Source organism: Cryptomeria japonica, chromosome 9 (assembly GCF_030272615.1).
Source record: "Cryptomeria japonica chromosome 9, Sugi_1.0, whole genome shotgun sequence".
Taxonomy (NCBI): Eukaryota; Viridiplantae; Streptophyta; class Pinopsida; order Cupressales; family Cupressaceae; genus Cryptomeria; species Cryptomeria japonica.
The window spans coordinates 264,921,354-264,993,442 of NC_081413.1; the positions used below are offsets into that span (position 1 = coordinate 264,921,354).

At 37.1% G+C, this 72,089-nt stretch overlaps 2 protein-coding genes across 2 annotated transcripts; one reads left to right on the plus strand and one right to left on the minus strand.

Annotated features, from left to right (window-relative positions):
- The first annotated feature begins 22,631 nt into the window (after window positions 1–22,631).
- On the plus strand, window positions 22,632–23,153 carry LOC131061876 (uncharacterized). The gene has a single exon (XM_057995731.1). It carries the CDS (start codon window positions 22,632–22,634, stop codon window positions 23,151–23,153), a length of 522 nt encoding a protein of 173 aa, XP_057851714.1.
- A 7,707-nt stretch (window positions 23,154–30,860) lies between these two features.
- On the minus strand, window positions 30,861–45,046 carry LOC131061902 (large ribosomal subunit protein P2A). The gene is made up of 3 exons (XM_057995751.2): window positions 44,852–45,046; window positions 44,530–44,765; window positions 30,861–31,153 (listed from the first exon to the last, which is right to left on the minus strand). Exons 1-3 carry the CDS (start codon window positions 44,937–44,939, stop codon window positions 31,127–31,129), a joined length of 351 nt encoding a protein of 116 aa, XP_057851734.1. The 5' UTR covers window positions 44,940–45,046; the 3' UTR covers window positions 30,861–31,126.
- Window positions 45,047–72,089: the final 27,043 nt, after the last annotated feature.

Below are 72,089 nucleotides of genomic sequence, written 5' to 3' on the forward strand. Positions count from 1 at the left end.
GGCTCCCGCCTCGCTCTGGCTCCGGCGACTTTCCTCCGGCTCCGACTCCATGCTCTCCCGCCGACTGTCTCTCCGGCGCTGCTCCCGGCGCTCCGATCGCCGCTCCCACCCCGCCGGCAAGCCACCACCGCCTGAGCAGCGCCGCTTCCACCGGGCCGCGCCACCTCTGCCCAGCCCGAGCGCCGCTCCGCTTTTGCAACACCTCCGCCCGGCCTGAGCGCCACCTCCGCTCGGCCCGAGTGCCACCTCCGCCCGGAGCACCACCAGCCCCTCCTCTCTAGTCTTTTTGAGAGGGAGTTGGTTTTTTGGGCCTAGATTGTGCATCCGGAGTCAGAATTTGGCGAACGAATAGGCGTTGGAAAGGTTATTCCGAGCCAGACATTGTGGTGGTATATTTTTTTCCTGGATTTGTGGTTTGACTGTGTTTTTTACCAGTCAAAGTCGGACTTCTTTTTTGCACTTCCAGGGCCCTAGAATGGGCAAACGGAGTCGTTTTTTCGAGAACGAATAGGCGTCGGAAAGCTGGTTCCGAGGCCGACCTCATGGTGTTGGTAATTTATTCCAATTTTTCTGTTTGACTGTGTTTTTTTACAGTCAAAGTGAGGTCTCTTTTTTGCACTCCGGGAGACGTAGAATGAGCATCCGACCTCCGTTTTTCGAAAACTTTATATTTTCGGAAAGCGTGTTCTGTGTACTTTCCAGAAATATGAGTTTTTTTCCAGATTTTGGTCCATGCATATTTTATTTAGTTTTTTGCTTTTAAGCACTCTGGTGGATATCGTGGTTGTTTCAGGTCCTGGGATCTCTTTTCTGAGTAGGGTGTCTCTGTTTTGGTTCTCATTTCTATTTCCAGTCTTCTTATCATTGTAGCTTGTAATTATGCAAACGCACTGAGATAAAGTGCCATCATGCCTTGTTTACTTGGAATCTTGCATATCTTGTGTCTTGTTGTACATGCACTGTTGATCAAGTGCCATGAGGGGGTTGATGTTTGCCTTTGTTTGCCATCTTCCTTTGTCAAGTGAGTGTTCCTTCCATGACATTCGCCTCATGATGATGTGTCTCAGCACCTGTGATGTTCTTGGTTCTTCGTCATGCAGTTGTTTTTGGCTGTCCTTTTCAGTGTTCCTGTCCCTCTCCCACTTCCGCATTATGGGTAGGTTTATCCTGTTGGTTCTAATGCTTCCGTGTTTCGATTGATCAGCTCTTCAGGCTTTGGTTTCTCATGCCATCTGTATCTTCGATTTCAGTTGTTTTGCCTTGTTTGCCTCCTGATTCGAGTAGTGTCATTTGAGGGCACTCATGCAGATTACAGTCTTCTCTACCTGGTCATGTTCTAGTTCAGTGGATGTTCTTCAGATCAGCAGTTATTCTTCGACAGAGTTTGCAGGGTCTTCATGCTTCAGTGATATTTTTTTCCATCTCTTTTTGGAGTAGAGTTTTGTTCCCATGTGGTTTTCTCTATTTCTCCAGTTCATAGAGATTTCATTGTATTTGGGTACCTGATCAGGCCTTATTGCCGGGACCCATCTTTATTGCTTTCATTAGCTGTTCTAGGTTTTAGCTTCTCCCTAAGTCTAGCTTAAGGGGGGGTGTTAGAGTATTCGGGTATTTACTTGATTAATTAAACATTCTTTGTTTAATTATTTAAGTTCCCTTTATCTCTATTACACTTAAGCTAACTTTAGGTGCATATAATTAATTGTTTTAATTAATTATTATGTGCAAACCTAGGTTTTCCCTTTTTAGGGTTTCTTGACCTATTAAAGGTTGAGTTCTTTCTTTTCATTGTAAGAATCACATTACATATTTTTGTGAATATTGAGCTCTCTTTTTTTGAGCATATTCTCTGTGTTTTGTATGTTCTTCACATTTTGCTTCATTGCTTCTCCTTGTAACAGGTTATTCGGCTTGCAGAAGATCTTCAGGCTCCTGTGGTGTTGTATTTTCTCAACTCCTATAACCCTTCTCTCAGGGACCGAGACTTGGAAGAGGGGGAAATTAGTGAGTGGCTCCCCCAGAAAGAATAGCCTGGTATGAAAAATATGTTACCATCTTGCTCTCTTACCCCACTAGAGAGAGAGAGCTCCTCAAGACCCTCCCCTCTTTGGAATCTCACCATCCCAGCGCAATCAAAAGAGAAAGATAATCCTCCCCAAGACCTAGCAAGGGCTTCCCGGCAGAATCAACCATTCTCCCCAGTCTCAAGTTTGAAGGCCCCTCTGGGGGAAGAAGCTCGCCCTTGTTCGCTAAGGGTTGACCCTGTTACAATTGTAGTATCTGAGAGTGATCGCATGTCTAAGGAAATTAACATCTGATGCTCTGCAAAAAGGATTAGAAAATCTGTTTGATGGCAACACACACAAGAGCACAAGAAACAAACGTTAGTGTTAGCAACAAAAGATTGTCCTAAACAGGCATATCAAGAGAGATATTAAGCATGAAATAGAAAGCATATAAACATAAAATGAAATAGCTAATCAAGATGCTCATAGTTGCTCCTCCCTTGTTCCTCTCCTCTCCAAGTCCCAAATGAGTGTAGCTCTCAGCAGCTTTTTGCACTATGGATGCTTATGGAGGATTGAGATTTAATACTAAGCTTCAAATATGAAATGAAAAGCTAAATACTATGCTAGAGTAGATAGTGATGCTATGAAAAAGCTCTATGCTAATGCCAGTATAACAACAATACTCTAAAATGCTTCTCTTTTTGCTTGAGGAGAAGGGTTCTATTTATAGAAGAAATAGGGAAATGAAGGGTTAAGATTGAGCAATCTTAACAAGGGTTAGGATTGAAAGTTGGGGATCCATGTGCACAATTGGCACCAATAAAATGGTGACAAGTTTCAACATAGGATTGGGTTGAGAGAAGAGGTTGGAGGCATTAAAGGCCTGAGAAGACCTCATGGTTATCTAGAAGGCAAGGGTCAAGTCTAAATTAAGATTACCCACTGGATTAAGAGTTAATCCAAGGATAAACCTTTGTGCAAATGTTTAAGAGATAATCATGGTCAAAGCATTAATGGCCTGATGAGACCTTTGGGTTGGGTAGAGGTTGAGTCAAAACAAATGTTTTAACCATGTGGGAGGGTTTGAGGTAACCATTAATGGTTATTGGAGACTTTGGGGATTAAGTGGTTGAAGGTTGAAAGCCTTCAATGGTTATCAAAGACTTTGAGCCATTTAGTGGTTGAAGGTTGGAAGCTTTCAAAGGTTATCCAAGACTTTGAGGGTTAATTTGTTGAACACACAAAGCATTAATTGCTTTTCAAAGACTTTGGAGTCTTTGAGAAGTGACTCCAATTTGCTTAGGAATGTGACAATATTTAAGGGATGAATTTAGGCTAATTAGGAAGGGTTTAGAAGAATCTAGAAGGGGTTTAGGCATACAAGTGGATTTTGTAGGAAAATGCAAGTGGGAGAAATTTTGGTATTTTCAATTAAAATAAAATCATTTATTTCAATTAAATGGTGTAATTTGCATTTGGATAAATATTCAAATAAATATTAATTTATTTAAATGAGAAAATGAAGATAAAGCATTTAAATGCTTGAAGACTTTGAGGGAAACCATTAAAGGCTTGAAGACTTTAAGGAAAACCATTAAAGTCTTAAGAAGACTATAGAAGGAAGCCATCAAGTTTGAAGACTTTAAAGCCATCAAGTTTGAATACTTTAAGGGAAACCATTAAAGGTTTCAAGTGGGTGAGGATAAATAGGATTTTAAATAAATAATTTATTTAAAATAGTTGTGCAACTTGCTTTTGTAGGAAAATACAAGTGGGTGGAGGATAAAGGTGATTTAAATAAATTATTTATTTAAAATAATTGTGCAACTTGCATTTGTAGGAAAATGCAAGTGGGTGGAGGATAAAGGTGATTTAAATAAATGTTAATTTATTTAAATGTGAGAGGTGGGATTTTGGGGGATTTAAATAAATATTAATTTATTTAAATGTGAGAGAATATTTAATTAAATAAATATGATTTATTTATTTAATTAATGGTCTGAATTTGGTTAAGTGAATTAAATCAAATAAATTGAATAATTTATTTAATTAATAGGAGAAGAGGGTTAAGATGAATTAATTAAATATTAATTTAATTAATTATTAATTGATGGTTAAATAATCAAATAAATACTAAATATTCATTTAATTAAGTGGACAGATTTATGTGACTACATTTGCCCCTCTTTGAGACGGTGCAGTTTATCGCATCGTTTCAAAGAAAGAAAAATAGGTGTGAAGAAATGCCCCATAAAATGTAAATTTAATGGGTGGTATGCCCCCTCGAGAGATGGGCCGAATTTTTTTTTTTTTTTGAAAAATTGGGCGATCTCTCGAAAAAGAATGAAAAGTGGAAGGGAGGTAGAATAGAAGAAATTAGAACTAATGATGAAAGAATGAGAGAAAATGGAGTGAATATGAAGAAACAACAAGCCAGCGAGTACCCTGAGGTCATGCAAGAGATACATAGCAGATGTAGTGTGGGGTTTGGATTGATGCTATACATTTGATCAAAATTGTTTGGACAATCTGGTGCAATCGGTTTAATTGCCCCGGTCAAGTCAAAGCGTGACAGTTGATGTCAGTTGGTCGCTTGGACATGATAAAGTCTGAGTAAGTGAATCAAAGTGACCTGATGTGACTTAGACAATTGATGTAATTGCCCGATGAAGTCAAGGTATATGAAGCAAAATACTCGTTGAGACGTAGACAATTGATGTAATTGTCCGTTGGATTGTGTTTGATTGGCTAATCAATTGATAGTATGTGCGTGTGATGGATGGTTGTGGGGAATCATGGTAGCCCCGTTGAGACTAGGTCATTATGATAAATGCCTGATGTAGTCTAGGATTACCATAATCGATTACCTGTTGAGACCCGAAGATACTTGATCAGAGTATCTGTTGATAGTCTAGGTGTGTGTGAGATGATGTATCTGTGCAGATAGAGTAACTTTCTTGACTTATTGGATGACTTAGGATAGGAAACACAATCCCTCCTAGTTAGAGATGGATGGTGATGAATGTGGCTTGATTAGGCTGATTGGGACACGATGTAGGGTATGTGATGCTGATTATTGAGATGGGGAGGGTGGGGGGGGGTGCAATGTTAGATAGAAGAAATGGAGGACCTATTACATTCCTATGGAAGAAGAGGAAAATAGAGTATCCATTGTCATTACTATGTATGAATGATATGCAGCTATTTATGAATGTATGGATGGATGGAATGCAATGGAATGCAATATATACAAATGAGATGGAATGATGATCCATGGTGCATTATTTTTCATCATTGAGCTTTAAAATGTTGTAAGAAAATACAAGCAACTTGACATAAAGATTCAAGATGACCAGAGTATTTCTTACATGGATTTTTATATAGCAAGTTAATACAAGCAACTTGATATAATGGATCAAGTTGACCTGAGTATTGCTTGCGGAACAGACAAGGATTATCACCGTTCATGCATGACTTGGATCGTCCTCCTTGATCTTAGGCTGATCATATCCTGAGACAAGTGCATACCGTAATAAGAGATAAAACCTTTATCCAGTTTGGATGAGGTAGGAGGAACCAAAGAAAGAGAATTGTACCTGCAAACAAACAATATATACATAAAGAATAAAGAATATGGATCCTTGGTAATGGTTCATGCTCATATGGTCGAGGTATACGCTGTAGTCAGCAAGCCGTAGTGATCTATGACTGCATTTTGCATAAGATCACGTAGCTTGGTGAACTTCCCACGTAGACACCATTAGTACATGTCCCAGAACTTCATCGGAAATAATGCGCAAACGATAAAAAACAATGCTGAAAGATCCCGATACAGATAAACAAATGAATTACTCACGAATCAACCAAGCATTTGATAGCTTAACATAATTTTCTTGTCAAAGAAAACGTCACTTTTGTCTTTGTTTTGGTAAGGAAGGATGCATCCTTGTTTTTAAAGACAGTTTCTGATTTGTTGGATGTGGATTGTGTGGTCGATTGATAAATGGTCATTGTGTGAGTACTGTGTTAATGTTGGTTTTGCATCTGCTTGAATGAATATGTACAAGGTGTTGCCATGTTTTGGTGTGATTTTCGATGGGTTTTTCGATGTTTTTGGATTTTGTGTAATAGTTTTTGAATGTTTTTGGATTTTGTGAGTCATTTTTGAATGTTTTTGGATTTTGTGAGTCATTTTTGAATGTTTTTGGATTTTGCGAGACATTTTTGAATGTTTTTGTATTTTGCGAGACATTTTTGAATGTTTTTGTATTTTGCGAGACATTTTTGAATGTTTTTGCCAATGAATCACCAGTAATGTAGAATCCACTTCCATCATCTAGATTGTAAGGGCATTGCCCCCAAGTTGGACATGATTTATGAAAAAGCAGGATGCTAGACGCATGAAGTACTTTCTTGGATTACAGATAAAATAACAAGCCATGGTTAGATGGATGGATGTGTGTATGTATGAATGTGATCGCAACAAGCCTGAAAGACAATGGAGCCATAGCCTTTACGAGTGGCGCCTGTTTGCCAGGTTTTCGCCATCGTACTTACCCAAGGTGCCACCGGAGTGGTTGTTCACCATTTGGATGCATGATTTTTCTTTACTTTTTTGAATGTTTTTGTATTTTCTTCAGGACATTTTCTGAATGTTTTTGGTATTTTTCTGATATGTAGGGGAGCCTGATGCTCTGTACACCTTAGGTATAAAATCTTTTGAGGTGCATGCTATTGATTGGATCTGCAAGCGGTTCTCCTTCTGAAGTAGCCAACTGATATGCCCCGGACCCGAATACAGCAGTGACAACATATGGGCCCAGCCAGTTTGATTCAAACTTGCCTTGATGTTCTCTATTTGGTTGGTTGCGAGGATTTTCTGGAAGAACAAGATCACCTACCTCAAATGTACGAGATCTAACTCGGTGATTGTAACTTCTACTCATGCGCTGCTGATAGGCTTTGAGGTGATTGTATGCAGCTTGTCGCTTCTCATCAAGTAACTCTAAGTCCTGAAGGCGTGAGACTCTGTATGCTTCATCATCAATGAGATTATGCAAGGAAACTCGTAATGATGGTATCTCAACCTCAATAGGTAAGATAGCTTCGGCACCATAGACCAATGAATAAGGAGTTGCACCTGTAGGGGTCCGAATGCTAGTTCGATATGCCCATAGCGCTGGATTCAATTGAACATGCCAATCACGACCGGCATCATTGACTGTCTTCTTTAGGATCCTCAATATGTTTTTATTGGATGCTTCGGCCTGACCATTGCCTTGTGGGTAATAGGGAGTGGAAAAGCGGTGTTGGATATGAAATTTCTCACAAAGCTCACGAACATCCTGATTTTTGAAAGGAAGACCGTTATCTGTGACAATGGACATGGGCACACCATACCGGCAGATGATGTAATTGAGGATGAATGAGGCGATCTGCTTGCCGGTGACTTGGGTAAGTGGAACAGCTTCGATCCACTTGGTGAAATGTTCGGTGGCGGTAATAATGAATTTATGGCCATTGGATGAAGATGGATGGATTTTACCCACAAGGTCAAGGCCCCATTGGCAAAAAGGCCATGGTGTTGTGATTGGTTGTAGTTCCTGTGCTGGTGCATATATCAGGTCGCCATGAACTTGACATTTCTTGCATTTCCTGACAAAGTAGTAGGAATCCTTTTCCATAGATGGCCAATAATATCCAGCTCGCAAGAGTTTCTTGGCGAGTGACGGACCACTTGAATGAGTCCCGCAAATTCCTTCATGTACCTCTTCCAAAACCTTTGTTATCTCATCTTGTTCCAGACATCGAAGGAGAGTACCATCAAGACTACGTCGGTATAAGATTTCGGCAATAATGGTATATCGAGCAGTTTGGCGAATGAAGGTTTTTCGTTGGTTATTCGATTGGTTGGGAGGAAGGGTATGATCGCGAAGATAGGTGTAGAACTCACCGTACCATGGGGATTCAGAACCAACAAGGCGACATATCATTTCAGATTCAGGGATATCATAAGCGGGGATCCAAAGCTGTTCTACCAAGAACTCGTAGCGTGTTGAATTTTGTGGAAGATCTAGGAGAGATGCGATGGTAGCCATGGCATCAGCAGCTCGATTCTGATCTCTTGGTATCTGCTCAAAAGTGATAGTAGTAAATGATGCCTTTAGATTGTCCACCATTTGCTTATATGGCATGAGTTTATCATCTTTGGTCTGATATTCATCTGTTGCTTGTCGAATGACTAGTTGGGAATCGCCATATACTTGTAGTTCTTGTAATTTCCATTGTACGGCTAACCTGAGTCCCGTGATCAAGGCCTCATACTCTGCTATGTTGTTTGTGCATGGAAATGTGAGCCTGTAAGACTTCGGGATGCTATCACCTTGAGGTGTGATAAACAGAATGCCTGCCCCCGAGCCGTGCCTAGTGTATGAACCATCAAAATATAGTTTCCATGGTTGTGCTTCTGTGATCATGAATATCTCTTCATCTGGAAAATTGGAAATGAGAGGATGATCGCCTATGAGAGGTGCATCAGCCAACTGATCTGCAATAACTTGACCTTTGATAGCTTTACGGTCCACATACTCAATGTCAAATTCACTTAGAATCATTACCCATTTGGCCAAGCGACCTGTCAATGCTGCTTTGCTGAGTAAGTACTTGAGTGGATCAATCTTTGCAATGAGTTGCACCTTGTGTGTCAACAGATAGTGCCTCAGTTTAGTGGCTGCTAAGATTACTGCTAGGCAAGCTCGCTCAATAGGCGTGTAATTGAGTTCATAGCCCACCAGTGTGCGAGAGATATAGTAAATAGCACACTCTTTTCCTTCTGCATTATGTTGTGCCAGTAGCACACCCAGTGCTGTACTTGTCGCTGAGATATAAAGTAACAACGGTCTACTTGGATCTGGTGGCATCAGCAATGGTGGATTCATGAGATAGTCTTTAAGCGCCTGAAATGCTTGCTGGCATCGGGCATCCCACTGAAAGCGGATGTTCTTGTGTAGCAGGTGTGTGAAGGGGTGACACTTATCAGCCAATTGTGCAATGAATCTGCGGATGGATTGAAGCCATCCTTGTAGTGTCCTTAGCTGACTGATATTCCTTGGAGGTGGCATGTCCATGATTGCCTTAACCTTTGCTGGATCGACCTCAATACCTTTGCTTGAGACAATGTATCCTAGAAGCTTCCCGGAGGTCACTCCGAAGACACATTTCTTTGGGTTGAGTCGAACATGGTATTGTTCCAGTCTATCAAAGATTTTATCTAAGATGTGAAGATGTCCTTCTCTAGTAAGTGATTTTGCTAGTAAATCATCCACATAATCTTCCATCATAGTATGCATCATGTCATGGAAGATAGTGGTCATTGCTCTTTGATAGGTCGCTCCTGCATTCTTTAGACCAAAAGGCATTACATTCCAGCAGTATGTGCCCCATGGACATGTGAAGGCTGTCTTATGTTGGTCCTCTGGTGCGATCTTTATTTGATTGTATCCTGAAAAGCCATCCATGAGTGAAAGCATGGAATGTCCTGCTGTCAAATCTACTATGATGTCAATATTTGGTAGAGGGAAGTCATCCTTAGGACATGCTTTATTTAGATCTCTGAAGTCTGTACAAATGCGGATGCCCCCTTTTGGTTTTCCAACTGGTACAATGTTGGAGATCCATTCTGCATAATCAATTGGTCTAATGAAACCAACATCCAGGAGTTTCTTGAGTTCTGTTTTGACTAGCACGGCAATCTGAGGATGCATCTTACGAAGCTTCTGCTTGACAGGTTTGGCTCCTTTTGCTACTGTGAGATGATGCATGACTAAATCAGGATCAAGCCCAGGCATGTCTGCATATGACCATGCAAAGTTGATCTGACGTTGTTGGAAGAACTCTATAAATTGAGGTTGTTCCTCTGGAGTGAGAAGAGATGCCAGATGTATGATATGAGGGTTTTCAGGAGTCCCCACATTGTATTCTTTAGTCTCCTCAATGAGAATCATCGATCGTTCCTGTTGTGTACTAGCAGGGAGAATGTCAAACCCTTCATCCTCAAGTGCCTCAGAGAGGTTTTCACCGTTGGATACGCTCTTTCTTTTTACTTTTGTTGGATCAAACAGTGCCACAGTGTGGTTTTCACTGGAAGATCCATGTTTTAATGTTATATTTTTGCAGCTGAAGGGTTTGGCATCCGCCCCGAAGTATGCTGCGCTATTAAGTTCAATGGCGAATCCAGCTTTGTGATCCCCGCTTGGTAGATTATCCCTTAATTCCAAAAAGTCAATGATAGCCTCATCGTTTTGGAAGAGGTCAAGACATGGGGGATTTGGTTGATTCCATTCGATGAGTTCAGGGTGGATAATGGGCATTACTTCATCGATTAAGTTAAGTGCAGGAGATGTATCAGTGAGGGTTAAGACAGTGTGGTGAAGGTCGTTGATGGTACTCTCCCTGTCAGAATCCGGCGTAGGATGAGACGTAGGGTCTGTGGAAGATGTTTCCAGCTCAGGTACCCAAGTGGTCTTTATCTGTGATTCTCCGTAAACAGGAATGTCTTTGCGTGGCGGAGGTGGTGACGTGTCTTCCTCATCTGAAGTGTTAAGCTGTACAGAATCAAATTCCCACTCATGTGAGTCAGTCTCTGAATCACTTTCGAGCATCCGATTGCTATACCATACTGGGATGTCGCTGGAGTTGAATACTGCAGGTGTGATTGGTTTATGTATCCTTGTAGTGATCGGTGTTGCAGGAATTGTGATGGGGTTTAATGGATTTGTCACTGGAAGTATCGGTAATGGTGACTCAGTGGCTTCTGCTGGAACTACTGGTGCCATAGATGCTGCTGCGGGTTCCAATATAGTTGCTGCTACAAATGGTGTTGCTGATAGGATTACTGGTTCGTTTGATGGGATGAGTGACATTGGTGATGGTGGAGTTGTGAGCCTTGAGGGGGCAGTGGGGATAGTGCTTGATGGTGCTTTGATTATGAAAGGTATCCTCTTTGCAGTAGGTGGGCAAAATGGTTTGCTGGGTTTTCCTTTGAATCTGAGTTTAGGAAGGATCTCTTTTTCAAAGCCAAGGCCTGTATTACCTTTGGGCTTGAATTCTGGTAGTAGAGGTTCGTGTCGTCCTTGTTTGCAGTATCCCAAAGCACTCTGACCATCATATCCCATTCTTTGCATAATGAGGAGGCCTTTGCCATATTGTTCCGTAGGAAGTGTAACTTGCGGTTTGTCAGTGGTGATGGGATCTTTATAGATCCAGTCCGCTAGGTCCTCATCTTGTGTTTCTTCCTCTTGACTCTTTCCAAGGATGAAAGGCGTTAAGGCACATGCTGGCGTGATTAGTGGTTGCTGGAGCAACTGCTGTGGTTTACCATGTGTTCTAGGAGAAGTGGGCATTTGTCCCACACAAAAGAGCTGACTCAAGTTGTATTCTCCAGGACCTTCCTCTGCGATTTTCATCTTAAGCTTTTCTTGCTTGGGTATAGGGGTGTTTGAACTAGCAAGAGAGGCGGGATTTACATATGATGTGGAGGAAATGGCTTCCCTATTATTAGGAACAGTAATTTCTGGTTGATGGCTGATATTATGGCAAAATGCAAAGGGATTTGCATCGCCCAGGATTGTGATCTCTGCACCATTATGTGGGAACTTGATACATTGATGGTAGGTAGATGGAACAGCTTGCATGGCATGTATCCAAGGTCTCCCTAATAATAGATTATATGGCAGAGGAAGGTCCAGAACCTGACAAATGATATGCTTTACCACAGGGCCCACTCGGATTGGTAGTACCACAGCTCCTTTGGATGAACGCTCTGCATCATCATAGGCCTTGATGGTGATCTTCTTGCGAGGATCCACTGATTCTATTGCATATCCCAATGCTGTGACCAACTGTAGTGTACAGATGTTTAGGCCTGCTCCATTATCTATCAAGACTCGCTTGATCCTGTGTTGGTTGACAAAGCCTTCAATGTGGAGTGAGGCGTTATGAGGTTGTTGGAAAGAAGAGTTGTCACTTTCAGAAAAAGTGAGACAAGGTGATGACTTTAGATTTCCAACCATGGCTTGAAATTGGTCCGTGTTCAGGTTTGCAGGGACTGACGCTTCTTGGAGTGCTTGATCCAAGATTGTTTTATGAGATGGTGATAGGCGTAATAGCTCTAAAATGGAAATGAGCGCAGGCGTTTTATCTAATTGTTCCACAAGATTGTACTGCTTTGGGATGGAGGTGGTGCCTTGTGGAGCTGCCTTGATGGTAACTTTGCCGCGACGCGTAACAACATTGCAATTTGAGGTGGGATTTTTGAAGGTGATAGTTGCAATTTGTTCACTGGCATCATACAGGTGATTGACAGTGTAATTATACGCAGCCTGCGTATAATCAGTGGTATCAGGACCTCGTCTGGAAGTGGAAGGACCCCTTTGATCTTGTGATGGAAGTGGATTCTTGAACATCTGATGATCATTATTGGTTGTTTTTGGGTCATGCCCTTCAATTTCAATTTCTCCTCGGTCAATAAGATCCTGAATGAGATCTTTCAATCGGTGACAATTACTTGTCTTGTGTCCTCTTCCTTGATGGAACTCACAGTGTTCAGTATCTTTCCACCATACTGGTTTGACTTGAGGCTCATAGTTTGATAGCTTAGGTAGAGTGACCAAATTTTGAGAGAGGAGTTGTCGCAACACTGTTTCAATGGGTTCCCCTAAGGGAGTGTAAGTGCGTTTTTGTTTTTGTGGACGAGGTCTTGGTTCATCATGAGATGTGATGCGACCTTGATTAAGAGGAACATTTGTGTTATTTTGAGGTGGAGGATTTTGTCCTGCAAACCGAACCACAGGTTGTGCATTTTGGACAGTCCGAGCATCCACAACTCCATCGTTGACGATGTTCTTATTCTTGTTCCAGAAGTTCGGTTTATCGCTATTGAAGCGCGGGCGAGGAGCATCTTTTGGTTCATTAAAGATTTTGATGAGTCCTTTTTTGATGAGTGCCCTTTCACATTTTATACCCTTGGTGATCATATCGTTAAAAGAGTCTGTATCTTTGACATCCAGGTGAAATTCCATTTCTTCGTTTAAGTTGGAAATGAAAATTTCCACTAGTTCTCGTTCAGGTAACTGAAGAGAACGTCTGCTAGACATTTGGCGCCATCGTTGCAGGAATACTGAGAATAATTCACCTGGTTTTTGTTTGGTGTTGCATAAATCAGCCATGGTGATGTCGCGTTCAATATTATAAGAGTAATGAGATAGGAACTTCTGGATGAGTTCCTCAAATGTTCTTATGCCACCTGGTAGTCGGGAAAACCATGATGTGGTTGTTCCTCCCAAGCTTTGGGGAAAAAGGCGCATTAAGTATGTGTCTTCATATGCAACTTCGAGACAAGCGGAATGAAATTCTCGGACATGATCGCGGGGATCTCCCTTTCCTCTATATTTTTCGAATTTTGGTGTTTCAAACCCGCGTGGAAAGGGTGGCATATAAAGATTCCTATCAAACGGATAGGGACAGATGTCGTTAAGTGAAAATTGATTGGTCTTAACACCACTATGAAGTTGTTGGGCGAGATTCTCGACTTGTTGCCGCAACATCTCCATTTCATTTGGAGGAGGAGGTGGTGGGTTACCTCGAGGAATGTTATATCTGGTGTGATTTCTACCTCTTTCTTCCTCATGGCGACTTTGTCTTTCTGATGCTTGCCTTAATTGGGCAAGATCAAAGTCAGAGGGGAGTTTGGCTCCTTCTTGAGCGAGTTTTAAGAAGTGAGCATCCGCATTGCTCCTTAGTATTTCATCAAATAATCTGTTAAAATGAGGATTATGCTGAACCCTTTCGATTGTTGAAGGAGTGGGTGTACCTGGGTTTTCATCATTCCCATTTCCTCCAAGTGCTTCTTGAAATTCATTGAGGTTGTCCTCTTCTTCCTCAATTTCTATTTCTCGTTGCCTTGATCGTGATCGGGTTTGAGCCATTTTGTTTGCAAGTTTGTGTTGAAGTTGATTGAAGATGATGATGAGTGGTGATGAAATGAAAGATTGATTGGTTGGTGATTTGTGTTGTATGGGGATCTCTAGCACTCTAAAGGTAAATGTAACCAGAATTCTTTCTTTGAATTGCTTGTTTGTTTTGATGAGTTTGGATGTGATAAGGTGTAGAGAAATCTGAGATGTGTTACAGATTTTGACTACCTAGCAATGAGAGGATTCACTCATGAACTAGTTTTAACCTGCGTAGATGTGTCTCTTAGGATGAGCTTATCCTAGATGTAGAAACAATCTAAAAGTGATGTGATGTGTTTGATTTCAAGCAATATCTAAAAAAGGAATCTTGGGACAAGAACCTCTTAATGTTTTGAGAGTTTTGGGATGAATTGATGATGGAAAAATGATGTATGAATGAGATGATGGATGTTTTGTTTTCAACTTTAATAAAAACTTTGTGTTACAAATGGAACAAACTCTACTTCTTCCCTTTCAGGCGTTGGTGGCATTTCTCGAGCTGTGTTGTAGGTGATACAGATGTTTGGGAAGAAGTTGGGATTAATCTTTCCTCCTTGATTTTTGTGATAACTCAGAGCTCTATATTGCATAAAAGCTCTGCGGTTCAATGATTCGGAATCAAACTCGTTTGTTTTACCTTGAAGATAGAGACGCATGCGATGTAGAAAGACTCTATGTGAGACAAAGATTTGTCTATTGAGATAGAAGAATTTCCTCCTTTTGATCAAAGCCTTTGAGCTTAATGGTCTTCTTTTCAAGGTAATATTCTGATGACACTTCTTCTTTCGCAAGATGTGAAGAATGGTCATAAATTTTTGACTCTTTGTTTGTTTGCACTTTGTTTTTGGTATTTTTGGTTGTGTTGACAGATGTTGGATGAATACTTTGTTTTTGGGATTGATTTTCTGATTTTTCTTTGACAAGAAAACAAAGCAAGCACACAAACACAAGATTGTAGCCTCAAAGGCACAAATGAGTATGGGTCTAGATCAACCCAATCCTTGGACTTGTTTTTGACCCTTCCTTTAGATTTATTTTAAGGTGTATTTCCAAAGCCTGAAGTCGGCTCAATTCGCACTAGGTCTGTAAAACGAACACACTTCAAACACTTTTTATCCCTAAGGTCAAATGGCCAGTTGTGATAAATTTAGCCCACATCTTGATATTTCTTCGACTTTGGTACTACATACCTTATGAATCCCGCCATGGCAGGTAAGGATGTGATATACTAAGTCTTGCACGAGCATAACAAATAGATGATCCCTATGATGGGGGAGTCACCACTTTTATCAAGCCACAAGTGACTTTTCAAAAAGCTATGTTTCTACTCAAGGAAATATGTATGGTGAGTATCTTGGGAGCAAAACCATCTATGCTCTTGCACTAAATTATACCTCAAATATCCTCAATCAATAGAACGGGTGGGCTACTACTTAAAGGTGTTTAGTCATGTTCGATGTTTTTGGACATAAGTTCATTCTGCAGTGACTCACTTAAGAGCCTTGTAACTGGTGGTGGGGCCCATTTGTCCTTTCGGCCAGTTACACTGTAGGAACAGCTATACCCAAGGCTACAGCTTTCGCTCACACCTGATTTCTATAGCGGATCGAAGGATTTACCGCTCGAGGTCGTTCCCAAGAGTATCGATCCCTTGGCAGGCCTCTCTTAAAAAGATAAAATTTGAGCGTTACTAACACCTTTCTCTTGCACCTAGGACCACGAAAGCCAAGGGAGAGGATAGTGTGTGTTAGAAGTAGGACCACTCGACCAACTCTTTGCACAAGTGTGCCAAGCACGAAAAACACTTGTTCTTTTTAATCTATCATTGCAATGTGATCTAACTATTTGGAGATGTTGCTCCAACAATCATGGTGTTCTTTTTAATTTTCAAAGGCAATTGTTTGAGTAAACTAGAATTTGAAAATCCTGGTCAACTTAATGAAAAACACGTTTGCATGAAGTAAGATTGCTTTAAAAATGAGACAAGTTGATTGTGAATTTTATTTGCACCAAAAATGGAAGTGTGGATTGTGAGTTTTATCTTGATGCAAGAAATAAAATTTGCCTTGTTGATTTTAAGCACCAAAACGAAGTTTGTTTCCTAACTTGCAAAAAAAAAATAAAGTTGTTTTTGTATAAGTTTGTGGTTCTTTTTACCTTTGAACAATGAAATTCTTTTTAAGAGCCCCAAACAAATGTGTGATTCTTTTTCAAAAGCCCAAATTTGAAATGTGAAGTTAATTTTAAACCAAAATAAAAAGTGAATTCATTTTTAAAACCAACTTCAAAAACAAGTTAGTAAAAAATATAAATCTACTCTTTAATCTAATTTAAATCTGCACAAAAGAGAAAAATAGTTAGTAAAATCTGCCTATTTGGTGGGCTTCTACAAGCCTAAATTTTTTTATTTTTTTTTTGGTTACAAGGTGATTTGTACAACGTTTTGTTACAATAGCGTTAGTCTGCGTTTGAACAGAGGCACTATTTAACACAAACGTATTAAAAGAAAGGGAAAGACAGAGAAGGGAAAAGCACTGAAACAGGGGGAATAGAGCCAAAATAATGCCAAACGCACCAAAACAGTGTCAAAATCGCAACCTGTGTGACATTTTCAACATTCAAACATGTTATTGGTTAAAAAAAAAATGATCTTTTTGGTGTTTGGATTCACGTCGGGTTCACCAAATGATGCTCTGCAAAAAGGATTAGAAAATCTGTTTGATGGCAACACACACAAGAGCACAAGAAACAAACGTTAGTGTTAGCAACAAAAGATTGTCCTAAACAGGCATATCAAGAGAGATATTAAGCATGAAATAGAAAGCATATAAACATAAAATGAAATAGCTAATCAAGATGCTCATAGTTGCTCCTCCCTTGTTCCTCTCCTCTCCAAGTCCCAAATGAGTGTAGCTCTCAGCAGCTTTTTGCACTATGGATGCTTATGGAGGATTGAGATTTAATACTAAGCTTCAAATATGAAATGAAAAGCTAAATACTATGCTAGAGTAGATAGTGATGCTATGAAAAAGCTCTATGCTAATGCCAGTATAACAACAATACTCTAAAATGCTTCTCTTTTTGCTTGAGGAGAAGGGTTCTATTTATAGAAGAAATAGGGAAATGAAGGGTTAAGATTGAGCAATCTTAACAAGGGTTAGGATTGAAAGTTGGGGATCCATGTGCACAATTGGCACCAATAAAATGGTGACAAGTTTCAACATAGGATTGGGTTGAGAGAAGAGGTTGGAGGCATTAAAGGCCTGAGAAGACCTCATGGTTATCTAGAAGGCAAGGGTCAAGTCTAAATTAAGATTACCCACTGGATTAAGAGTTAATCCAAGGATAAACCTTTGTGCAAATGTTTAAGAGATAATCATGGTCAAAGCATTAATGGCCTGATGAGACCTTTGGGTTGGGTAGAGGTTGAGTCAAAACAAATGTTTTAACCATGTGGGAGGGTTTGAGGTAACCATTAATGGTTATTGGAGACTTTGGGGATTAAGTGGTTGAAGGTTGAAAGCCTTCAATGGTTATCAAAGACTTTGAGCCATTTAGTGGTTGAAGGTTGGAAGCTTTCAAAGGTTATCCAAGACTTTGAGGGTTAATTTGTTGAACACACAAAGCATTAATTGCTTTTCAAAGACTTTGGAGTCTTTGAGAAGTGACTCCAATTTGCTTAGGAATGTGACAATATTTAAGGGATGAATTTAGGCTAATTAGGAAGGGTTTAGAAGAATCTAGAAGGGGTTTAGGCATACAAGTGGATTTTGTAGGAAAATGCAAGTGGGAGAAATTTTGGTATTTTCAATTAAAATAAAATCATTTATTTCAATTAAATGGTGTAATTTGCATTTGGATAAATATTCAAATAAATATTAATTTATTTAAATGAGAAAATGAAGATAAAGCATTTAAATGCTTGAAGACTTTGAGGGAAACCATTAAAGGCTTGAAGACTTTAAGGAAAACCATTAAAGTCTTAAGAAGACTATAGAAGGAAGCCATCAAGTTTGAAGACTTTAAAGCCATCAAGTTTGAATACTTTAAGGGAAACCATTAAAGGTTTCAAGTGGGTGAGGATAAATAGGATTTTAAATAAATAATTTATTTAAAATAGTTGTGCAACTTGCTTTTGTAGGAAAATACAAGTGGGTGGAGGATAAAGGTGATTTAAATAAATTATTTATTTAAAATAATTGTGCAACTTGCATTTGTAGGAAAATGCAAGTGGGTGGAGGATAAAGGTGATTTAAATAAATGTTAATTTATTTAAATGTGAGAGGTGGGATTTTGGGGGATTTAAATAAATATTAATTTATTTAAATGTGAGAGAATATTTAATTAAATAAATATGATTTATTTATTTAATTAATGGTCTGAATTTGGTTAAGTGAATTAAATCAAATAAATTGAATAATTTATTTAATTAATAGGAGAAGAGGGTTAAGATGAATTAATTAAATATTAATTTAATTAATTATTAATTGATGGTTAAATAATCAAATAAATACTAAATATTCATTTAATTAAGTGGACAGATTTATGTGACTACAACATCATTGCCAATTTTATAGGGGAAGAAGTAGTAAACGACCTTATGGATCAATTGGTTGATGAAATCTGTGATGATGAGGAATTGGAAAGACAAAGGGATCTCCTTGTTAATAATCTAGTAAATATTACTAGAGTTAACTTAGAAACAGATGAACTCTTTATAGCATCAGAGAACTTGGAAAATCGGCAACCTAACACCCTAGGCATTCTCTGCTCTAATAAAAGCAAAGACTCTCCGGACTGTGCTAGATTCAGTAAAAGAAGGGGTAGGAGATCCCTCGCTGAACTGAGATTAAAGGATGGAGAAGCTAGAGGTCAGTCCAAAATATCTACTCTTTTTAATGTAGGGGAGGGGAAGTTCCTCCCCACAAAGCCATGAAAATCATAACATGGAATGTTAGGGGTCTGAATGCCCCTAACAAACAACGCATCTTAAAGCGTTGTATCTCTGATTCTAAACCTGACTTAATGTTAATTCAAGAAAAAAAAATGAACGCATCTGAGATTTCCCTTTTTGAGCAAAAACTAGGGGCTAGACAACTAAAACACTCCCCGGCCATAGGCACCTCAGGGGGTTTAGCTATCATTTGGGATTCTAGAACCCTTTCGTTCACACCTTTAGAGATTAAGAAAAATTGGATAGGAGGAGATGTAGTAAGTTATAAAAATAACCTTAGATTCAAACTGATTAACGTGTATGGCCCCATCCAAAATAAGGATAAGGTGAAGGTATGGAAGGAACTTGAGTCCTTTCTAAGAAGTTTCCCGAACGACCTAAGTATCATTGGTGGAGATTTCAATGTCATCACCAAGGTATCAGACAAGAGAGGAGGAAGCAGCAAGCTTCCTCCTTCAGCTATAGATTTCAATCTTTGGATCAATAGGAATTCCCTGCTGGAAATCCAGACGGCAGTGAATGCCTTCTCCTGGAACAATAGAAGATCTGGTTTTTGTAATATTGCAGAGAAACTTGATAGGTTCTTTATCTACGATGGGCTCTCAGAGCTAAATTACACCCTGAAGGCAGAGCCTCTCCCTTTATCAGGATCAGACCATTTCCCACTCCAATTAAACTTATTATCTGACCATGCCCCTAAAAAATGCCCCTTCAAATTTGAGAATATGTCGTTTAGAGATGACAACTTTCTAAACTTACTTGAGAAGTGGTGGAGCAGCTCCATTTTCTCAAGCTCGAAGATGTTTATTGTTGCTAGTAAGTTAAAGCTTATAAAAAGGAAGCTCTTAGAGTGGAATAGGACCAATTTTGGTAACATCTTTGACAAAAAAAACCCTAATAGAGAATGATCTTAATAAGGTTAACATTGAGGTACTTGAGAAGGGGATGGATGAACATCTCTTCCTTAAGGAAAAGGACCTACTCTCTGAGTATGAAAAGATATTATCTTATGAAGAGATCTTTTGGAAACAAAAATCTAGGGAGACTTGGCTGAGTGATGGGGACCGGAACACCAAGTTCTTCCACAATAGTACTAAGCAAAGGAGAGGGGTCAACCGAATCTCTAAGATCACGAACGGCCAAGGATCCATCCTATCTAAACTAGATAAGGTTGCTTCTAAGGCAATTAAGTTCTATGAGAATATCTTAAACAATCTTGAAGGCTCCAACCTTAGGGGCCAACTCGATATTATTAAGAATCTCCCAAAACTCATTACCGATGACCACAACCAAGCCCTATTAAAGAAATTCTCAGTGGAGGAGGTTAAATCTGCCCTCTTCAAGATGAATCCGGATAAGGCTCCGGGCCCAGATGGCTTCCCCACCAGCTTTTTTCAAAAATGCTGGGGTTTTATGGGAACAGAAATCATGGATGCCTTAGAGGGGGTAAGGAAGTCGGGTAAGATTCTCAAAGAAGTCAACAATACCTTCCTTGCCCTCATTCCAAAAAAAGAAGACCCGAATAGCTTTAATGACTTCAGATCAATTGCTCTCTGCAACACTTTGTATAAACTCTTAACTAAAACCTTAGCAGCTAGACTCCAGAATCTCCTCCCCTTAATTACTAGCGAAGAACAAACTGGCTTCGTAATGGACAGATCAATCTATGACGGGGTTATTATTGCCCAGGAGGCCATTCATTCGGTTCAGCTCAACAAATCTCCGAGCATGCTAATCAAATTGGACATAAGTAAAGCTTATGACAAAGTTGATTGGCGCTTCCTATGCAAATGCTTGGAGGCCTTTGGATTTTTCAAAACTAGGATCAACCTTATCTTCGAATGCATATCCACCCCTAGATTCTCGGTTCTGGTTAATGGCTCCCCAAAAGGTTTCTTTAGTAGCTCGAGAGGGCTCAAGCAAGGTGATCCTATGTCCCCCTTCCTTTTCATCATCATGGCTGAAGCCCTAGGCAGATCCATTTCCGTGGCCAAAGAGAAGGGGAGGATCCAAGGTATTCCCATCACCAGTGGCCTCCCCCCCTTCACCCACCAGCAATTTGTTGATGAAACGATGCTTTTTGGGTAAGGTTGCACAGGGGAGGCTCATGCCTTCAAAGACATCCTTAATTCCTACATGTTGGCCTTGAGTCAAGAGGTTAATCTAGTTAAATCTGCATTTTTTGTGTTCAACATAGACCCCTTTTTAGGAAAGGAAATATGCAATGTCCTAGAAATTAGTCAAGGATCCCTTCCTTGCAAATATCTAGGCATTCCCCTTGACAGGGGCAGGAGATCCTCAAATTTATGGGACAAGTTGGTGGACAAGATCAAGTCTAGGATTAGTACTTGGAAGGGGAAATGGCTCTCTTTGGCCGGTAGGGCTACTTTGGTTAGATCGGTCTTATCAGCTATGCCCATTTACCAGCTCTCCCTCCAATGGCTATCTTCTTCCAAACTTGCTGAGATCAACAAGCATCTCAGAACTTTCTTTTGGCAAGGTGCTAATAGCAACCACAAAATCTCACTCATTTCTTGGGATAAGATATGTACACCCAAAGAGGATGGTGGTGTTGGCATCAAAAACCTACGGGATCAAGGTAGAGCCTTGGGGGCCAAGCTGGTTTGGAGATTGTTCAGATCTCCTCACCTCAAATGGGCGAGATTACTAAACCTCAAATACCTTAATGGAGATGATCCAATCCAAATCTTCAGGGAGTCCAACCCTCCTAGAGGTTCCTGCCTTTGGAATTTTATGCTCGATTGCAGAAAGATTATCTCTGACGGGCTAACTTGGAACCTGGGGCCCGAGGACAAAGCCCTCTTCTGGTCAGATTCTTGGGGAGGGTATAAATTCATTGAAAACATCCATGACTTCGAGGTCACCCGGGCCCTTTTTGAATCACATAGAGGACCCTTGCTAAATAGTTATCTCTCCCCTTCAAAGGAAGGGGCTGGTTGGCAATGGATCGAAAGGGATGATGAAGCCATCCCGGAGAGGGACAAGCATAAACTTATGTCAATTCTCAATTCTAGGAAATTTGTCTTAAGTCATGATGAGGAAAAGCTTGTATGGGAGGGCTCCTTAAGAGGGGAATACAATTCCAAGGATGGGTATTCTCACATATCCAAAGCATTTTTAAGACCTAAGTCAGAGCTTCCATTGAATCTTTGTTGGGATAGAAACTGTCTACCTAAGGCAGGTATTTTCTCCTGGCTAACGATCCAAAGCAAACTCCTCACTGCGGACAAATTTAGGCGTATGGGATATTAGGGTCCTAGCAGATGTCCTCTTTGCGAAGCAGATGAGGAGGACACCAATCATATACTCCTTAACTATCCCTTTGCTCATCAATGTTGGATTTGGTTCACCAATAAACTTGAATGGTCTGCAGCCTTTCCCAACACCATCTTAGGGATGCTCATGGCTTGGCCTCTCCTTAAGCGTGGCTGTCTCTTTGAAGGTTTATGGAGAGCTCTTCCATCATCCATAATGTGGGAACTTTGGAAAGAGAGAAATAGGCGTCTCTTTAAGAATGAAAAACTAGATGTCCTAAGAATCATCAATAAGATAGAGTCAATTGTCACTGAGCTTGTGAACAATAGACTTACCTCAGGCTCACTAAAAAATGCCTCTATATCTTATTGGGATGAAAAGATGGAAAAACGATGGAAGGGCTTGTCCTTTCCTCCCTTTGTAGGAGTAGGCCCTATGGCCAGCCTCCAATCAAGGGCGACATGCAGATGGCAGCCCCCTGGTGAAGGGTGGATGAAGCTAAACTTTGATGGGGCTGCCCGGGGCAACCCAGGGCAAGCCGGGATTGGATGCGTTGTTCATAACTGGGAAGGCAAAGAAATAGCAGCCCTTGCCTCTCCAGTTGGCATCAACACAAACAACTGGGCAGAACTGATGGCCCTGGTGGAAGGCTTGCTCTTATGCAGGAAACTTGAAGTTAAATTCTTAGATATTGAGGGAGATTCGGCTATAATTGTCAATGCTCTAAGGAAAGGGAGCATGCCTAATTGGAAACTTAATACCTTGTTGTCAAAGGCTATAGACTTATGCAAAGGTTTTCATAGGTTTACAATTAATCATATCTATAGGGAAGGCAATAAAAGGGTGGATGAGCTAGCCAACTTGGGAGCTAATGGCATCAAGCTCCTTTCTATGCCAACCTAAGACCAGGTCCTCTTCATTGCCCCAGTATCTGTCCTCATGCCTTCCCTCCCCTCACATCTCGCTTGCTTAGATCTTAGCTACCTCGGATTAGCTCCCTATTCAAACCTTCCCATGAACCCTGCAGTTCATTCAATCATATACTCATAGAAGTATTTCCATATTCGTGCTATCCCACACTTCAGCTTAGGCAGTGAGGCTTAACCCCTTGATTTCATCTTAATCTTTCCTCTCCATCCAGTTAGTACCCCCACCTTCAAGATCGCGAAGAGACCCCTCTTTTAAACACCCCTATACTCGTATTTGGTAATTGTCATCTAGATCCTCCTCGAGTTAGCCTTCCATCCAGTCATGCTATAGGCATATATTTATATCTACATACACAAACAAATCTCCCACTCCTGCAACCTAGAACCTTTGTAGAACTATCTGGGACAGAATAGCTCTCCCTCCACAGATGCTCATATTATTAGTCTCCTATCAGATAATCATTAATCTTATATATATATATATATATATATATATATATATATATATATATATATATAAGCATATCTAGATAGTTTACATATCCATATATATATCTATAAGGAGATTTGGTGCGATCTCAAACTTTCTCTAATATATATATATGGGTGTATGTATATATATGGGTGTGTATATATATGTATGGATATATGTGTGTGTGTGTGTATATATACACATGCACAAACACATACATACATTCATACATACATACACATATACAAACATACACATATATATATACAATCATATGTATGTATGTATGAATGTATGTACATATACATACATACACATATATATTTCTTCACACACACACACACACACACAGATATATATATATATATATATATATATATATATATATATATATATATATATATATATATATATATATATATATATATATATATATATTTTCAAGCATATATATATCTGGGCAGGTTCGGATCCTTGCAGGCTTATCTTTAGATTGAGAGTCATTTCTATTTGCTCAAATCCTCTAAGGCGCTTATCCATATATTCTCAGAGCCATTGTTTAAATATTCAATTATTTATTTAACCTTCTAGGAATATCTCCTCTTACCTCTCACCTTCATTCAGATAGGTTTTAAAGATTCATACAGATACTTTGTGATTTATCTGGCCTCATTTTCCCCTTCATACTAGGCTACACCTAAATGTAGCCTTATATTGTCTCGCTGCCCTGTCTAGATAAGCTTGAGGACTAGCAGGAGACTAAACCATACATTAATAAGTTTGAGTTTATAAACATGATTTCATATTTTATCGAAGTATATGCGGCATGGATATAAAGCTAATATTATTTTTGTAAAGGTGGCCTTCCTCTAAGACTTAAGCCTACCTAGTTATCTACCTCTATATTTTTCATCTTCCAAACCCCTATAGCTTGAGAGCTTCAGTTGTCGTATGAAATATTATTGCCGGACATCACGCGTCAACTTCCTTTCTCGATCAAGGCCTTTTGACAGCTCTTTGCAAAGTCGAGTTTATGTCCCCGCAGTGATGGGACAGTTGAGGTACCCTTCGCTTGATGGTTGTAGGCGTTAGTAATAATGATCTTGCGCCTTGAAGTTTGCACTCCATGCTTTGTATTTACTCTTTAGTAGTTGCTCATTATGCAGCTTTAAGAGTGCAAGTCCTATTTTAGAATGCTAAGTTTTCTTTCTGTTAAGCTACAATGGATACGACGCTCAGGCTTTTGGGGCTGAAACGTCAGATGGCCTTCGTCGGCGAGATTAAGGACGAGAGGCTGAGAGGTATTCTTGTCCAACATAACCCTTTGATCTCTGGAGCGGTAATGAAATTTCTAGGGAAGGATTTCATTATGAACAAGGACCGAACCAGAGCAAACTCGGATATTGCAGCTATGTTTTTAGCCCTTGCAATGCATTTTGAGAAGGATAGGGACACAGTGGCGAAATTATGCAAGGTCTTCATTAAAGACATTCTCGGTGAATTAGAATGGGTTATGGTCAATATAGATGAAGAACTCACAGCTCCCAAACCACGGGACTATGATATCCTTATCATAAAGAATATCCCAGTTCCTCGCTCCCCTATTCTGGTAATTGAAGACCCGGTGGCTTTTGAAGCTCTGCGCTCTGTCAAAAGTAGGAATTTCCTATTTCTCTCTTGGATTCTCCAAGTTAAGAAACCCCCACGTGAGAAGTGGCTGCAGAACTATTTGGAGGCGGAGAATATCACGATCATCCCTGATCATGTGCCTCTCCCTCGTTCCCCTATTGTCCTTTCAGCAGATGCACCAGAGAGCTCCGGGCCTCCCCCCCCCCAAAAGCTGTGCAAGAAAGGATGAAGGCCCTTTGGATTGGCATTCTTCGAGGACGCAGTTACATTATCAAAAATAATCCTTTTTGTTTTAGCAGTTATAGAATACTTAGAAGCAATACGCTTAACAGCCTTTTAATCTTTTGAATAGGAATGCCTCATAGATGATCTTTCAATACTTTTCCGATGGACTTGAGATGGTTTTGCCTCTTTGCTGTTTTTTGATTCATGAAGACATGAAGCTATATATCCATAAGTAATATATAGATATGTGATTATGATTATATAAAGGCATAATGTGGATCTTTCAATCTCTGTTTTCTTTGAAGAAATCTGCTTTCCGGGGTCTTTCTCATGCTTCAGGCATAAATATGGGGGGAAGTGTTAATTAAGCTTTGAGGCTTCGATTATAAGGGTTTTTGCTTTGATACATCTCCTTTTATTGGTAGTCTCAGTTACCAATAGTCATCCCAGGCCCTTCATGAGTACAATCTTGTTCTACAGATATATAGTCAGATATTTATAAATACATATATATATATATATATATAAGCATTAACCTATATAACTATATTTACATAAAGGAAGGTAAAATTGTTCATGTTCATTTTTTTTTTCCTGCTCCTGCCTTCTTCTAAATATTCAGTCTCCGATACATACTTCATTCCTCTCCCACCTCGCAATCTTATTTTCTTACCTTCAGTTTTAATAGGGTATAACTCTTGATAACAAAACAGGGTCATTTTTGCAGGAGATATTCTTGCCACTAATTATTTGATTATACTGGTGATTCAAAGTAGATTACTAAATCTAGTAAAACAGGGTTTTATCTATAGTTAACAATGATTGGGGTAAAATAGTAATGTGTATCGAATCTTAAAGACAAATGTTTATATAGACATATTTTAGCATTTTGTTCTGGATACCCAGTAATTCGAATATTTACTTTAGATATTAGCAAGCATCTGAACGCATGCATTTACTAGTATTTACTCACACTGATGGTATATATTTTAGAATACGAATCAATGATAGTAACTCTAGTGCCACTTGTTGAAGTTCTATATTTTGCTATCCGCCTGTCATATCTTAAGACTATGGTTTAAAGGTGGCTAACATGCAAAATTCGGGGTCTGGACAGAAATTTACATCCAGCCTGGCATTATCATACTCTGTCATCCTCTCTGCTATAAATTTATAGGGAAAGGGAGGTGGGACTGACCGAATCCCATTTACCTACTCTTGTTATTGTAGCCTGGATCTCATCCTTCTCAAGGATCGCATCCAGGAGCATTAACAAGAGTTGGTAAGTTGGAGACTCCTTATTTGGTTGGGTCTTGGGTTGATCATGATTGGGCCTAAGATAAACGAATTTGGAAACCCAACTCAGTTTTAAGTTTTATATCTCTTATTTATGTTCTATGAGGATAGGTTTCATAGGATAGTTTATTAAGGTATCTCTCTAGCTTTACAGATAAAATTTCATTTATGATAATGGACTGATCGATACTAACAAATCTGCCTAGTGTTTGAGTAACTAACCATGCAGGCCAAACAGGTATACCCCGAGCAATTAAGGGATACTATATACAACCAAAGAACAACTTCAGAGCCATGCAGGTGGAAGTTAAGGGACAAATGATTTTTGAAACTTGTAAATTAGGGCTTGTAAGAGAGGGGTAAAATAGAAACACCCCCTCCTGATCACCCTAGCCCGGGGTGTTGATGTATTAAAATCTGGAATTATTGTATATTAAGTCAGGACTAGCTGGACTATGGTCCCGAGCAAGGCCGGAGGTTTTCTCGCCTCCACTCTTTCCTACCAGCGGCCGCACGAGTGGAGTAATGTAAACTTTAAAATAATTAATAAAATTCTTGGCCTCAGCCTCTTACCGATCAAAAAAAAAACTCAACTCAAATTGAGTTTAAATATTTGTGTGGAGTCATGGATCGCTCCACATGACATGCATTTGTTGTTTGATCAACAATGAAAAGTTAACAAAGTTGATAAGAAAGTCAACCTTATTACAATGTTTGATGTATCACATTAAGTTCAACCATGTATTCATGACTCACCCATAAAAAGTGATGTGTGGGATGTGTGTTGTGTTTGAGATAGAGAAGATAAATAAAATAGTATACCTAAAAAAACAAATATTTACCCTTACCTACTATAGCATTAGAACTAAGTGTTATTTTATGTACAAATGAATCATATATTAGATATTTCTTGTACATATATCAAAGTACAATGCTTAAAACAATCAAATCTCAAGAACTATAATTCAATTTGTACAAAAGTTGATAAATGAAACATGCAAGTAGACGAGGTTAGATTAAGAAATAATAGATTGAAGGTAAATAAAGAAATAATAAATTGAAGGGAGTGCATTTAGGATTCAACTAATTTAGTGTAGCAAATGGACTCAAAAGGAAGTTCAATTACACCAAGGAAATTTTTGTCACTAGCATATCGCAAAAGGGCCAAGGTTAGTTCCTACATTCATTATGTAGGGATAAGGAGCACACCATATCGTGCATGTGTTCCTAGGCGAGTGAGTTTGGAACTTACTCCAAATATCTTGAAACTATTGAGGAAGATATGCAAATTCTTTTGATGGATTTCTCTCAACCATCACTTGTTTTGAGTTGACACAAATCACCTATAAACTAGGCTAGGAGCTAAGAAATAAAAACACGGTAAAAATAAAAACATGTAGCTTACAAACTAGATGTGATAGTTGCAAAAAGCTTAGAATGTGCACATAGAGGTCTCATAAATACGAGTCACTTGATCTATCCTTTGACATTCGACAAGACCCAAGGTCAACACTTTTAGGAGATGGGATGTCTCAACAAGGGTAGGTATGGCAAGTGCTCCAAACCGCCTAGAATTTCTAGCGAAACTTATTATGTCAATTACTGATTTTTTATGTCATCAATCTCAAGTATGCACAAATCTTCCTCAAAGTTGCTTTAAAACCTACAAAATATGCACAAATCTTCTTGTACGTTGTTTTGAAACCCTCCTACAAATTATTAAGCGATTTGACATATCCCTAATAAGGAGGTTAAAGTGTCCACTACTAAATTTTTCGATCTTCTAATCGCTAAAACCCATGAAAGGCCCAAGGCCCTCCCTCATTCAAAAGCTGCAAGCTTTCCTCCACCAAGGTTTTCCTCAAAGGAATGCCCTATTTCGACCTACCGACCATGCGAGGCTCTATTTTACTCGAGTGGTTGGCAAAGGAACTAACCTCTTCGTCTCGATTCAATCAAAATCCAAGGGAAAGGTTGATGAACCATGTGAAGCCAATGAGACAGATGAAATGTATCCATGGTAATCAAGCCAAGCACTACCATTAAAGCCTATACCAACCAATCTCAATATCAAGCGGATTTCAATTAGCAAGATTCTAGTAGTGATTAACACGAAGGAATCAATCTAGAAAAAAACCTACAAAACAAAAGCGTTAATAAGGACTATCCTTCAATTAATCCTCCTAAGGGTAATTTAAACAAGATTCCACATATAAAACTAGGAAAATGTGTATACTCCAATCTATATGATGGTAATAAAGATGCAACAATGATGATAAAAAAGATAAACCATGGGGGTCCAAAACTAAGACCAAGTGGTGTATGGAAGGCGATGGGTAAACAATAAAGATGAACAGAAGAGTTCACAAAGACGGATTATGTATTTGATGGCTAAGGTTGTTATAAGGGATCTAATAGCTTTGTACTTAAACTTGGCGAGATTAATGGGAGTTTGTGAGGTTTAGAATGAAAGGAGATAGGGGCAAATAACCTAGGACAGAAGGGGGAAAAGGAAGCTCCAAGATGACACAAATCAAAGAAGCAAAGAAGGCTCAATAGATCAAGATTATATAACATAAAATGATCTAATAGGTCAAGATTATATAACATAAAATGATCTAAAGCTACATTACAAGTCTACTGTGTCAACATGTTTAGAGATTGTTGGTTTCAATCACTGCTATAATCATACAGCCAATCATTTCCAAGAATTGACCTAAGCTGTCTTGGAGTGATCTAGCGAGCATATACAAGTATTCATAAATACTATAAATTCAAATAGCAAAGCAGATAGATTGAGCAAATGAGGGAGCAACAACAAAAGATCAATAAGATAACACTCTATAGAACAGATCCACGCTTTCTTAAAAAGATTTAGATCCATATATTCAATCCACCACAAAAGAAATCAACCATTTAAATTTTACGAATATCATACAAACACAAAGGTGTCATTTTCAAATTGAAGGCAATCGAGTCCAGATTACAAGATTAATTACTTATTACCCATATCTATTTATTAAATTAATCCAAAATAATTGGTGTTTGAATTTTAATGTATTAAACCTAGAAGTAGTTTATTTTCCCAAATAAAGAAATCATCTAATGTGGTCAGAATCCAACATGCATGTGTTGCAAATTACATTGTTAGAATAAGGAATCTGCAAAGCACTTATAAATAGCATGCAATATATAGAGAAATTAAAATAGTTTATCTCAATTCCTTTGGCCGTGATGTTTATTTTTTTTGGTTCCTGGAACCTTAAACCAGGTTTTTATACAACAAAAAAATAGTTCTCAATTCTAAAATTCATATCAGATTATTTTGCTCTTCAATCAACCAGCTTCCCTCAACCTATGGAGAGCTTTAAAATGAAAAACCAATTTATAAAATAATGTAGTTTGGATGCAAGTAACTAACAGTTTATGCGAAAAAATAAAACAATTCAGCGAAAAATCTTGAATAACCAGACAAATTAGTATTTATACATGAACACGTTTTGTTAACTTCGTAAAAAAGAGATGCCAAATATCTACTAAAATATTCATGATCATCTAAAACTGGTTGTAAACGAATCCATTAACAAATTAGATGGCGCAAAAAACAAAAACACAATTGTCAGTGCAAAACACAATGAAATTTTCTTCTGCTATAAAAATATATCGTTATTCATGAACAAAACAAATTCAAAACGCACAAACATGAATTCAGCATAAAATGTTGGCGTAGGAGATACATCTATCGAAGTGACGCGAACATGGAGTGATTGAAACATTTAAATTTTAAATTGAACGGTAAAAGTAGATTGTTGCAAAATATCTCATACGCAGTGAACTTTGTTGTGTGCTCAAAAAATTCAAGAAAAACTGTAAAACCAGTACAAAACAATAAAAGAAATTGCTTTCCATCAGGAATGGATTTGGTTCAGTGAAGGTATATATATTATTTTGATTCCGCCTATTTTGCATAAATTTCCATGTCAGTCATTGATCCCACAATACAGACAAACCACATTAGATATAAGTGCCATGCTTTTTTGCCTCAAACAGAAACAAAAGTTGGTCAAAAATTAAAGGTCAACCCATCTCATAAGCTTTAAGTTAAAAAATACATCCAGTAAAATTATGAAAAAGCATCATAAAAGTAAACCATATATTAAAGAACCTATCAAGCTACATTTCATTCACTCTGATCCTGAACCGTCTTTTAGCCTCGTGACTAAAATCGAATAAAATAAATTCGAATGTTTTGTACCATTTGACATACATTAAACTGCTTCCTACTACAAAATATTGATGCCATTAGCAAATGTGCCTGGCAAACCCTAATCAAATAAACTGAAGCCCATGTCCTGCAAACAAAATTAAGTCATCAGTATCGATACAAAAGCGCTAAACTGAAACAAGGAAACTATGTGAACAACATGCAAACAATTCCTGGCTAAACTGACATCATCATTAGACATTTGTTGGACTCAGGTTTATACAAATTCATCAGGAAATAAACCACCATATCTTGAATAACGATTCAAAAAACATCAATAACGGACCTTTAAAGACTCAAAAATATAAATAAACGAACAGAATTGTTTAACTAATATCCTATCCTTGTTGGAGTAATAAAATCACCCCTCGTCCTCATTCAATCTCAACATCAAATGGTTACTATTCTGAAACAGATGTCCATAAAGTGCAATGATTTTCAACCCTCTAGCGACTCTCAATTTGCCTATATGTTAGTGAAGACATTAAGAACAGCATGACAAAACTAAAAATTTATTGGAGTCCTACTTTTTCTGGATTTGATTGTGTATGAATTTTTTGCATCAACGTTTTGAATCACCCTCTGTGATTCATCATCAGGATGGAAGAGTACAATCAGAGAAAGAATAAAGTGAAGACATCCAGAACATCATAACAAAACTAACTTCCAAGGATGCAACTTGCAGATTCTTTCATATTTGACCTTCCTTCAGACCTAAATAAATGGGTAGCTAGAAACAGCATGATCAGTTTGCCATCCTTATCAATCTCAGGGAATGCAATAGTTATCTTATGGGCTGATGATTCTACATTACAGATTTCTTGATGGATAACTTCCAACTTCAATCCCGAGAATAGCTTCCTCACCTTCAGCTCCAGTTATGTATGCAGCTATTAACACTACATTGGAAATTAAAATGTAACATAGTATAGCCACACACAGACCATCTTAAAATGGGAGATTTGATGTCTGCATGGTCATCTTCACAGCAACTTTCTAAAAATGTGGCAAAAAAACATTAAGAAATGGTAACATTCATGACTCAAAGTGGGTTACCCACAGCCATGTTTTATGTTTTAAAGTAATTAGATAACAAGATTATTCATAGATGATGTCAAAGATATTAAAACTGTTCTCCTCAACTACACGTATCAGCAAAAAATATTAAGAAATGGTAACATTCATGAGTCAAAGTGGGTTACCTGCAGCCATGTTTTAAGTTTTGAAGTAATTAGAAAACAGGATTATTCATAGATGATGTCAAAGATATCAAAACTGTTCTCCTCAACTACACATATCAGCCAAAAAGATAACCGAGGATGTAATTAAAGAGAGAATTTTAAAGAACAAACTTTAAAATAGCAGCTTAGGAAGCACCCATTGCAATGTAATAGTGTAGCATAGCTATTAGGAAACTATGAAGTCAGTATTCCTTGTAAGCAATAGAGTACCATTAATGAAGTAAGAATACTTCGAGTTACATGAAACTATTTCTAATTACCACGCTCTACCCAATGGCTAGCATAAAGTCCATTCAGAAAAAAATAAAATGTATAATATAAAAAGAAAAGAAGATTAATCCATATATGCCCCTCAATCTCTCTAGATAGCATGATCTCAAATCTAGTAGATTGGCAACAACAAATCCAATTCCATCTGTTGCTTACTAGGAATACCAATAGCCCAACTTACCAGTCCTCGTATGAGTTTGGATTCAGGTTCGTCAATTTGATTGAATCAAAAAAATTGGGTTTGGGTTTGTTTTGGGTTCATCCATACAAAAACATACATGTAGCTTTTTCTTAATAAATAATAAATAAATATAACAAAAATAAAATATATTAATATGTTGAAATATAAAAAATATAATATGTATTAATATTAATATTGATATAATCATAACTTTTATTAATATTCAGATTTGTATCAATATTTAAAAAATCAATAAACAGTGATAACTAATAGCTTCAATTAATATTCATAATATTCCTATTCTGAGTCCTCACCATCTTCACTTACCAACAATAAATATTATAATATATAAACCTGATCAATTTTCTTCTTTCACAAATCTAAATGTGAGGAATGTTGATGGAGCGAACCGGAGACAAGCAAGAGTGTGAAAAGCAGGCTTACAGATGGCGAGAAAGGGCAGAGCAAGATGGAAAGTTGTGGCAAGGTTCCTAGCAAGGTTTCCGAGATATTCGACGTTTTCTTCGTCAAACATTTCCCCAAGATCCAAACCCTTCTTAGGCAACAAGCGCCAATTGAATCCCTCTAGACCAAAATTTATACCCAATCCAAGCCTCTAGAGGAAAAGAGCAAGAGAAAGACAAAAAAAGAGAAAGTGCCCTAATAATGACAAGGGACCCTTTGTCAATCAGCCTAATATTGCTTATGAAGGGGTCTGCAATATTGATGTCTCATCCATCACTGACAAAGAAGTAGAGATCGTATGTCAAACGACACTTATTGAGGAGGTCAAATTGTGGGTAGAAGACAATTGGAAAAAGGCAATAGATGTGAGTTTCCTATCAAAATCTTTATTCATTGTAGAATTCAAGAACACGACGGATCAAAATGAAGTACTAAAGACCTCCTCATGATGTGAAGGCAATTTGATATTCTTACAAAGAGAGGAACAAAATTTCAACCCCAAGTCAAAGACCCCCTCTGATCAAGCCTCTTGGATAGTTATACAACTTGCCTCTAGAATATTGGACAAGGGGGATAGTCCATGAATGATTGGTAGTGCTTGGTTTGGGTATTGGGGAACTTCGACTAATCAAACTAATTATTATCAATCAAATCCCCTATTCTATTTGGCGTTTCTCATCGATCAAGTTGTGGGACCAACTTGTGGAGATGGAGAAGCGAAGATTTTTCTGCATAAGATGTGGAAGCAAGAGCCACTTTGTGGGAGAGTGCCTTAAGCCAGCTCATCTCAAATGGATCGTGAAAGATACAAAAGTGTGTGAGGCACAAGATTCGAAGCTCAAAGCCAAGGACGAAAAAGATTGAGAATCACCCTCCTCTAGATCCAATTCAACCTACAAGTGTTAAGGATGAAGAGAAGGCCTCCTCTGAAAGGATTGACCTCATTGTGCCCTTCTAAAAATCAAGATCTACTTCAGCAAAATCTGATGGAGACAATTATTGGGTATGGGGGGAACAAAGAAATTTCAAATAAACACTCCAAAACAGTATGATCATATAAGAGCTTTGGAAACTCAAACAGGGGTGTTCTCTCAAAGGTAAAGGAGGAAGAAAGTCAGACAAGAAGGATATGGAAGAAGATGGCCTCAAAAGAGAACAAACTTCCATTAAGTCATACTTGCTTCAATCAAGAACCAAGGGAGGAAACACCTCCCCTTGGGAAGCAATGAAGATCCTCACTTTGAAAGTCGGACTTAAAATGCCCCAAAAAAAAGGCACGTGGTCAAGCATCATTTGGAATCTCAAATGACCGAAATCATTCTTCTTCAATAAGAAAAGCTTTCACTAAAGGAAGCAGATCTCTTTCTAAAGCACTGTAGAGGTTGTAGTGGTATGTTTGTGGAGGCCATGTATGCCTCTGCCAACTTGAGTTTATTGTTAAAATTGAACAAGGTGCGTGTGAACTTGCTCTCTTCCTCAACAAACTAGCAAAAGGCCTCCATCAAAAGCCTAAAATCTGCATTATAATTCACCCTTTTCAATGTGTATGTGCATCCAAGAAAATTGTAGTTGGAGCAAAGCAGCAACATAGAGCATTTGTCAAATAAAAGTCTTAGGGGGAGGATTTTAATGCCATCCTCGACTTGGAGAGAAACTTGGGGGCATTGGGCAATCAGCACAGGCACAAATAGACTTTGCTTCCTTTGTGGAGGAAAACAAACTTATTAACTCCATACCTCCCAAAAGGCATTTCACATGGAACAACAAATGGAAGGGTTTCTCCAACATTGCAAAATGGTTGGACCACTTCCTTATTGCATAGGCATGGCTAAATTGGCCTACTTTACATGCTTCTTAGATTTAGATGATTGCTATATCGGATCACTTTCCAGTTGACCTGGAAGTCTTGGAGGAAGTCTCTCGCCCACACTATCAATTTTGATTCAAGAAAATGAGCATTAGACACCTGGAGTGGATTTCAAATATATAGCTATGGTAGGGAGAGCCATGGAATGAGATTGGAACCTTAATGTTCATCTTCCACAAGAAATTAAAAATGATTTAAGGAGAAACTAGGAATATGGTATAAGGAAGTGTTTGGTAACATCTTCATCAAAAAACAAAAGCTTGAAGAGGAACTTGCAATGCTAAGCAAATCCGTAATTAAGCATGGGATGACTCAATTTGAATATTAAAAGGAAAAGAAGCTATTGGCAAAACATCAAGAGATTCTGGCATGGGAAGAAAGTTATTTTTAAGTCCAAATCCCATGAAGTTTGGCTAAATGAAGGGGGCCTAAATACCAAAAAAAATCATAACTCATTCAAAATGAGAAAGAGTATGAATAGGATAACACAAATTAGAAGGGATGACAACAACATCTTGACTAACCCTAGGGAAATCCAATCGCTTGGGGTTCCACTTCCAAGGCTCGATAATCACGACAAAGTGGACTTTCTTAAGAATTCTTTCAATGATTATATCCCAAGGTTGGTCAAGAGCAAAGAGAACGTGTGGTTATTAAGGTCAATTACGCTTGAAGGGTCTAATTAGGCTGTTTTTAACTTGCACCTCCACAAAACCCCGAGGCAAAATGGGTTCCTTGCTCTATTTTATCGAGTCCACTAGGATGTCATTGGTGAAGATGTTTGGCACGTGGTAGAGGAAACTGTTGACTCTTAATTTTACCTTAAACTTGAACAATCTTCTGGGAAATTCGGTGATGGGGGACCGTTTGCACGAAACTCACTAAATGACCCCCGGGTTTGAGAAGTCGGCTCTTCATATAGTTAAGGCAGAAAAGGGGAAAGAGGAAACTTTAAAGCAAATGATCTACACTACTTAGGCAATACACCAATGCGTTTCATAACAGTATTAATAGCATATAAAACTCAGAGATATGCAGTTTTAAAGCTCATTCAGCAATCTACATGCCCAGAACCATTTGAGAGAGTAATTCAACAAGAGCTCATTTAACATAAAATGACACTTTACCATTCATCTAACAGATAACAAGTCGCATGACATAGTTTAATCTGCAAAGTCTCACAGTGAATATCACAGAAGTTAATAGACTAGAAAACAGCACAGAAGTTAATATATTAAGCTTCAAATAAAATCATCACAAAGGCCATAGGCACAATCTGACACAATTATCATTCACTAAATCATTAACATAAAGGCATCTTAATGAGCCAAAGTTTTAGAAAAACTCTCTAAATGTTTGAACCCTCTAAACGAGGAAAACATAAGCATAAATAGAGCCCCCGGCTCAACTAACAACTCACAACATCAGCAACCTTCCAGCAACCGCTTCTGACCAGAAAACCTATCGTGGCACACCGCGAGATCATACCCAGCAAAATCACCCCCAAAGTTGTTATTTCCACCATATCGTGGCGACCCCTGCACCTGCCCAACAAGAAAATTGCGATCCAAATCGCAGACTGATTCATGAACCAAAAACGAGCGCTGAGAGATTATTCGATCGCGCAACGCAGAGACACCAAGTGTCTTTACCTTTACCCAATGGATGGTGGGGCCGAGAGGAGTACCATGTCATTAAAAACCCGAGCCACACGACAACTCCGCGTTCCTCCAAACTTCGAATGAGAAAAGCAAGCGAACAGAAGCAACGCCAAGACGACACCTGGCTCGCGTGTTTTGTACGGGGAGCATAGCTGGAAAATCAAAAAGGAAAGGGTGCCACTCGATCAAAACGCCGCCTACGGACGACTTCAAAATAATGTTAAGAGAAACCAAACCAAAGAGTATCATCCTCAAGGGCATCAACAATACAAATTTTTCTCTCATTCCTAAGAAATCCTATTGTGAAGCATTTCCGAATTTGAGGCCAATTTCACTTTGTAATAAAGTATATAAAATCATTTCAAAAGTAATGGCCAACAAGTTGAAGCCTTTTGGCAGAAACATATCAAACAATATTATCATTGCTCGTGAAGCCATTCATAACATTTTCCATTAGGGAGTTGAACATTGGTAAAATGTTAAGTTAGATGTGAGCAAGGCCTATGATAGAGTCAAGTGGAGATTCCTTCTCAAGATCATGGAGAAGTTTGGACTCAACATAAAACGGCTTGATTGGATCTTTAGTTTTATTTCAACACCAAGATATTCTATTTTGATTGATGGAGCTCCTTGTGGGTTTTTCCAAAGCAATACGGGGCTATGGCAAGGCGATCCCCAGTCCCCATTTCTTTTTGTCATCATGTTTGATGCTCTTAGTCGTGAAGTCACACAGAGAGCAAAGCATGGCAAATGGTGAGGGATCAAAGTGCTTTCTGGTCTTCCCACCCTTACAAGTTGTTCGCAAACAACACCTTATTGTTGGGAATGACTACACTTGCTAAAGTAGAGACTATTTCAAATAACCTTTAGAGTTTTATAGTGCCTCGGGCCAAATGACAATCAAACTCTAACATCATCTTCAATACCTCCAAGAATTTGTAGCAAAGGTTGACACAAAAATGATGGGCTTCTATGCTGATCACCTCCCCTCTATCTAATTGGGCATTCCTTTGCTCGTGAACGAGGTTAAAGGCGATTTGTGGAACAAGAAAGTAGAAAAATATGTAAAGAAGATGGATTGTTGGAAGAGAAGGTGGCTTTGGGAGTCGAACTCATTAGGAGAATATTTAAGCATCTAGATACATATTGGAGTAAACTCTTGAGATTAAAATATTTGGACAACCAAGACCCCAGTTAAATTTTAACAATTGCTAATCCACCAAGAGATTAGGTCATTTGGAACTTTATTAACAAGTGCATAAATATCATTACAAATCACCTCCCTTAGCACATTAGAAATGGGAAACAAGCCTCCTTTTGGCATGATTCCTAGAATGGCTACAAAGCGCTCGATAGTATATCTAATGCCATTCTTGCTACCACCATGGCATTGGGTGAGAAGGTGTGTAACTTCTTCACAATGTCTTAGAAGCACGTGATGCAGTGTTACAAGTGGAACAATTTTTATATGCTCAATAAATCATGAAGGGATCAAGCTCTCGATGAATTGGGGGAAAGGCATGTTCTTTTGGGCCCCGTCAATAATGAGCTAGTTTGGTGTGCAGCAAAGTCAAGCTCCTATACGGTCAAAGTGGGATATGCCAATACTAAATCAGACAAGGGTAATAGGTCATGCCCCAAGGATCTCTATTAAGGGTTGAATGTCCTACCAAAGCAAACACTTTTGCATGGACTGCTTTGCACAACAGAATCTTGACTAGGGACAAACTCCAACAGATTGGGATTGAGAAGCCCCATAGGTGTGTCTTATGCAAAGAGCATGAGGTGACAACAAATCATCTTCTCCTACAATACAAGGTGGTGCAAGTGTGTTGGAATCACTTCTACAACAAATTAGGATGGTCAGGGCCTCTCCACAATAATTTGTTTGAGGTTTTTTCCACTTGGCCTCAATTATACAAAGTTTTTGTGTGGAAGGGTTTGTGGATAGAGGTGCCAGCCCAAAATATTTGGTGCCTATGGAAGGAACATAATGAGAGAATCTTCACAAATAAAGAAAAATTAATTTGCTCTCTCCTAAGCAAAATGGAGGTAGGAATAAGTGAGGACCTAACTCAAATGTGAGGCTCAACAAATGCAATTTTTTTTGCAGTTGGGATAGCAAGATGACGGAAAGGTGGCTGCACCTTATTATGCCAAAGGGAGACATTGACAAAACCAAGGCAAATCGAGGAGAAGCTCATTACAAGTTGCCTCCGTCTGGGAGGCTCAAATTGAACTTCGATAAGGCATTGCGAGGCAACCCTGAACTATCTAACACTAGCTTTTTATTGCACAATAGAAAGGGTGCCCTAGTTTGGGTTGGCTCTATCAAGCTGCTCAAAGGCTCTCATAATGATGTGAACCACACTCCATGAAGGCCTTAAACTCTATGTTGGTAAAGAACTCAAGCGCATTGACAACGAAGGAGACTCACTTATAGTTGTCAATGCTACAACTAGCAAATCGACCTCGAGCTGGAAATCCAAGGCTTATATTGAAAGAATAAGCTTACTGCTCAAATTATTAGGGGAATACACAATTTCACATGTTCTCCATGAGGCCAACAAAGCCACAAACTCCCTATCTAACTGAGCCATTAAAAAGTTCATAAAAGGACCTCAATGTCATAATTAAATGACATCTCGACGGTTGAGTCGTGAGAAACTTACAAAATCTTATCAAATCTATTGTGGCTTCTTGGGTCTGTCAATTTCACATGTCATCCCCTCCCCATAGTAACTCTTTGGCACATTGCAAATATTTTGACTATGAAGCTATCAAACAAAACAAGATGACCAAAATGCATTAATGTTGTATAGGGGTGGAGTTGTAGAGAGGAATCTTGATAGTTTAGCACCTTTGTGAGTGAGAATGGAGATCTTTTCTCTCCATCACAACTGGAAAGGATGATTGAATGTCCAAAGGGTATTATATTCTTCATGCATGAACCGATGTAACTTTCACAATTTAATAAGGTTGAGAGATGTCCCCTTAGACAATATTTGCCTAAAAATATATATATATAATATATTAATATTAAATATTGATAAAATGATAATATGAATATTTCTCTTATAAGATAATACTAAATATAAGATATAGTATCAAACTAAAAATATTAAAGTTTAAAAATTATTAATATATGGATTGATCTACCTATTCTTCGCTCAGTCTCAATGTGTCTCCATGTGTCGATAATTGAATGGAGAACTCGATGAGTAAGGCACATCCATGGAGATGTTGTCCAAGAGTCGCAAGATCCAAGAATCGAGATAAGATTCCCCCTCATCACCACCAACTGAAACTTGTTAGGGTGGCCATCCTTGAGATTTCCCCAAACACGAGGTGCTTGGGGACTTGTTCCCAAATAAAATTGTCTTCCAAATTCACATAAATGCTTTGTAAATTGTTTGTACCAAAAAATTTATGGAGAGATTATTGTTTATAGAGTATTGTCAAATAAATCAGATTTATTCAAGTTGGCTGATTGCTCTAATCTCTCCATTCATCCAACATTTACCTTCCATAATCAAGATCTTTCAATCAATGATGCTCTAATCACACCTTAAGCTGCCAATGAGGAAATAAGCCCTTAAGCCTGCCCAAGAATAAATGTCCAAATTTGTGTACAAAATTGATTAAGTGAAAGTTTAATCAATATATTATCTTGTTAACTTCATTACCTTTCGTGTTTACAGAATAATTTATTTGAATAATTTATCTTAATTTACAAATGATAATTTAATATTTTCATTATATATTTTAGAAACCAATATATATAAACCTATCCATGTTAATAATACTTTCAAATACTTTAAACTAATTTAAATCTATTAGTAATTCTATAAAAATATTAAAATAAATTAATTTCATAAATTAAAAATAATTAATAAGCTACTTAGTTAATTATATTATTATGCATTGTCATCCCCAATTTTAGGTTCGAGAACAATACCCAAACCCATTGGTATGGTTATGTGCCCAAAGTCAAGAGGCCCTGGTAACAAAGCTTCAACACAATGAAAAATTGTACATGATCCCCCAATTAATATGATAATTGAGATAAAAAAAAGGTATTTTTTTCTTGAAAAATACCTAATCTTGCTTTGTAAAGTTGAACCTTGATGCATCCTTGAAGGAGTACTAGTCCAAAAAATGTGAGTGTAGTGATTAGACCCCCCAACAAATTTTCTTCAAAAGTTAATTCTTACTAAGATTGGATGTTGCTGTAAGAGATTGGATATTAGTCGAGTTCTCACTTCTAAAAAGGATTGTCTTATTAAAAAAATTTAAAATCGGAAGGAAGTGCAAAAAAAAAATGGGTTGTGGCATTTGTGAGAACATGATTTTTTTTAAGAAATTATTTAATTGTAGCCAAGCCAACTGAACATGATCCACTTTAACCAAGATTTGCCTCATGTGGTTAATCTCCCAATGATTTTGAGAAATAGACCCTTGAAGATCTCTAGTCGAATTTACATGTCCTCCTTGCCCTTGACAATTGTCACAAAGACCACTTTGTAGACTTTCCTTGAGCTTAGAATCCATGTAGAGCCTATGGTGGAGAAATGGAGGTCCACAACCATCTCATTAATGGATTTGCAACCTCTTGTTTGGGTTATGATTTTGTCTTCATTTTTTGTATCCAACAAGGTTTTGGTTTGTAATATTAAGTTGTGTTAGCTTTTTGTTTAACTCAACCTTTTTAAAACATTTGTATACTTAAGTTAGTTTAAGTTTTCTGCTAGGTGTGGATACCTATAGAACCCAACATTTATCTATGAAAAACAAGTCTACATGGTTTAATTCATAGACTTTATTACAATGAATGTCAAAATCCCAAGTCAATGCCTATTTTCAAAAACTATCCTATATACTATGTCTATCATTATTTTTGAAAAATGTGGGCTATCATGGACAATCTACGGAACTGGAGTTGGTAGATAAGATGCAAATCTGAAAGAATACATGGTTAAACAACATACCATTTCTTGTTAGTGTTGGAAATAAGCCACACCCGGACCGACGATGGACTGGTCCAAGAGGGGCCAGTAGCTCAGTGGTAGAGCACTCCAGCAGCATATGGAAGGTCCTAGGTTCGAGTCCTAGCTGGTCCATGTCTCAACATGGTATCAGAGTTTGGTCACAGGTTCAAACCCGTTGCTTCCACTAAGGGGAATTGTTGCAAGGTGTGCACCCTTGGTCTCCTTGTGTTGTGTTGTGCAATGTAGTGCTTGGGTTTGTGACATGGCTTAATCACCTCCTGTGGATTCTATAAATCTAGTGGTTGTATCGAGCATTAACAAGTCGATCTTTTGGTGCAACGACAACGATACTTGTAACAAGTGGTATTAGAGTCACGTCCAAGCTAGGAGCCCCAAGCACACGAGAGTTGTGGCTTAAAGGGGGGTGTTGGTGTTGGAAATAAGCCGCACTCAAACCAACAATGGACTGGTCCAAGAGGGGCCAATAGCTCAGTGGTAGAGCACTCCAGCAACGTATGGAAGGTCCTAGGTTCAAGTCCTAGCTGGTCCGTGTCTCACCATTTCTGACAAAAAATAGGCAAGCCTTAAAAATTCTCAATTATGGATTGTGGACAGAAGTTAACTACGCAGATGAAAGCAGAACCAAAGCTAGAAATAAGTTATTATGAGACTTGAGGTTTCAACCCCATCTGGCTGATATAACAAGTATGCCCTTTAGAACATACCGTGCAATATTAGAATTCTAAACATTTGAGGCACGAAATATTAAAAGGGGCAACCAAAAATACTAGGTGACCAATCCTAGTACTGGCTCAAATTCGGTTCATGGGTTCAGTCACAAAAAAAAATTGAGATCAGGTTCATTTTGGGTTTGTCCACACAAAAACATTTAAAAAGTGTGTGTATACACATATAAACTTCGCCTCTAAATTCTCATTGTATTCTACAAGCATCTATGTTTAAATTATAGAAGACCACCATAACAAATAAAAACATGTCCATATTCTAAAATTCTTAATACTAACATGAAGGCTATTAAATAATTAACATTTTGTTAAAAAAATATAAAAAGACATTTTCTATGGCTCTCACTGAAATAAAAATTGTTGTATTACTTCAGTAATACTCCCTCTCAGGAAACGTTATTGAAAATTATTGTGATGTTATGTCTAAAGGAGTTGACTGAGGTGAGAGAGGGTAAAATGATTTCTTTTCATCCACAGTTTGTGATGCCTCCCACTTAAGAGTTTTCTTTTCATCTTAATTGTGCTCAGATTATGCTTTGCAACTGAGCAGCACCTATAATAATATTGTTCAAATGGATCAGACAACAGCACGTTTTATCTCTTGCAATGTCTGAAGTAATGAGCCCAGATGGATGAAATTTTTTTTTAAAAAAGAAATTTTGTGAATAGTTTTCAACCTTGAAATGTGTTAAAATTCGTCAAAAGCAGAAAAATAGAAAATCCTGGATTCATCACAGCAGCCTGAAAATGTGTCCAAATTTGTCACAAGCTTGCCCGGGTTTGTCCCAAATGAACCTACATAGATTTTTTTGATCCCTAGACAGGCTAACAAGCGAACTAGTTCTTAATCCAGACCAGGTTCAAATTGGACTGACCTGGATAGGTTTTTTGATGAACCTGTAAACTTAGCAAAAATAAAAACACTTACCAGCTTTTTGCATTTACAAATAGACCATAGCTCATCATAAATGCCATTCATGCTGGACAACGATTTGAAAATGTAACACTGGATCTAAAGCTATTATTTCCTAACAACTAATTATTAATTATAGAGTTTTCACTCAAAAATTACACCGTGTCACAGTTAATGGCCCTTCAAAATGGCAATTTGTATCATTTCAATGTTCAAGCATAAGGGTGGGTAATATGATGTATTAGATATAGCTGAAATACTGGGACATCCCAAAACTTCAAAAGTGGGACTCTAGTACTTAAATCAAAATTTTTAAGGAAATATACAAGATACAACAAAAACATATGATATACAATGAAAAAACGATGGAGCAATCTATACACCTCAAAGACCCTACAAGACCGAACTCTCACAAAGCAGCAACAGGAAATGTACCTACATCTTGTATGCTGGCAATAAGAGATCATAGAACAGTGGTAAGTTAAGAAGTAAATCTAGGAACTGTGGCCCTGATCCATGTTTTATGGCAATTAGTAAGTATAATATATTCGAAAGATTCAAGATTAATGGCTGTTAAAAGTCTTCCCTCTGTTGGAATGAATTGAACTTAATAACCCTTAAGGTAAGACCAATCGCGTTGCATCAACCCTCTTGTCGTGTATGCCAGAATGAGATTATCGGGCTTTAAACAGAGAGAGTGTATCTAACGCAATTAGAAGTCTAGTCTAAAGTCAACACAACCACTTGTGGAACAACTATTTGGTATCTGTTATTAGTATGCGCCTCCAAGAACAGGAGAAAGGAGTGTTCTGTGTTAGATCCTAGAACCTCTTGCCGGCTCAAAACTAAAAGGCATTTTCAGTCAAAAACATGTTCAATTCGAAGAATAGGCACCCATCGCAATTTCAAAAAAGTACTGTTTTTCCATTTAATTTTTACATTGTATATATTTATACTCCTAGGTTTTGACTTAATGACCAAGCTTGGTAATAAACACAACCATGCCAATACCCTGTATTCATTGAAACCTAACAAATTTTAGGGGAAAAAATGAAGGATTCTCTACCCATTAATGACGAAACACCAAACATTAAAATGAAAATAACAAAACCCTAGGCGTAGAGTTACTTACGTCATCAGACTCTTCTTTCTCTTCGACTTTCTCTTCTTTCTTGGCTTCGGCTTCGGGGGCAGCAGCCGCAGCTGCTGGACCGCCGCCACCGCCGCCAGCAACAGCAACTGCCACACCTCCACCTGATGGAACCGATGCAAACTTCTCTCTTCCTGCCGCTATTACTTCCGCCAAATCCCTTCCTTTCAGCTGACCCAACAGAAGCTCTATTCTCTCATCGTCACAATCAATCCCAACTGCAAAAACCCACACCTCCGTATTATCACTGTGCCATAATCATTTCGAGAAAGCATGATAAAGCTAAGAGAAGGGAAATGGGTACCTGACCCGAGGATCCCTTTGATGTCGTCTGCACAAGGGGAGGTGTTACCGCCCAACGCAGCGAGCAATACAGCCGCTACAATCTTCATACTTCGCTCCCTTCTTTGCCTGCACACACCACCACAATTTTACGCGCCTCCACTCTTCGTTTTCCCCTTCACAAAATGGGCTTCCCAAAGCTAAAACCGCGGCTCATATACAAAACCCTAACTCTCCTCCGGTTAATAAGTAAAATACATCTAGTATCCATTAAGGGCTTCTTTAATTTTATTTTACTTCCACTAGTGTAAAAGAAATTGCTTGTCCCTCCATCTTAGTGTAATTTTTTGGGTTCATATGGGATCTTCTATCATCAAAAATAACATGTTCAATAGTTGAACATGTTTTAAGGGTGGGGTCTCATGGGAGGGGCTTGGGCTCTATTTTTTATGGAAAAAGTGGTCTCATGGAAAAAAAAAAAAAAAAAAATTGGGCTAGAGGATCATTTGGAATCTTCCCTTAAAAAATAGAAGCTCCTACATTTTAGATTTTCATTTTTGAGTGGGTGAAAATGGGGTGAGGCTAGAATTAGCCCCTAATTTATGCCACTTGTCAATTATAATTTGTTTCCCACCAAAAAATATTTAATGAATCCCGCCAACAAAAAATTTAGAAGGAAATTAGAATTTATGTTTAAATTTTTAAGTTGAATTACGTTCATGGGACCACCAGCTTCCTTCAATTTAGGAGCTTAAATTTTTAAGCAGAAGTGCACTACAAATTTCATGGGACCACCCGTTTTAAAAAATTCCTATGGACCCAGCCTAATAGGTGTTATAAATTTCTTAATTTAATGTTCGATAATTTTAACAATATGATATCAATAGTTGTGATTTTGAAGTTGTTAGTGTTGACGATGACTATCTATAATTAAATAGTTGAATTTGTTAAGGATTTTCTAGATTTTTATTATGTGTATGAGCTATTTTCATTTACAATAGTTTGCTATTTTGATAGGCCTATATAAAGTTTGTAGTTTTTTATGTATTACCATGATCTCAACAGTGATCTCAGTAGCGTTAAGAGTCATTGATGTGATTTAAGTTGGTATAGGTTTATCTTTCATTTATGAGACAATTACAAAACTACTTCGAGAATTGTGTGAAATCGATATAAAATGTGAAGGACTTTGTAATCAACTACAAAAGACAATATATGTGAATTTTAAAGTTTCATTTTTCAAGGTAATAACATTAGTTTATAAATCTTAGTGTTGAGTTATGTGTTAATCGAATGTCATACTTATTATGGATTTGTGCAATATTATTACTACTTTGGAAGGTCGTGATATTACGTCAAACTTCAACATTGGTTTTCCTTTTAATTTTGTTTGTCATTTACCGTATTTCTAAACTTGAGGTTTTGTGTTGTTATTTACTAATCTTAGTAACATAAGAACATTACTTTTAGTAATGCAATTAATATGCAATAATTTATTCTTGATTTGTTGTTGTTTCTTTTACTTTGGGCACTAATGTAAGAATAACTGGTTCAAAAAATTTGTCATTTTAAATTTTTCATGACTTCTCTCATTCTCTTGGAGTTGTGGAGATTGAACTATGCCCTTACATGATTGGATTTAATTTCTTTAAAAAAATAAAAAAATCTTCTTATGCAGTCAAAAATTGTGTACTCGTGGAATTTCACATTACACTTTGAACTCACCTTAGCCCATGTTATAATGATGGATTTTAATACATCTATAAGAAACTTTTTGCCTCACATTTAAAGAGCATAGCATATTTTGAACATGTGTGTCAAAATTCAATAAAATTATCTTGGATGGTAACTCAATGAGCAAATGTTTGTGCAATGCACTGGCATCCAAGAATTTTCAAAATTCAAAAATGCACATTCTACTGGGCACATGTATGACATGTGTCGTAACACTTGAAAGAGGAAATAATGCATCTTCCCTCTCATTTGAGTAAATAATTCTCTTACCATTTTCAAGGACCGTTTTCACATTTTTTGGAAGCAAGCTCTCTATCTCACCTTCTTGAGATAACTCTATCAAAAATTTGGTAGACATTACAAACTACTATTTGGATGCTTTAGTATTGTATAGTTGGTTCCTTTTTAGCAACTCAATCTTTTCAAGGGGAGGTACTATTTTTTTCATTCATCACCTCCATTTGGGATAATTTATTTTATTGAATATTGTTATCATGCCCTTGTTTTCTCTCTAATGTGAGACAGCGTCTTTAGCATAGAAGTAAATTGTTTATCATTAGTATCATTGCTTTTATTTGCATGCAGTGGTGGTTCTCCCCAAGACCAAGGTTAACATCATTATCAAATAACCTTTCTATATTGTTACTTTAAATAGATTATGCAATCAGGATTCAAAAGATTTTACTCTTTTCAATCATTTGTCTTTGGTTATTTGTGGAGGTCAAAAGAACAAATTGGGGATTTATTGAGGCAAACCCCTAAGCAACCCCAACATTTTTTCTCATCTCAATGTACTTGCAAGTTAAGTGATTATGAGATTTAAGTTGTACAGCTTGGGAGATCTTGAAGCGACTACTGATGGACGACAATATGATGTGAGGATATCTATGTGACACATTGAAATACTAGATAAAGAGCTTCGCTCTTTGTCTTTGCGCTCCTCTTTAGTTTTTTTTGTTTTTTTTTTAATATTTTATTTTATGATTCTATGAAGTTTGTCGATTCAAAATAATTTGTAATATACACTATGCATATTCATTTTAAAAATCTAATATTTTCACAAGTAAATGTAGAGGTTTTGATTTGTTTGACGTAGAATAAGAGTTCAATCATTTGAGTTCTGTTTTTTTTTAATCAAAACATATTTTATTCTGTCAACACTTTCGATGGTTGTGTGGGTTTACACATTCCTTCTTGGTTATTTGAATTTAACATGGATGCTTTCTTGTCAAAAAAAAAATGTTGTATTCTTTTGTACATATACTTATGATGGGGAGCAACTGATCTGCATAAGAGAAAGATAAAGTGTTTTTTGATTGTGGCAATTTGGGAAATGGAAAAGAATCTAAAAAGTATAAAAAGACAAAGAGAGAACAAGATAGAAATTAGATAACAAAGAGGTATACATTGAATAGAGGATAGATAAAGAAAAGGCTACAAAAGAGAACAAAGAATGAGGTATTTTGAGGTGAGAAGTGGGAAAGAAATGAAATTTTGTTGTGTGGATATTTTTTAAAGAGTACATCATATGGAAAGAAGGGTAGTCTTTGAGAACATTCATATACCTTTTATTGCACTATAGAAAGCTATAATCAATTTATATTAAGAAATAAAGAGTCAATATTTTGTTGTACTTCCATTTTCTTTTCTTTGTATACTAATGGTGTTTTGTGAATGAATCTAGGTTGCTAGATTGCATTGAGTTTAATTAGTCCCCCTGATATAGGTTGTATAAAGTGGTACCAAAGTGAGGATTAGAGAATTTATGGGTGTCTTGAAATCTCTAAAGATTTCTTGGAATTTTGTGATAAGTCATATAATTGTAGAGGGTTATGGGAGAGATTGTTTAATATTCAACTAAATTATAAGAGTATAAATTTTTTGGTAACATTGATACTGGTTAGATGTCCCCAAGAAAGAGAGTGCCTGAAATGAATATGATGGAGGATATGTTTAAATTTCCCTTAAATGAGATAGTCATTTTGGTTGTTGATCATGGAAGAAATCAAGAACATGATAAAGAAGATGGTAGTGATGAAGAAACTATAATACAAGAATGGAAAAATAAGCATTCAATGGATGAAGGGGAATAGTATTTATTAAGAGCTCTTACGAGGATTGACAGAGAGTTCATGATTGTTTAGAGTATTAAATTTAAATAACCAATTGATTAGATAAATGAGTTAGAAGAGTGTTTTGAATACAAAAATATTAATTGTCCAAAAAGACCAAGGATGGCACAAACCAAACTAAATGGAAATGCAACCCTTTAACAAAGAGAATCGCAAAGAGAAAGAGTGGTTGCATGGAGAAATGAAAATCTAGTAGAATATATGGATTATTAATACATTGGAGGAGGCATATTATTTTATTTTAAAATCCAAATAGAAGTTATCTAGAAGGCAACACACTAATTTGAAAGGAAGAGGAAGGTCCTTTGTTGGAAGAGAACAAGAAAATAGTAGCAAAGTAAAATAAACATATGAAGAAGAAATAAGTACTTTCATAAAATAATGATTCAATTCAAGGCACAAAAGGAAGAGTTTCTAGCAAGAGGATGGGGTTGTAGTAGTAGTGAAAGAGGTAGAGGATTCACATAGAAATGTGTTATAGGTGTGGAGAAATCAGACATCAAGCACAACATGATAATAATAGAAAAGAAATGGTTAGAAATCATTTAGCAAAAGTGGAATCTGAAAAAAGTGTTGCATCATCTAAATAGAGAATAATGAAAACACAAAGAAGCTCTTTTATGATGAAAAGTGTTGTTGAAATTAATCATGGATGAGAATGAACCATTGCAAAAGAAAAGTATTTTTGAACCACGTGCAAATAGAGAGGTAAGTTTTATAAAGTTATAGTTGTTAGTAATATTACATATAACTTGGTTTTTAGTGAAATTGTAGAGAAGTCGGGGTTAAAGAAAAAAGAGCATCTCAATTTGTACAAGGTCTCATGGTTACAAAAGGAATATCAATTATTAATAAATAAATTATGTTTAATGAGTTTAAATGTTGGTTCATATAAAGATAAGATTATAAGTGTCGTTATGCATGTGAACACATATCATGTTTTATAGGGTACGCTCTAATAGTTTTATATTGACATGTCATCTTTCACTATAGTATTTGTTGTGGTCCAAAATGTTCATTTATTATCACTAGTATTCCCCCTATCCAAAATAATATATGATTTATTCACCTTCATCCCCCATGCACACAATTAAGATACCCAAATTTCCAAGCATGGAGGTATGGCCAAATTTCTAAGTTAGTGCAAGCCATCAAAGTTGTAGAGTTCCCCTTATTAGAATAAATTTCCTCCCAAATCCACCTTCTTCTATAATTTTATCAATTTTCCAAACTTCCCCATTTGGTCATACCTCAAGACTATCATCTACCTTCATTCCTTTTCCTATATAGATACCAAACTTGTCCAAATCCCATCATACATCTCCACCAAACACTACTCATTCACAAGCCTTTATCAAGGATTTGAACTTCCTCTCACCAGCATGCCTCCCTTTTGAACCCTAATCCCTATCATGTGATTTGATTTGTGAGTTATCCTATATATCCCAGCTTTGATCACTCTTGTCATTTCTCATTATTCATCCCACCTACTATCTAATACATTAATGTTTCATAGTGCTTGTTCCTAATATGGCTCTGATTGTGGTGTTTCATAGTGCTTGTTCCTAATATGGCTCTGATTGTGGTACCATATCACCAATGATAGTATTTAATTAGAGGACATGGCTCTACATGTATTTTCTACCACAAGAGCTGAGTATTATGGCCTAGATACTATTAATATGGTAGTTGGCATTTAAAAACACATATCTTAATACCATTAATGCTAAGAGTTGTTACAAGCTTCAGGTATCTTCCTCCATACCTCCCTAGTACCTTTTATTACATATGGACGTGAATTTTTGGTGTAATTCAAAGAAAAATGGCATTGATAGACATGGGCACTCCCTCTTGCATACCAGTCAAGAGATATTAGCATTTAATAAAGGTTTAGATATTCTTTTTGCGAGTATTCAAGATATAGGGTAAATAAAGGAGATCATTAAGAAAATATTTCGAAAAACATTAGCCTAAACCTATTTTGAACCCTAGTGTTCAAGTGCACATTTTTTAAGATAAAAGCCTTAGTTTCACAAGAGGTCAAAGGATGAAAACCCTAAAGGTCTTGTGTGCCAGAGTATGAAAAGCCTTTTGGCTAAAGGAGCAATTATCACCCAAAGGTCATGTTTTAGACTCAATAATGGACCATGTTGGTGATAGTACATTGGTTTGACACTTATAATTATTGGGAGAAAGGATATTTTGAAGATATTTATGGTGGCAATTAGCAATTGATTCAAGGCTTAACCACTTATAGAGGATTGTGAACAATATTAAAGGGCCCACAAACCATAGAAGTTGTTGAAAAAATATTTGTAATGTGATCCTTTCTCCTCAAAATATAAGAAACAATCCCTACTAGGCATGTATGTATGTGTTACAAATCAAGTATAATCAACAATGTGTAAATTGTAAGTAGACTTGTACACTGGTAAAAGGTTCTATGATGTGTTAGCAATCTCTTAGAATAATTTATAAAATGGGTATTTCATATTAATGAAAAGATTCATGTTTTGTGATTTGGGTAAACAATATTAAGGAAAATATATATTTTATAATATATCTTCTATTTGTGAACTAACTAGTAAGATTGGGGTATGAACATTGTTATTTGTATGGACGCAAAGGAATTTTTTTTAAGTTTGTTGGTTGTAATTAGAACAAATTAGGGCTTACCATTTTAGAGTCAAAGTGTGAAGTATAATGTGTAATATCAAAATATTAAAGTTATTGTGTAAATGTTAATATAATTAAGGGTTTAAATGTTTTGCTCTTACGTATTTAAACCCGAATATTAAAATGCCAAAAAAAATCCATTAATATTTGGGATGTTTAAGGTTTTGATTAAACATATTTAAATTTGTCTACAATTATTATTGCTAATAATAGCTCAGGGCACGTAGAGTTATTAGAGTTTTTTTCCTAGCAACCTGTGAACCATGGGATTCCTAAAATTTCTAACGTCTAGTGAAACAAACTCCTCAATGGCCAATGTTAATGAGAACAAAGGTGACGATGAATGTTAATGAGAACAAAGGTGACGATGAAAACAAGTTAAGAACAAAAATGAAATCAATGGATAAACCTCCTAGATCCACTTTCCTTCACAAAGAAGATGAAGAGATTGATGTTAGTTTTGATAGATATATGACTATCTCAACAAAGCTATAGGAAAAAATCGTCTTTTACATTTCATGGTATTAACAAAATTATTATTAAAAGAGACTATTAAATGGGTTGCAAAATACCAATATTTATGTGAAGATTTGAAATAAGCTTCATCATTAGAAAAAATATGTAGAACTTTGTCACAAACCTATTTCGTAAATTATATAAAAACTTGTGCTTATTTCATTATTTTCCTTATATTAAAAAATAATAAAATAATAAAAATTATTATTATATTAAACACATTATTATAGAAACTTATTAATATATTAAACACTATAATTATATCTTCAAATTTAAAAAAAAAAATATTAAATATATGTTTTATTATAAATAAAATTCTAAAACATATATTCAATGTTTTATTTAATATATAAAAAAAGAAAGATTCATTTTCGTTTTAAACAAAGAATATTTATATTTAAAATGACTATTAATGAAATATTTAAAAAAAATATATGTAAATCATGCATTTGCTTTTTTTATATATAAAGTAACTAACTAGCACTTGCATCAAAAGGGGGTGCAAGGGTTACGCCAATAGTAAGATATAGATGAACTATTTGAGCTGAAGAGGTTTTTTGTCATATTCATTATTAAAGAAGGGTAAAAAATTGTAGGAAGTAAAAATTGTCTTTATTAATAATAACTAGACAAAAGTGAATTGTGAATCCATTAGATCACAAAATTCTAAAAAATAATTAGAAAGATCAATAATATTTTGGAGGGTAGAAAATTTGAGAATGTAAAAAACTACATTAAATTATATAGAATATAAAGTTTGTTTTTTTATTGTATGTTTTTTTTTATCAATAATAGTTGAAGCAGATATTATTAATATTTGTAAAAAGATTACAAAATGTTGCTCACGCAGCTCTCCTGGGAGGGATCATAGCCTGTTATACCATTAAAACTTTCTATCATAAACCCCAAGTAATCTAGAGTATCTATACTAATAGCACGGGAGTATAACAAAACCATGCAAACTAGCTAGATTGCAAACCCTAGTATATTTTCTCAACTAGGCATGGTAAAAATACAAAAGTCCATGCAAAGTTGGCTAGAATAGCATAAACCTAATATTCAAGCATCACCTCCAAATGGACCTTCACCAACCTTTGGAACTCAATAATTTTTTTGCATCTTTTGAGGAACCAGGCTTTGATCTCTAAAAACACACTCTCCGTGAGGGGGAGGGTGCGGGGAGGATGTTTCCCAACAACAAGGAGCTCCATTGATGGCTTCTTATGTCTACCACAATCCAACTTCAAATCCTTTCCTAGCCTACTAGGCTCCTCTGGTGGCTCGAAGTCACCACCTTCATCAGAATCCCCAACCTCTGTCGACCACGACTCAAGCCCTTCTGTGATGAGATAATCCTTCTACCATTCACCACCAATGAAAGCCTTCTACCGAAGCCATTTTTTGAGGAAATCAATGTTTCTTACTGTATATGGTGAAAATGAATACAACAATAATGTTGGACTAAATGAATTCAACCACAAAACCCTAGCCTAATAACAACAAAGATCCACCATAACATATGAAGATTACCTAAGACAATGCAAATAAAATGAAATCACAAAGATTATACCATCACATGCCCAATAGGGTTTGAATCTCCATTCTTCCTATCTCCATTGATCTTGCTTGATATATTTGCTCTTAGATTTTATGTGCACAAGAGCTCAACAAAGAATGGAAATGTGGTTGCAAGTAGGATCGCATATGCAAGTGCAAAGCGTAGTGTAGTCAATTGATCAAGTAGTTAGATTGATTAGGGTTTTGATAATGAAGGAAGCATCTCCTTATATAGAAGACACTATATGAAATGGAGGGATAAGATTGAGAGGTGTAAAAAGAGGTCGGCTATGATTAGAGGGTAGGTAGAGGAAATAAGAAAATAATGAGAGGGTAGGTAGTGTAGGAATTAAGAGATGAATGACATGTGTCATGGGTAGACAAGGCTAATGAATTAATTAAATAAATAAAGATTTATTTAATTAATAGAAGAAGTGGGATTAATTAAATAAATAAGATATTTATTTAATTTAGGAAAAGGATAATTTAAATAAATAAGGGTATTTATTTAAATGAGAAATAAGGCTAGAAGAGGATAAATGAATTAATTAAATAAATAAGGATTTATTTAATCAATAGAAGAATTAAGCTTGGATAATTAAATAAATAAAGATATTTATTTAATTAGACATGACAATTTTAGGTGTCTACATTTTGCCCCTCTTTGAGACAATGCAACTTGTCGCATTGTTTCAAAGAAGATAAGATAAACTGATACAAAGTTGCCCCAAGATGGGAATGATATGCCCCCTCAAGAGATTGGATGAAAATGTCTGGAAAGTTCACAGACAATCTCTCGATAAGAAAGAACGGCTAGAATGGACTGACTGGATAGAGTGATAGAGTCACGGGATAATGAAGACTGACTCGGGAGACGAGGGCTAGGGCTAGGGCTAGGGCTAGGGCAGTCTATAAGATAGACCACGAGGGGAATACATCCTCATTGTCATCCACACATCCAAGAGATCAGAGTGCAGAGCGAAAATAGAGCAGCAGTAGTCAGCAGCAATGGCATTGGTTCACAGATTCGATCGCGTTCGCCGATTTCAGAGGCCAGTAGAGGCAGGAGAGCCGGTAAGTACCACAAAACCTCCTTGTACTTTGTTGCAATAAATCTTGTCATTAATGCATGCTAGGTAGAGCAATAAATGCATTTTAGATATGTCAAACAAGGTCAAAAAATGTCAAGACGCGTTTGTGCTGGTGCCAGGCGTGTCTGTGCTAGAAAAAGCATCTATGCCACATGCGAGCACATTTATGTCTTCAAGGCCAAATCGACAGTTCTGTGATGAACATACACTGTCGGTTGGATAAGCTGCTGAGAGGATACACTCAAGCAAGTCCTCTAAGGAAGACTAGGATAGCAAATAGGGCTAGGATTGACAATTCTGTGATGGAACATACGTTGCCAATTAGGAAACTACTCAAGAGGATACACTCAAGCAGAGGCCCTAGGATAAGATAGATCAAGGCACTTTGTGATGAACAGGGAGTACCAAGACAGAGTACTTTGTGATGAACAAAGAGTACTAAAAAGAGCAGCACTTTGTGATGAACAGTGAGTGCAAATATGAGCAACACTTTGTGATGAACAGGGAGTGCAAAAACATGTAGTACTTTGTGATGAATAGGGAGTACCACTAGGATAAACAACAACACTTTGTGATGAACAGTGAGTGTCACTAGGATAGAGCGCCATATGATAGATATAAGCACTAAGATAATAAGCAGCATTTTATGATGAACAATGAATGCCACTATGACTGACATGATTGATCGGCTTGACTGCAGGAGTATTTACCTATGCTGGAGTCACGAGAGAGATTCCCATCGACTCAAAGTTTGTGAGCAGAGCTGACAGTTGAGGATAGAGTAGCGGTTCAGGCCACGGGCCTGCGACATATTCTATATGTGCTTGTGTTTTGGGCGAACATGGGATTGTTGACTACACTTGCTGAGAGATGACACTCTGAGACATGCACATTCTATTTGTCGATGGGTGAGATGACAGTCACCTTGGAGGATGTATACAGGATTTTGAGGATACTAATCGATGGGGAGTTGATACCCTATGATCGAGACGAAGACAGGGATGCACTGAGACGAGTGTTCCAGGATCCAGGATTGGAGATGAGGGTTGGACATGTGGCTTGGGATACCATGACACGGACAGGATTAGCACTACCAGCAGTATTGGCAGGAGTGATCAGTGGGTTCCTATGTCTGGACAGGGCGACACGAGGGTTGGTTGTGTAGCCATATGTATTTTGACATTATTGTAACATGACACTTATGATTTTGATATATATATGAAATGATTTATCTTTGTGGCAACTATATGCATGTGTACCTATGTGATGATATGTTTCATGATGTATGTTTCTATGTGATGCTTATGATATGGATGCAAATATGTATATAATGGAATGCAATATTTTTGTTCTTTTATGTTTTTAATATGTTATGCATATGTGAATGTATGAAATGCAAATGAATAGGATAATGCAAATAACTATTTACATGATGAAAATGTAAAATGTGCTAACATGTGTTTTGTGCAGGATGTGATGCAATTGTGATATCTATATGTATGTATGAAATGCTTATATGTGGTAATGCAAGTGCAACTACATGAAATGTAAATGTTTTTTTGGTGTGTCATTATACTCAGTCATGTGATAGTGGGCTACACGGACTCAAGAAGGATGATGGAGGTCAATCAAGAAAGGGGGATGAAAGATAGAAGATATGAAAGTGAAAGAGCTTCTTGTGATTTATCATCGTTGAGCTTTATTATGGTAAAATAGGTTGTGACAATCTAGGCATATGTTTGACCTAGAAAATCATTGTACCCATTTGCATGGAGATAAGACAGTTGCAAACAAGGAATGCCCCAGTTCACACTAGACTCACAGTGTCCTCATATCCTTGGACAAGTCATAGCATTACTAAGAGACAATCCACAGACAACAAATAAAAATAGGTGAGGATACCCCATCCTCGCCTTTCTAGTCAAAGACATCCTAGAGATAGAATCTCTAGTCAGAGACATCCCAGAAAAGCTAAAAGAAATGTCACCAAAAAGATAAAATCAAAAGAAAACCAAGACTCGACACCAACATCCACTATAGTCCTCAAGTTTAGTGTCTCTTGTCACTTGTATAAGTCTATTTGATTGTGGTCACAATGTTTACTTTCACAAAAAGGATAGATAGCACTGAACCATAATGTTGTTTGAGTATGTTGAAAGATTTGATTTGTTGAAAGTCCATTGTTGCTACTGTGTCTCATCTGAAACTGACTGAATCCATGAAACTGATACTTTATTGCGGATTTGTGATGCAAATGCTGCTTTATTGCGGATTGTGCGTGGATAGACTGAAGAAAACTGGAAGAAACTGTACTCCTCGAAACATGTGATGCTCTCAGTTCCACACCCATCACTAGACGTAGGATTAGCCTTAGCCATAGATAGGAGATGATTTATTATGGATGGAAAGGGTTGTGAAAAAGAATGTTTATTATGAATGGTGAACCAATCTTAGGTAGATCAATGACAAGCCATGATGGGAATGGGTAAGTTTATTATGGATGAATAGGTTGTGAGTGTGTGCAAAGTGAAAGGATGAGATGGAATCCTGAAGGAGGGAGGAGCAATGTCTCTACGCATGGCGTCGGTGACCTAGTTTTCACCATGGTACTTGCCCAGGGCGCCACCAAAGTGGTTTGCACCGTTGGACGAAATGTTTTTCTGTTTTTCAATTTTTTTGTGTCACAAGGCGCCTGTTTGCCAGGTTTTCACCAAGTAACGATTTTTTATGTTTTTTTTATTTTTTTGTTTTTTTTGTTTTTTTTTAATTTTTTTGTATTTTTGTATTTTTGAATTAGGATACTCTGAAGAGCTATGTGTGAAACTTGCAAAGGTGCATGCTGTTGATAGGATCCTCCAAAGGTTCACCCTCTGTGGTTGAGAGCTGATATGCACCAGATCCATATGTTGTTGTGATGATGTAAGGACCAAGCTAGTTTGGTTCGAATTTGCCCTTCTTCTCTTTGTCTTGCTGATTTTTAAGATTTTCTCTGAGAACCAAGTCACCTACCTCAAATGTGCGAGGCTTGACTTTATGATTGTAGCTACAACGTTCCTTGAATGGATGGTGTGTAGCTCGAGTGATTGTCTTCCTTGATAAAGGAACTGAGATATAATTACTAGTGTGTGGACTACACAAGCCCATATGCGTGTCACCTAAAGAAGTTTGGGCATCCCTGATAACAAAGTCCTTCGAGGAAGCTCCATTAAAGGTCCATGATGTATCGCCATAAGGGAATGGATGTGTGAAACAAGTGGATGAGTGATGAAGGCTTATGATTGTGAAAAGAAGTGAAAGTAGGATAGCATGATGGAGACTTAGGATCAACAAGTGTGCTTTTTGACTTGAAATTGTGGAACTTTTGCCCCCAGTTATTTTGGTATTAGGGGAGATCATCTCTTGCTCTTTTTCTTTCATAGGATTTTTATCCTTGACTTTAATTTTTGTACAGTCCAATAGCTTTTGATTTTGATTTGGACTGAAGGACTTTTCTTTAGTTTTGACTTTTAGATTTTTCTTTTCAAAGCTTGATTTTTCATCCCCAATGAGTAAGGGCTTTTGTAATTCTTGTTGATCCAAGTCTGGGAGAGGAGTGGAAATGGAATGAGTGGATGAAATGTTAAGGCTATGTGAGTTCTCAAGAGAGCTGGCGATACACTCAATAGATTCTTCGTTGGAACCACTCTTAGGACTATTGATATCAAGAGATGCTTGCACCACTAGAGGAGATTTGCATTCAGACTTAGTAGCCACAACGCTAGGTGGTTCACACCCAATTCCTTGGCATTGCAACTTGTTTGTAGGTTGTTCATGTCGACAAAATGTGTTAGGAGATAGTGGGAGTTGATCAACATGAAATATATACTCACCACATCCCAGGTCTTTAACCTTGAATTTTTCTTTTAGCTATGCTTGCTTTGATGTAGAAGGTTTTAATGATTCAGGATCAACATATGTTGATGAAAGAACAACCTCTCAATTGACTGGGATTTTTATTTTTGATCGAGGTCGCAGATTGTTGCAATATATGAATGGATTTGGATCCGCTTTGATGGTCACTTCAACTCCATTGTGTGGAAACTTAATGCATCGATGATATGTAGATGGGACTGCGCTCATCTCATGAATCCATGGATGTCCTAGCAATATGTTGTATGTGAACTCTAGATCAAGGACTTGACAAACCACATCCTTTGTAACTGGCCCAACTCTGAGAGGTAAGGTGACTGTGCCTTTGGATGAATGCTCTTCATCATCATATACTTTGATGGTAATTTTGTTTGTAGAATTCACAGCTTTGTCAAAATATCCCAATTGTTTAATAATGCTCAATGTACAAATGTTTAGACCCGCTCCTCCATCTATCAGAACTTGTTTTATTTGATGTTTGTGTATGAAGGCTTCAATGTGTAAAGGTGCATTATGCGGCTGACTTACGGAGGAGTCATCGGCTTCTGTGAATGTAAGGGAGTGTGGAATGGAAAGGTATCCCACCATGGCTTGAAACTGGTCCACATTCAGATCAGTAGGGACAATAGTGTCTCTCAAGATTTTGTCAAGAATAGCTTTATGTGTAGGAGATATGAGTAAAATCTCAAGGATGGAGATGAGTGCGGGTGTCTTCCCTAACTGTTCTACAAGATCATATTCAGGCTTGGTTGATGACGAAGCAGTGTTTTTAGCTGGAGCACCTTGCAAAGTGAATTTACCTCAATGAGTTGTGACATTATATTCAGAGGTAGGTTCGGAAGAAGATCCAATGCCTTTTAGGACAATCTTGGGTCTTTGGGTAGAATTCTCAGGCGTTTTGTCCTTGATGATAATGGTAGAGACATAATTGTCCATTGAAATGTGATTGATAGTTGAATCATAGTTATAAGATGTTCTTGTATAGTTGGTTTGGTCATCTGTGGCTGCAACTTTTCCCTTGTCATGCTTTGGGAATGGTTCCTTAAACATCTCATGTTCTTGATTGGATGAGTGTCCTTCAATCTCAATGTCACCTCTATTAATGAGATCTTGTATGATGTTCTTCAGTCAATGACAATTTCCTATCTTATGACCCTTGCTCTTATGGAATTTGCAATACTCATCATCATTCCACCAATTTGGTTTGACCTTTGGCTCATATGGATAAAAATCTGGAATTGTGATTACTTTGTTTGCCACTAGCTTATTGAAAACTGACTCAAGTGGTTCTCCCAATGGAGTGTACTTCCTTCGTGATCTGGAAGTTGTTTGAGTATTCACTTGGTTGTTTGTAGAGCTTGATCCCGAAAAAATGATTTTGGGTCGCACTGTATTGGCATCAACAACACCATCATTGACTGTGTTCTTGTTTTTGTTCCAAAATCTTGGCTTATCTTTTCCTTTAAAGTCATCTTTGTTTTCTTTGAATATCTTAATGACTCCTTGCTCAAATAGGACCTTTTCTGTCGCTAAGCCTTTTTCAATGACATCTTTGAAGGTGGACAAACAAGCTTTTCTTAGGTCATAACCAATGTCTTTGTTGACATTTTGGGTGAACATTTCTACCATTTGTTTTTGTGGAATTTCACAAGAGCATCTGCTGGCTAGATTTCTCCATCTTTGTAAAAATGATGAAAAAGATTCTCCATCCTTTTGCTTGGTGTTGTACAAAGTAGTGACTGATATGTCTGTCTCTATGTTGTAGGAGAAATGTTGGATAAATGCCTCTGCTAAGTCACCCCATGACTTAATACCAGGTGGAAGTTGGGAGAACCATTCCATAGCTTGATCACCTAGGCTTTGTGGGAATAATCTCATCAAATATGTCTCTTCTGAAGCTACCTCAATGCAAGCTGTGAAAAATTGTCTTATGTGTGCCTTAGGATCCCCTTTTCCTCTATACTTATCAAACTTAGGTGTCACAAAGTGTGTAGGAAAATGAGGCATTGGAATGCTCTTGTCAAATGGATAAGGATGTATGTCTCTCATTGTGTATGTTGGCTTCAGTGTATTTATGTCCTCCATTTTCTTTTGTAAGTCCCTGATTTGTTGCTCCAATTTGTTCTTCGGTGGAGACCGACTTCTTGGACCATACCCCATGCCTGAACCACCGGGTGGAGGAGGAGCATGTTGCATATATGGATGATATTGATCATACACATATTCATATGGAGGAGGTCTATAATGATGCTGCGTATATTGACCACTTGGTATAGAGTCATGGTGATGAATGAAATATCTGCTTTGTCCATGTATACCATACTCTACAGGCATGTCATGTTCTAATGTGTTGCCCCCAAATTTGACGCGGGGTTTCCTTGTGTCCAAATTTTGAGCATGCCTTTAGATATCCAATTGCTTTGGTGGTAGGTCTTTAGCATTAGCACGTGCTTGAGTGTATTTTTCTGCATAAGACTTCCATAATGGTTTGCGAAGATGAGTATCATATGCTTGACCATGTGTGCATGGGACCTCTAATTTTTGAAACAAAGATGATGGTGATTCAGGCACACGATATGGTCCTCTATTGCCTCCACTATTAGGCCTCCTTTGATCCATGTTGAGGTGAGGTTGTTGCAAAGGTCGATTTTCCATTATTTGAGACATGTCAAAATCATGAGGTATCTTGGCTCCACTTTGTGCCATCACTTGTAAGAAGTATTGTCTATCTCTCCTCATTATTTCCTCAACCAATCGATTGAAATGAGGATCCATAATGGAGTCTTCCACTTCTACTGAATGTACTGAAATGTTGTCCATATTGTCATTGTGTGTATCATTATTGTTTGTAGTGTCCATGTTCTCAACATTTGGAATGTTTCTATAGGTATTCATGTCAGGTAATGTAGTATGATTAGAATTGTAAAAGATATCATTGTCATACTCATAAGAACTCATGTTTATGGACTCTTGAGCCTCTTTAGTTTCTCTCCTAGATTTTTGGGAACGAGTTTCAATCATGAACTAGGTATTGACCAAGATGTGTGAGACTAGATGAAAATGGAAAGAGTATGGAAGACCAAGAGTTGGATGAAATGTAAATGAATCTGAGGTTTACTTGCAATGTCCCAAGTGTAAGACCAAGTATGTATGTAGTAGAGTAGGTGTGGCTTCCAAAGAGATGATAGTATCTCTTGATGAAGTAAGTTGACCTTGACTCTAAGTAAGACCAAATGAGACCCAAAGGTAATAGACCTTGATGAGGGACCACTTAGCAAAATGTTGTTGTATGTAGTATGTTGACAAAGCAAGATGAGGACAAGCAAGTGACCTTTTGACTCAAATTTAGAAAAATGTGAATGTAATGCAAGGTGTAAAGCAATGATGGACTTTGTGAGACCCAAAAATAGGTTGAATGCTAGATGAAAACCTAAAGAGATAGCTCAGGAAGCTCAAGAATTTTGAAACTGATTGCTCTTGTTTGCTGGACTATAAAATTTTCCAATTTGTGAAGTTGTTTTGTTGTGACCTAATCTGAAATTTTGACTGTATTTTCGTGACAAGAGGACACAATGTTGATGAAGACTCAATGTTTGCAAGTGTTTAGACTCAAAATGACTCCAAGAAAAGTGTGTTGTTTGATGTAAAATTGTTTTGCATACACTTGAAGACACAAAAGACACAATGTTTTGCTGTTTGGTCTTGAATGTTTGATTGTTCAAAATAAGTCAAGCACAATTCTTATGGCTGGCCAAGATAATAGTTGTTGATCCCATATGGAGTTTGACCTGAGGCTACGCTATTCAGAGTGGATACTTAGATGCTTGACCCCACTGGCTCCACCCTCGGCACTCACTTCTCGGGGTAGCCAAGCATCAGTCCCCACGAAAACTCCCCATGGCAAACTTTGTATCTCTACTAAGAACCGTATGTGTGTGGGCTGCTACCAGAGGTCCGACCTCCTGCCCCAACAACTAGAAGGATTTTGGCTTCTAAAACAAAAAGGTGCTAGTAAGGGCATCCGCTCATGTGGCCATACATGCGACACTTTCAGCTCTGTAAATACAGAAGTCTCCCAGCCGATAGGGGTTATGCCCTACAACTGATCAAATAAATTTGATCAAACGGGTTTATGGGGAGACATAGTGTCGGTATGAACTAATCAGCACACGTTATCCATAGTTTTCACCATGAATACAGTTGTTTAGAGTGGTTCGGAAGAGGTGGGTTTTCCTCGCTACCACTTGGGTTGTTCTCTCCTCACTAGTAGTCCTAATGACCACACGGGGAGACAGACCCTCTAAAGAACAAAAAGAGCCTATTGCTCAAGACACAAAAGACAATGGTTCAATTTTAGTGCACCAATTGAAGTGTTTGCTAGTCTATGAGAACAAGGCACACAATAAAGATCAAAAACCCTTGCCAAGGTCCTGCAACAAAGATTTATTAGTAGTTTGGATTGTTTCAAATGATCACCCCTTCCTGCAAGCACATAAGTTAGGTAAATTTTAGATCCAAAAGACTTTATGAAATAGGGGCCTTCAACAATGCATTTTGTTGACCAATTCAAAGATTTGATTCATCATAAAAAAAGACCACTTGTAAAATTTCAAGAGATTTCCAGAAATGTAAGAAAATCCAAAAAATTTGCTAATTTACTCCAAAAATTAATTTTTCATGAAAAATCATAAAAAATTCATATAAAATGCAAAATCAATCCAAAAAATCTAAAATTTTTACTGGAGAGTCCTGATGGTCTTCCAAACCTACATAAAAAAATTTCTGCAACAAATCCAAGCAGTTTGTGAGATATGAGTAAAATAATGCAAAACTCTAATTTTCAAAGATCTGATTTTTGAGGAATTATTTTGCATCAAATTTAAAATCACAAAGAATAGATCCTATGTATAATTCTGAGGGATTTCCAAAAATGTATGAAAATCTGACAAATTCAGTAATTTGCTCTCAAAATTAATTTTTTATGAAAAATCATAAAAAATTCATATAAAATGAAACTTTGATCCAAAAACTTTGAAATTTTTACTGAACATTTCTGATAAATTTCTTGACTTGCAAAAAAAATTTGATGTCAAAATTCGAAGTCGTTTGTGAGATTTGATCAAAATAAGGAAAAACCCTAATTTTTAAAGATCTGATTTTTAGGGAAATATTTTGCATCAAAATTAAAATCACAGAGAACAGATCTTGTGTATAATTATGAGAGATTTCCAAAAATGTAAGAAAATCAAAAAAATTCGCTTATTTTCTCTCAAAATTAATTTTTTATGAAAATTCATAAAAAAATCATAGAAAATTAAAATATGCTCCAATAGATCTGAATTTTTCTTTTCGAGCTCTTGATACTGTCTTCAACTTGAAAAAAAAATTTGGTACAAAATTTCCAAGCCGTTTGTGAGATATGATCAAATCTCTCCAAGATCTTGATTTTGTGTCCAAAACCCTAGCTGCACAAGGTTATTCTCCAAATTGTTTTACAAAACAACAATATAGGGTTAGAAAAACCTGCAAAAAACACAGATCTAACAAAAATCCATGTCCCACCGGGTGTTCCAAAATGTATATGGTGAAAATGAATACAACAATAATGTTGGACTAAATGAATTCAACCACAAAACCCTAGCCTAACAACAACAAAGATCCACCATAACATATGAAGATTACCTAAGACAATGCAAATAAAATGAAATCAAAAAGATTATACCATCACATGTCCAATAGGATTCTTCCTATCTCCATTGATCTTGCTTGATATATTTGCTCTCAAAATTTATGTGCACAAGAGCTCAACAAAGAATGAAAATGTGGTTGCAAGTAGGATCGCATATGCAAGTGCAAAGCATAGTGTGGTCAATTGATCAAGTAGTTAGATTGATTAGGGTTTTGATAATGAAGGAAGCATCTCCTTATATAGAAGACACTATATGAAATGGAGGGATAAGATTGAGAGGTGTAAAAAGAGGTCAGCTATGATTAGAGGGTAGGTAGAGGAAATAAGAAAATAATGAGAGGGTAGGTAGTGTAGGAATTAAGAGATGAATGACATGTGTCATGGGTAGAAAAGGCTAATGAATTAATTAAATAAATAAAGATTTATTTAATTAATAGAAGAAGTGGGATCAATTAAATAAATAAGATATTTATTTAATTTAGGAAAAGGATAATTTAATAAATAAAGGTATTTATTTAAATGAGAAATAAGGCTAGAAGAGGATAAATGAATTAATTAAATAAATAAGGATTTATTTAATTAATAGAAGAATTAAGCTTAGATAATTAAATAAATAAAGATATTTATTTAATTAGACATGACAATTTTAGGTGTCTACACTTACAATAACAGGTTTCCTGACTTTAAACGCCACCATATCCCGCATAATGAGAATATGTCGCTTGAGTGCTTGCTCAACCCTTCTGCCAGAATCTCTTGGCCCACTCTGAAAATGGTAGTCCATCGAGTAAGGAACCATTAAAATATCATTCACATTATTTATAGCCAAATTCTGGTCACCTATAAAATCTTTATTAAAAACTCCTCAACATAACTACTTGGCTGCAAGCTTCAACTCACCCATCACCAATAGGATTGACACAAATGTCATTGAGATATCATTATTCACTTGATAGCAATGATCAAATCGAATGAATTCCTACCCCAAAATATATTTGACAGCTCGAATAACCAAATCGTCCTCAAAAATTAGAATCTTCTCTCATCTTTTGTGCTTTATCTCACCCAGGAAGGACATTTGACGTTTCTTGGATGTGAGGCACAAAGTAGATTCCATCATGATAAACTACAGAAAAATAATTGACACCTAAAGATAGGAGCATATTATTGTTCCTTCAAATCCAAGACACCAGGTGCTTTAAAGCCAAAATATAAGAATCATACAAAAAATGACCAAAGAGTAAGCTGTTTACTCACGATTACCCCAATTGTGAGAATATCTCAACATTTAATGATGGACAGAGCTTCAACTTGTTCATTGCAAATAACCAGATTTCCTAAGGGAGTGAATTAAATCTTGTCATTATAGATTCAAATCATACCTTGATTCAGTACCATTGGGAGTCCTAACTTGAATCATGAAATGATTGATGTGACAGTCACATCAAGACTCGAGGATATCATGATGCGAGCAAGGATGAGAAGCTAACATTGGGCCCACCACAACCATCCACGTGGTAGGTGGCCAATCAATCTCCTATAACGACGTGTAAGCTTATTACAACATCATGCTAAGGTAGCGACAAGACCGCATTGGGTGCCACCTAATCCTAAAATTTTACCACACTCCCCATTAGAACCTCGATTAACCAATTTGTCATTAATGGACTTCAAGATTTCTAAGGTACAATCTAGCAGAATTTTTAATTTCCAATTAGGGGTTGATCCAGTTCTCACAACATTAATGTAGTGTCATAAAATTGTGCAATTTATGACTGCATTAGGGTCCTCACGCATGTGAACTCGAATCCTCTAGCTTGATCAGAGACCAGAGAGTGCTCAGCTTGAGAAAACAACTTATTCCTTGGCCTCTGCATCACTTTGTTCACACTCTGCCCTGGAGAAAGGGGTAGGACAGGGGCGTGGTGCCCTTTTCCTCCCAAGATAGGGCGTGGCACCCTTGTCCTAATAGGACAGGGCTTGGACCTTCCTATTTTGGGGCAAGACCTTCCTAGAGCACGCATTGTGGGTTGTGCAGTGAGCGGGAAATCTCCTTGATGTCGGCCCATGATGAAATTCAAATCCTTCAAGCATGTATTTAAGGGGGCATTTGCTCTCTCATTTGCATAAGTTCAATAGGTGGAATTTCGATAAGGTCGTAAGTGATCAAGAGCATTCAAGCATTCTTTTCCATCATTGAGCATTCTCAAGTCTCCCTTCAAGGTCGGGTGTTACATTTGAGTCAAGGATTCAACCATTGAAGAGGAGATTGATTTCAACATACAATTCCATACAAGCTTTTCTATCAATATTGCTACTACAACCTCCCTTGAGGTGATTTACAATTTAGTCTTTCATTTACATCTACTTGCAAGTACTTTCTTACATTACCTGGTTAATTACAAAACTAGGGTTTGACCTAAAGACAAACCCCCAATCCCAACACATTTCCCTCTCTTTTCTACATGTAGGTTGTAGGTGCACAATTGTACTTTCAAATCCGAGCTTCATTTGTAGAGGCGGAAAAACCCTTTTCATTTCGCAGATTTTTCGGAGGACCGTGTACATTCTCACCATAATCCAGACAACTTTTCATCAAATTTGCAGGGTGACTTCGTCTCGACATTTTACTGCCAAATCCAAGTGCACAGCTTCATCCCATATTCAGATCTCAAGTTATAATTGATTCTTTGTCACTTTTACACTACATAATTCAATCAATTTCCTTTCCATTTCAAACAAGGAAGAAGGGATCATCCTAACATTCTTAATTCATTCAGAATTCAATCTATCATCTTTGTGTGGAGATTGAATCTAGTGAATTATCCCTTATCTTCCTAATGTAATGGTGAAAAGTGCCTGAAGGATAATCAATAATGAAACCCTCATTTATCTTTGAGGGAAAGGGTTAGTTTTCCTCTTGATCTATCACTCATCATTTTCCTACCATTACAATTAACGATAATAGCTAAATCTCCTTCAATTTCAACCTTGGATATGCCCAAAGATGTGCATAAAACGAGACCTTTAGTGAGGGCATACAATTCTGCAAAATTATTAGTAGCATGAACCAAGCAAATTATTCTTTTAGTTATAAATTTTCCATCCCATGAATGAATAATATAAGGTTTGCACCTGCCTTACCAAGGTTTCCACGGGATGCACCATCAAAGTTAAGCTTATACCATCCTATTCTAGGAAGATCCCATGCACAATTTGATCTCCTGACCTGACTTAACTTATTTCCCTCGCCAAAGAAAGGAGGAATCCTAAGGCCATACCAGTTCTTACGCATTTGATTGTCCCTCTCAAAAAATCTACAATCCTTCTTTACAACTTTTAGATCTTTGAAATTCACCGCTTCAACAATAGCAACCTCAATCTTGATTAAGAATCTATCTAGTGGCATCTCTTTTCTTTGAATAGTCTACGATTTCTCTATTTCTATAGCTCCCACACTATGAGAGGGGGGCTGCAAATCCATAATTTACCAAACAAGTTGCTTTTCATTAAGATGGGCCAACTTTTGAACCAGTGAAGGATATCTGAAGGGAGGGCAGTGGTCCAACCCAACTTATTTATCAGCCACATCCAACAAGATTGGGCAAATAGGCATGTGATGCGTAGGCGACATGACCTCTCTACTTCCATGTTGTATAAAACACATCGTGAAGGACCTTCAAAACCAAGTTTCCTAAAGTGCTTAACAGTCAAGATTCTTCCTTGAATAGCTGCCCAAGAGAAGACACCTACCTTAGGCAAATATTGTTTGTCCCAACATAACTTAATGGGTAAGTTATCTTTGACTAGAAGGGACTTTGTATTGAAAACCATCCTTGTAATTATACTGACTTGTCTTAGAGTTAACCCATATTAGCGTGTTAGAACCATTTCTGAATGTAACAGATCTCCCTAGTTAGAATAGTATTAAGTCTAGCCCAATCATCAGGACTCATAAGGTGGGAGAAATCCTTCCACTTCCAACTGAGATTTGAATGAGACTCATTCATATCTACATAGTTTCTCACATACCTACCCCACCTTTTAATTAATTTTTTCTTGAATGGTTGAGTATTCATGAGTTTGTTTGTGGGGGGAAGAGTCTTCCCAAAAGAGGGCAGACCAGCAATCAATGACATTCCATGAAAGGTGTTTGAGCAAGAGTTTTATTCTATTTAAGATGAAAATCCATATTTTAGAATCCTTTAGGGGATTAGATGATCTGAAGATTCCATCTCTATTGATTGTAGTACCTGTAGACACCTAACATTGTCCTAGCCTAATTAAATAAATATTTTATTTATTTAATTATTTTATCCTAAGCCTTCTACCAATTAAATAGATTTCTATTTATTTAATTAAATCATTTATCCTCTTCTAGCCTTTCCCTATTTAAATAATTTATTTATTTATTTAAATTATCCTTTCCCTAAAATAAAAATAAATATTTTATTTATTAAATTGGTCTCACTTCTTCTATTAAATAAATAGATATTTATTTATTTAATTAATTCATTAGCTTTTTCCCTCCATGACACTTGTCATTCATCTCTTAATTTGCCTTTAACCACCTCTCTAATATTTTATTATTTCCCCTACCTACCCTTTAATCTTAGTTAGCCATTTATCCTTTCACCTCTTAATCTTATCCCTCCATTTCTAAGGTGTTCTCTATATAAGAGTATTCCTTCATCCTTTCATATCCCTAACTAATGCGTCCAATCAACTTTTATGCGATCAAGCAATCAAGCATCTACACAACCATAATCTGTTCTTTGTTGAGCTCTTGTGCACAATAAAAAATCTGAGAGCAACTATATCAAGCAAGATCAATGGAGATAGGAAACAATGGCGATCAAACCCTGCTAAGCATTTGAATGGTATAATCTTTCATGTTTTTGATGATTTGCATGTTTTAGGTTCTTCATTGGTGTATGATGAATTCTCAATTGTAGAACTATTTTTTTATGCGGTTGGATCTTTGTTGGTTTTACAATAGTTTAACTTTCTATTTTCAATGTATACATTTTGGCACGCTCAGTGGGACCCTAGTCCTTTTTTCTCTAACACCATTTTGCATTTTTAAGTTTTATTGTCAGGTTGTAGATTTGACGATTACGGGCTAAAATCGTGTATGCGCTTCATTTTGTCGCGTCTATGTTCTTCTTTGATTTTTTGTTTTGCAAGATCACCAAAAACGCATATGCGCACAATCTTTTTGTGCCTGCGAGTGATATAATCGTGTCTGCATATTCTTTTCCCATGTCTCTGTTTTCAAATTTAACAACATTTCTACATTTTATTTTGTGTCTGTGTTTGGTCTATTTGCATCTATGTGTAACAAAGCCATGCATTTGATCTTTCATATTGCATATATGCAAGTTTAAATCGTGTATTCGATACTTATTATTGCGTATACGATCTATCTAGTTGGGTATTTTCTCTCTGTCATTTTGCAGGTTGCAGATTCTTAGCCTGGGTCTTTCTATGTTTCTATCAAGTATAATTATGTCTGTGTTTTCTATATTTGCCCTTGAATTGGGGTTAGATTTCAAATTTGATTTGGCTTTTTGTCCTTGCCTCTTTATGGCATAACAAAGTGGTGCAACTCTCTATATCGCCTTGTTGAAGATCCCTTTTCACATTTCATTTTGGGATTTCTAAAATTAACCTAACAAGTTTGCTTGCAAGTTGGGGTAATCATTGAAACTACTAATCATTTGCTTGTAGGGGTAATTTAGGTGTGTGTCTTCCTTTTTCTAATCTAATTAGGGCCACGTCATTTTCATTGGGGGTAAATTAACTTGTTTGAAGTCTCTTGTGCTCTAGACACATTTTTGTGTTTAATCCCTAAGATAATAACAAAAGTATCTTCTCCCCTCACCTTCCATTGGACCTTAGGTGCAAGATAAATTGTTATTGTCTTATTTGTTTACATAGAAGGGCTTTCCTCTCGAGTAGCCCGTAAGGCCAAGTGAGAGGGAACAACCCAAGTAGTACTTCTTCAACCTGCTATATAAATTAATAAATTAGGTGTGGTGACGTTGATCTACACCGACGGTTCTCCCAGTATCTATACTTGTGTGAGATGCATAAAAATCCTTTAACGAGGACTGGGATAGGCTCTTAAGTGGGTCACCATCGCATGGGTAAACACCAGGTTCCACTGAAGTTCCCCCACTAGACACCTTTTATTGTAGTAGCCCAAAATCCTTTTTGTTTGTTGGTGCAAGAGGTTGGACCTGTAAAGTCATCCCACATTCTCGCAATTCAAAGTAGAGATAGCAATTTCCTCTAGATCTAGATTTATCCACAGTGGAAAATCAACAAGTAGTATCCTCTTTCCAGCCTAAGTTGTGCTTGCTTACAAGTGTTTTCGATTTGTGCTATACAAGTGGAAACCTATTAAACATACACATTTGTGCTTGAAATTTTGACAAAAATACCTTCAGACATTGTGTCTTCTTGTTTGATGTGTCTTCTTGCCACAAAACAATCAATATTGAGATCTGGTCACTTTCAACATTTGCAAAATTTGGACAGAAATCAAAACTTCACCAGAATCATGTCTGTGTCACTTTTTTACACATATACGACATATCTTGTCGCATCTGTGCATCTTTTCAACGCATATCTAATCAGAATTGAGAATCATTGCCAATAGTTAAAATCACATGCGTGCTTAATATTTTTCGTGTTTGTGTCACATCTTGGCGTGTATCTGTAATTTGTTATCGCATAACTGAGCAAAAACTAAGATTTGCATATCAACTGTAAAAATGTGTCTCTAGACTTTGAAACTACGTATAAGTGGAATTTTGACACGTCTATAAACTCATTTCATGTTTATGTTCTAAGATCATAAGAGCTTCTAAGGTAGATTCCATATAGAATCATTTTAGGTCAACCATCACTTGCCTCAACTTTTCATACATTTTCAGACATCATTTGCAATCTTCCATCCACACTTTTTCAACTAGAGTCAAAAGGTTGTTTAATAGTCCTCATCCTATCTTGCAAAACATATTACCTCCAATCACTAGGTGGTTCCTACATCAAATTTACCATCTTGGGTTCCATTTGTTTATCTTTAGTTAAGGTCAACTTACCTCACCAAGAGTTTATCATCTCTTTGGAAGCCACACATTACTTTAGATCATTACATTTATTTTGGACTTACACTTTTGGACATTGCGAGACAACCCTATATTCTTACTCCAGTCAATCATCTTGGTCTTCCATAGTCTTCACATTTTCTCTCATCCTTCATTTTAGCCAAGGTTACTTCATGGTTGAAACCCATTCACAAAGGATTATAAGCGACGTTAAAGAAGCTCTAAGATCTCTCAACATGAGTACATATGAGTTTTATGGAGATGAATTTTACAACCTACAAGTCTTTGACAATCGCAATAATCCAGCAGAGAATGAAAATGACAATGAGTCCATTACTACCACAAACATTCAAGACATTATATCCAATATTCAATTTAATAGATTTATTGAGGAAATCATGAGAAGATATCCTTAATACCTTATACAAGTGTTTCAACAAAGTGGTACAAGACTACCCCATGACTTTGATGTGTCAAAATTTTTGGAAGAGAATCCCAATAAACCTAATGTGAATCCTAGTGGTAATGATGGTGATAATAGAAGAGAATGTCTCATGCCTAAGTCACCCTCATCCTTGTTTCAAAGACCCGAAGTGATTGATACTCATGTTTATACCAATGATGCTAGAAACACTCACGAACAATCCTGTGCTCATCCTCTCCAAGGGTGAAGGAATACCAATGCATATACCCAATAAGAGAACATCCAAGATCATGACAATACCTATACAAGGAGACTCCGTGTTAGATTTGGGGGCAACAATCAAGATCATACCTACAATACCAATTTTCCCCATGGTCATGATACATACAATCGTCCCAAGCCTAGTAATCCCCATCA

Excerpts from the sequence above, each read along its gene's own strand:
- LOC131061876 (XM_057995731.1), top strand. The coding sequence starts at position 22,632 with ATGGAAAAACGATGGAAGGGCTTGTCCTTTCCTCCCTTTGTAGGAGTA.
- LOC131061902 (XM_057995751.2), bottom strand. The coding sequence starts at position 44,939 with ATGAAGATTGTAGCGGCTGTATTGCTCGCTGCGTTGGGCGGTAACACC. Across the intron at positions 44,766-44,851 it reads CAAAGGGATCCTCGGGTCAG|TTGGGATTGATTGTGACGAT; the intron begins GTACCCATTTCC and ends GGGTTTTTGCAG. Across the intron at positions 31,154-44,529 it reads AGAAAGAAGAGTCTGATGAC|GACATGGGCTTCAGTTTATT; the intron begins GTAAGTAACTCT and ends TTTTGTTTGCAG.